Source organism: Oryza sativa, chromosome 9 (assembly GCF_034140825.1).
Source record: "Oryza sativa Japonica Group chromosome 9, ASM3414082v1".
Classification (NCBI taxonomy): domain Eukaryota; kingdom Viridiplantae; phylum Streptophyta; class Magnoliopsida; order Poales; family Poaceae; genus Oryza; species Oryza sativa.
This window is the reverse complement of record NC_089043.1, coordinates 25275073-25333496: the sequence shown is the minus strand read 5'-3', so window position 1 is coordinate 25333496 and position 58424 is coordinate 25275073. Positions and strand designations below refer to the sequence as shown.

General features: G+C 42.8%; 6 protein-coding genes and 1 pseudogene across 7 annotated transcripts; all 7 read left to right on the top strand.

The window, feature by feature from the left end:
* Positions 1 to 1645: 1645 nt before the first annotated feature.
* Positions 1646 to 6315, top strand: LOC4347674 (two-component response regulator-like PRR95). The gene is made up of 8 exons (NM_001403931.1): positions 1646 to 2036; positions 2760 to 2921; positions 3014 to 3144; positions 3270 to 3422; positions 4096 to 4234; positions 4364 to 4685; positions 5041 to 5707; positions 5808 to 6315. The coding sequence occupies exons 1-8, from the start codon at positions 1832 to 1834 to the stop codon at positions 5898 to 5900; spliced, it is 1872 nt and encodes a 623-aa protein (NP_001390860.1). The 5' UTR covers positions 1646 to 1831; the 3' UTR covers positions 5901 to 6315.
* A 3511-nt stretch (positions 6316 to 9826) lies between these two features.
* LOC4347673 (NDR1/HIN1-like protein 26) lies at positions 9827 to 10670 on the top strand. Its single transcript, XM_015756197.3, has one exon. It carries the CDS (start codon positions 9922 to 9924, stop codon positions 10576 to 10578), a length of 657 nt encoding a protein of 218 aa, XP_015611683.1. The 5' UTR covers positions 9827 to 9921; the 3' UTR covers positions 10579 to 10670.
* Positions 10671 to 20380: 9710 nt separating this feature from the next.
* LOC4347672 (protein STAY-GREEN, chloroplastic-like) lies at positions 20381 to 22772 on the top strand. The gene is made up of 3 exons (NM_001422918.1): positions 20381 to 20802; positions 20908 to 21255; positions 22007 to 22772. Exons 1-3 carry the CDS (start codon positions 20662 to 20664, stop codon positions 22340 to 22342), a joined length of 825 nt encoding a protein of 274 aa, NP_001409847.1. The 5' UTR covers positions 20381 to 20661; the 3' UTR covers positions 22343 to 22772.
* A 1955-nt stretch (positions 22773 to 24727) lies between these two features.
* Positions 24728 to 28762, top strand: LOC4347671 (polygalacturonate 4-alpha-galacturonosyltransferase). Of its 2 annotated transcripts, none has more exons than NM_001422919.1 (9): positions 24728 to 25024; positions 25639 to 25664; positions 25748 to 25807; positions 26164 to 26374; positions 26463 to 26503; positions 26613 to 26947; positions 27041 to 27398; positions 27485 to 28072; positions 28176 to 28761. In NM_001422919.1, exons 1-9 carry the CDS (start codon positions 24832 to 24834, stop codon positions 28449 to 28451), a joined length of 2088 nt encoding a protein of 695 aa, NP_001409848.1. In that variant the 5' UTR covers positions 24728 to 24831; the 3' UTR covers positions 28452 to 28761. The 2 variants fall into 2 exon arrangements, with proteins under 2 accessions (NP_001409848.1, XP_015611680.1); XM_015756194.3 differs by having other exon boundaries at positions 24740 to 25030; positions 28176 to 28762.
* A 1623-nt stretch (positions 28763 to 30385) lies between these two features.
* On the top strand, positions 30386 to 34474 carry LOC4347670 (polygalacturonate 4-alpha-galacturonosyltransferase-like; annotated as a pseudogene).
* Positions 34475 to 37358: 2884 nt separating this feature from the next.
* Positions 37359 to 39517, top strand: LOC107276656 (PTI1-like tyrosine-protein kinase At3g15890). The gene is made up of 5 exons (XM_015755979.3): positions 37359 to 37459; positions 37561 to 37698; positions 37892 to 38060; positions 38206 to 38483; positions 38564 to 39517. Exons 2-5 carry the CDS (start codon positions 37622 to 37624, stop codon positions 39204 to 39206), a joined length of 1167 nt encoding a protein of 388 aa, XP_015611465.1. The 5' UTR covers positions 37359 to 37459; positions 37561 to 37621; the 3' UTR covers positions 39207 to 39517.
* Positions 39518 to 51358: 11841 nt separating this feature from the next.
* LOC4347669 (protein SHORT INTERNODES 1-like) lies at positions 51359 to 52993 on the top strand. Its single transcript, XM_015755829.3, has 2 exons — positions 51359 to 52185; positions 52262 to 52993. Exons 1-2 carry the CDS (start codon positions 51639 to 51641, stop codon positions 52660 to 52662), a joined length of 948 nt encoding a protein of 315 aa, XP_015611315.1. The 5' UTR covers positions 51359 to 51638; the 3' UTR covers positions 52663 to 52993.
* The last annotated feature ends 5431 nt before the right edge of the window (positions 52994 to 58424 follow it).

The following is a 58424-nucleotide window of genomic DNA, read 5'->3' as shown; positions in this document are numbered from 1 at the left end:
TCTAATAAATCAAAATAAAAGCTAAAATTTTAATTTTCAAACTTGATTTTAAAATATTTTCAATGTAATTTTTTTAACGTTACCTTTTACGTCGTTATGAACAAATATATAAAACTTTTAATTATATATTATTTTTTTATAATAAATCAAAATAATTTATTAGAAAATATGGACAACCGATAAGACTCCTCGTCTCTTCGTCGGTTGGAGCCTGGAAATATCTAGCGGACAGAGCCAATGTTACGTACTACTACTATATGTAGTATTACTGTACTGTTTGTGGTAATTGTAGCTTAACAATGTGTAAGTGGAGTACAGCTGCGGCATTATTCGACGTGGATCGAATCGGACCTCGTGGCGCAGGATGTGTGTTGGCGGAATTTGGATATTCTTCGGGCGAGTGTATATTGTTCGGCTTGTTCGAAAAGTTGTTTTCACTAGTGCTACTAGTGTGCTACTCCTATATGGAGTAGTACTACTAGTGTACTACCTCTTTTTTGCGTGTGTGTGGGTGTGTGTGGGTGTTGATGGTGCATGGAGCCATGGAGGACACAGACACACGGATGGTTGATGTAGGCCAACACTTGGTCGAATCAACCTCGTCCATTCTTTTTTGCACCCCGTCTGCCCATCTCAACAAACAACCACTCTTTAGTTTGTATTCACAATTTTCCCTAAAAAAAATAAAAAGCATGCATTCACAATATTACTACTGAGTACCGACAACTTAATATGACAAGCTACGTAATTTTGCCAATTACCACAACACTATATTAGTACTATTAATATGTGGGTGATAAGGAATCATAAAATTTAGCGAATATTTTTTGCTTTGCAACTTGTATGATTAATTATAAGGAGGAAACCTAACGCTTCCAGAATCCTCCTGACAAATATCTTCACATCCGTCACGGGCTCGCTCACGGTGTCAAAGGTTGTCAAATGAGTCAATTAGATATTTCCAACCCACACTAAACCCATTCCATTCCACCGCCCTTAAACCATACTTAATCCACGCTAATTATCCTCCACCACGAGTCCCCACCCGCCCAGATATTATCGTGGACCGCACGAAACGCCAACCACTAGCCCACCCCCCAAAAAAAAAAAAAAACTCGCACCGCTACACCCGGGCCCACCCCGCCCATCCCCAGCCGCACGATTAAACAAAGCGGAGGCCCACGCGCCCATCCCCAGCCACACGATCTCCCCCACAATCCCCTAGCCTCGCCACCCGCCACGTGTCGTCCCGCGCGGCCGCAAGATTGGTCCCCTTTTCCTCCGGGCCTACCACGTGTCCCTCCCGCGAGAGAAAATATCGGCCTCGAGAGCCCTCGGCTCCTCGTCGCGATCTCGCGGGGGAAACGGAAATATCCCAACCACTGACGCCGCGCACGCCACGTCAACGTGGGGCCCAGCCCGCGCGCGTGACGTGGCGGCCCCGCCCACCGGTCGAGTGTAGTACAGATATTTCGTGCGCGGAGCTCGCTCACGTGCTCCCACCCCCACCCGCCACCGCCTCGCCTCGCTCGCCCACTGGCGGGTGGGTCCCTCTGGTTGACTGGCCCACGTGTCGGTGACGGGGAGTTGCCTGTGTGGTGGTGTGGGGGTATATACACACGCCTCCTCCCCCCGCTTCGGCTTTGTCGTGTCGCCCACACTGGCATTTGGTTTTCGCGAACCCACGAACCAATCCATTTTCCTAGTGGCGAGCTCGAGGAGAGAGAGAGAGGAGGAGGAGAGGTGGTTGCGCCTTGCGCGGTGAAAGGGTAGTTACCGCCGCGGGCGACTCCGGCGAGGAGGGGCGAGGGGCGGAGCTAGCGGCGGGGGAATGGGGGGTGGAGTGGAGGAGAGGAAGGTGGTGGACTTGGAGGACGGGGACGGGGAGGAAGGGGAGGATGCGGCGGCGGTGGCGGCGGGGTCGAGCAGGGAGACGCGGATGCTGCCGAGGATGCCGGTGCGGGTGCTGCTCGCTGAGGGCGACGACTCCACGCGCCACATCATCTGCGCGCTGCTCCGCAAGTGCGGGTATCGAGGTGAGCGTCTGTGCCGCACAGTTTGTTTTTGATCCGGTTAAATTGGTTGACTGCTTTTGTTCATTGTTTTTTGCTCGAATTGTTGTCACGAGTGGCTAATCTCACTAGTGAAGTTGCAAAGTTGCGGATGTTTCTGCGCTGTAAAACTGTTACTACGTGGCAGCTGATTTTACTGGATTAGACCTCAAGTGGGGAGATTTGGGATGTGACGATTTGTGATCTGTTTTTTTTTTCAGAAGATATGTTAATCAATATGCTGATTTTGGTCTGTAGTTGTAATTCCTTGCTATCTGTCTCTTTTTCTTTATTTTGCCAGAGCTGCTTCAGTAGACGAAATTTGGTGTAGTGCAGCCTATTCGTCAGGAATACCTAAGTTGAGGCATTACCGAATATCATTTTTTTTTCGAAAAAAATATAGCTGTATTTTAACGATCCATTTCGTATCTTGTGTTAAATTGAAATAACTACACATGTATATTTGTTTTTTTCCTGAAGCAAAATGTTTACCTGTATATTTGATCCTTTTTTGGGACAGAGTTAGAGCTGAAAAATGCAGTTTCCTCTTTTAAAACAAAAAAAAAGCAAATTTATTTTAAAGTACAGTTATTTAGGCACGTTCCTTCTTTTTTGATCTCTTGGTTTGTTCGCGTATTCTCTGGGATCTTGGTTAAATTATACTATTGTGTTTTTCGTCGATCTTATGCAACATATTTGGTCTTGCAGTTGCCGCAGCCTCTGATGGTGTGAAAGCGTGGGACATACTAAAGGAAAAATCTTTCAATATAGACCTTGTTTTAACTGAAGTTGAACTTCCCTTGATGTCTGGGTTCCTGCTGCTCTCCACGATCATGGAACATGACGCATGCAAGAATATCCCCGTCATAAGTATGTATCCAACTTGACTCTATGCCATGCCTTTCTCATATCTTTCTAATCCCATTACTCCATCTGATGCTTCATTTTTCTATTGGTCTCAGTGATGTCTTCAAATGATTCCGTTAGCATGGTTTTCAAATGCATGCTAAAGGGTGCTGCAGATTTCCTTGTTAAGCCAATACGGAAGAATGAATTAAGGAACTTATGGCAGCATGTTTGGAGAAAACAACTGGTAAGATCACATATTTGCAACGTTTTAGCATGACTACATTTGCTTTCTCGTTTTTATATATTAAAATTTGGATTCTGCATTTTTCACAAAACTAATCAACAAACTTCAATTACTCTGTTTTACAGTCCAGCGGTGTTCTTGATGTGCAGCATACTCAACAAGAAGATAATCTTACAGAAAGGCATGAGCAGAAGACCGGAGTGACGAAAGCTGAACATGTGACTGAAAATGTTGTCCACAAGAACATGGAATGCAGTGAACAAGAAAGTGATGCTCAAGTAAGTTTTAGAATCAGTTAACATGACGTTGTCTACCTGTTCTTTCTTCTTCCTGCTCATGTGTGCCCAAAGATAGTCTTGCGTACAAAATTTCAATCATTAGCCACGTATGGGATTTGTGCTGTATCATTTTGCATTGCCCAGCTATGACCGAACTGTAACACTTCCATCACCTGATGTTTTGGCCAAAAGCAGTTTCATTACCCACACGATAAAAATGGTATTACTTCATGCAAAAGATGTATTTAGCCCTTCAGATCTGCATCAATGTTGGTGAACTAATTTATCAATTTTTCAAGTCAGGTGGGTAATGGAACTGTGTTTTGAGTGAGAATAGTATTTTCTTGTCAGCGAAATGTCACAGTTCGGTCCTCTTGGGTATTGCAAAATGGAGTACATATGACAACAGTAAGGTAAGTTTTTTTGGCTGCTTGCAGGATCAGAATACGGTCCACACGAACAGTTTGATAAAGCCTATTACGGAATACTTGTTTGTTTCAAGTACTGGATATTTGATGTTACACACTTGAACTGAATCTGTAGCATGTTATTGTCTTCAAGACATCATACTGCATAGTCTTTATATCCTTAGCAGTAGGGACTGTCGTTATTATGCTGAGTTCAGATCTGTTCGCTGTTGTTCGTGGACTGAATTTTGGATCCCCTCTTGCAGAGTTCATGTACAAGGTCAGAACTGGAGGCTGACAGTAGGCAAACCAACAATTTACTGGAATATAAGCAGCCAATGGGAAGGCATTTCTCCAAGCCTGACCACAAGAACACCGAGAAAAATGGAGGGACTAAAATTCATGGTAATAAAACATCCTTCATTCTTTTCTCTGTTATTTCCATATCATTCTTCTACACTGAAAGTGGTCATATCATCAATTATCTTTTGAATGCATTTTTTTTCCTGATATTACCTCCTCCTCGTTTTGCAGCATCTAATGATGGCAACTTGATTCCACGGAGGGAAGAGGATGCATCACTGAGGAGGATGACATGTTCAAATGATATTAATTGTGAGAAAGCTTCCAGGGATATGGAGCTGGTTCATATTATTGACAATCAGCAGAAGAATAACACACATATGGAGATGGATGTTGCGAGAGCAAATTCCCGTGGAAATGATGACAAGTGCTTTTCCATTCCAGCACACCAGTTAGAACTTTCTCTCAGAAGATCTGACTACAGTAGATTAGAGAGCCAGGAGAAAAATGAACGAAGAACACTGAACCACTCAACTTCATCTCCATTTTCCTTGTAAGTGTTTCTTACTGTAACGTTTATTCTGTCATTCCTAATTTGTGCATGGTTGTTATGTTCGCGTTGATGTATTTTTCCTACTGGTATAACAGAAAAAAAATATCGTCTTTGATATTTCATCATTTATTTACCTACCATCATGCGTAGACATATTTTACTTTGATTTGCTACAGTATGGTCTTGCAAGCATAGAATAAAACATGAAATAATATGGAAGTAGCAGAAATTTTTGTATGATCTCTCTTTTTGTGCATTTAGATAATCTAACTTACTGGTTAACTTGCTCCTTTACACAGTTTTACCAAGAGCCAACATATGAGATCTCACACTTCCGATCATTTCTTGTTCATAGGTACAACTGCAGGACAGCATCATCTACCATTAATGCTGGTGATGCTCAGGCATGCAGCACCTCGGCAACACATATAGATCTTGAAAACAAAAATGGAGATTCCAAAACTCCCTCTCAAGACAAGAGGGAAACAAACCAACCTCCCATTAGAGTTGTACCATTTCCTGTTCCTGTTGGAGGACTAACATTTGATGGGCAGCCATTCTGGAACGGTGCACCTGTGGCATCCCTTTTCTATCCACAATCAGCTCCTCCCATTTGGAATAGCAAAACATCTACCTGGCAAGACGCAACCACACAAGCAATTTCTCTGCAGCAGAATGGTCCAAAAGATACGGATACTAAGCAGGTTGAAAATGTAGAGGAACAAACTGCTCGGAGTCATCTAAGTGCTAATCGGAAACATCTCCGCATTGAAATTCCTACAGATGAGCCGCGGCATGTTTCTCCAACCACCGGTGAAAGTGGGAGCAGCACTGTGCTGGACAGCGCCAGAAAAACGCTCAGTGGCAGTGTCTGTGACAGCTCTTCCAACCACATGATTGCCCCTACTGAATCATCAAATGTTGTTCCTGAAAATCCTGATGGTTTACGCCACCTGAGCCAACGAGAGGCTGCACTGAACAAGTTCCGGCTTAAGAGGAAAGACAGGTGCTTTGAGAAGAAGGTAGGTCACAAGCAACTAATCTTGCCATTTTATTCCAATCCAATTTGTTGTATTGCTGAATAGTAGAAACTGTGGTTTACATTTTTACATTGCTGTGCAGGTGCGATACCAGAGCAGGAAGCTACTAGCCGAGCAGCGACCGCGGGTTAAGGGTCAGTTTGTTCGGCAAGATCATGGTGTCCAAGGGAGCTAGGGCTGTCCAAACTTCAGGAGATTGCTGTGCCACGGTTATCCTGGTGGTCAGTGTCAGATTTTGTTTGAAGAGTGAAAGTATGATTGCCCTGACCTACAGTCAGCAGTGTATGGTGGTGTTGCATATATATACAGGCTAACTTCGTGTGCTAGGTTAGGCCATGGACCTCGTACATTGTAGAGTTTGTCAGTAGGGATCATATTTTGCTTCAGATCTAGATAAGCTGCGTTTATCATGTAGCACACGTATTTATGTTTTCTAAATTGTATCTAGCCAACAGTTAACGTGTAAGCTGGACGTGTGTGGATGTAAGGTGTCAAGGATATCCAAAGACAAAGTTCTTTTGTACAGTTTCTTACACTGAACATCGTTGGTGTAGTTTCATACTTTCAGTAAAGCTTGTGATGCTTCCGAAGATGTGTTCTTTTGTGAAATGTGTACGTTTTAACAGGATGAAAATTGGTATTGCTCCTCATTTTGGCTCGGTTAATGCACGTCGTACCAAATCGTTATGGACGCCTGCTGGTCGAGAAGTTGTAAATTTAGTACTACATATTTTAAAGTTGAATTTACAAGTATTCCGGCTAGCTACTGGTAAAAAGTTCAAAATTTTCCTATGATATTTGGTAATTGGCCAGTTCCAAATTTTACCGTGGGCAGTTAAATTTCACTGGAAGTCTGGAACACCCGGCAGAAAGGATGACGTTGAGTGTTGAATTTCCTTCCCTTTGGGATGGCAACAATAGGCCCAATAATTTGACTAGTCCAAATCTTTTGTGGGCCAAGCTTGCTTCATTTCCCGTGGACTACAGCCCATTGGCATTAACGCCACTACTTCAGTAGCATTGTCGAAATGTACAGGTGATTCCAAATCATCTATTAAAATATTTTTTTTCAAACTTCTACAAATGCTGCCGGCTTCCTTTTTTTTAATCTTTTTATGACTAGCAATAGTGCCCGTGCGTTGCAACGGAAAAACATCGTTTGATAGTGTGACACCTTGAAAACCTCAAATCTGTAAAAATCAAGTCTAATTTGGTATATTAACAAATAAGTAGAACCGAGTCTAATTTGATCAATTAGCATAGGATTTAGGATTTAGTTTTAGATTTATTTTTCGAGCCTACCTAGGAGTTTATCCGACAGACTTTAATTTGAAAAATGTGAGCCACATTGTTTGATCAAATTTGCTTTCGGCATAGGTCTTCCCAAGCTAGCCCAAACTTGGGCTTGCCCATCTTCGGCGAGTTGAGTCATCAATTCGACGGCCCGCAAGCTGAGCAGCTGAGCGTGGCCCACATATGCGGGGACGGTCCGATGCACTTCCGCGGCCCATTAGGCGCAGCGTAATCAACGGCGGCGACGGCCTGACGCTAGGCGAATCTGAGCCGTCCGATCTAATGGACGGCTCCAATCGTCCCTGCCTCGGATGAAGCACCGACCGGGAGAGAGGGGCAAAACCCTAGCTCCCAAATCGCTCTCTCCTGATCCCATTTCTCTTCGACGACGAGCCAGCGGAACGACGGCGGTCCGGCAAGCTGGTGCGTGCGTACGGCGACGACCGCCGAGCGGCTCTTGCTTCGCCGGCTGGGGGCGCACCCGAGGGCGACGCAAAGCCGTGCCACGACGTCCGCGGTCTGGCTAGGTAGGCGTGCAAACGGCGACGAGCACCGAGCGGCCTGGACCTCGTCGGCGGTAGGGGCAACGCCAAGCCGACGCTTCCCGTCTTCGGCAAAGGATGGTGGCGGGGTGCTCCAGGACAGCGCGCAGGGAACCCGACACGACTGCGAGGAGGTGAAGGTGCGGCGGTGCCGCTTCCTGGAAAGCTCCGGTGTGCTCATGGGTTTCAAGTCCGATAAGTAACCCGAACCTTTAGCTTAATTGATTTGGATTTTGACTCTTATGGTTCTTACCCGAAATTAGGGTTCTTCGAATTTGGAGAATTTTGTCGGGAAATTTAAATCTATTTTATTCCTTCTTTTCGAGTTAGGGGAGTTTCAATATCGTTTATCCTCTTTTAATTTTGGGAACATCAATCTAGTTTATCCCTTTCTTTAATTTCTTTCTTTTTTTCCCCTCGGAAAGATTGAGATTAAGATAAGATACGATTTTTACGCATGACGGAAGTAAATTGAATCAAACTTTTTTTTAATGTTTTTTTCGCCCTTCTTTTTTGTTATTACGGACAACGGAAACGTTTTTAATTTTTTAAGTAGTAGAGATAGAGAAGATAGAGATATATAGTATCGTGTCAAATATAATAGGATTCGATTTTTTTTACCGCGTCACATATAATTCCTTTTTTTTAGAATCGGACAGATTTGTTTTTTTTTTGCTCTTTTCTTACCGCGCCAACGAAATCTGATTCGTTTTTTTTGGCCGATCTTTTTTTTCACCTGATTTTTTTTTCGCCTGTTTTTTTGCGCCCGTTTTTTAGAATCGGATAGATTCCTTTTTTAATTTCTTTTCTCCCTTTTTTTTTACCGTGGAATCGGATTCGTTTTTCTTTTCCTTTATTGCGCCCTTTTTTTATATGACAGATTTGATTTTTCTTTTCTTTTTTCATCCGGTTTATTTTCGTCCGTTTTGTTTTGGATCGGACAGATTTTTTTCGTCCGGTTTTTTCACTCTATTTTTTTGACGGACGATGGAAGCACCTCTTATTTTTTAAGTAGTAGAGATGTGGTAAACTGTCGTCTCGCCTAGGCGGGGGGCACACGACATGAGAGTTTGCTTTTTAAGGCTGTGTTCTTACCCTAGGTTTTCCAACTCATCTCTCTCGTTTTCCGCCTAATGGACTGTTCTGCTTCGTTCAGGAACCCTCACTCCCTGGCACGGAAAACAGAGCAGCGATTAGCGGGTGATTAATTAAATATTTGCTTTTTTTTTCCAAAAATGGATTAATATGATTTTTTAAACAACTTTCGTATATATTTTTTTTTTGCAAAAAACGTACGGTTTAGAAGTTTGAAAAGCGTGTGCGCGAAAAACGAGGGAGAGAAGTTGGGAACGGAGGTAACTAACGCAGGGTGTGTTAGAGCAAGTTCAATAGTACAGCTAACTACTAACTCCAATTCATCTATAGTCAATCTAATAGCTCATTCATACAATAGTTACATACTACACTATTAATACCTGGTCCTACATGTCATACACACACTGCGTCTTGGAGTCCGTGCTACAGCTGGCTACAAATCTATAGCCCGCTGCACTTCTCTCTCCTTATTTAACTCCTTAAAATATATTTGCAGCTGGCTTATAGCCTGCTATTGTACCTGCTCTTAAGAACCAAAATTTTTTTGCCAAAAATATCACATCAAATATTTGGACACATGCATGGAGCATTAAATGTGGACGAAAAAAACCAATTGCACAGTTTGCATGTAAATTGCGAGACGAATCTTTTGAGCTTAATTGCGCCATGATTTGATAATGTGATGGTACAGTAAACATTTGCTAATGACGTATTAATTATGCTTAATAAATTCATCTCGCAGTTTACAGGTAGAATTTATAATTTGTTTTATTATTAGTCTACGTTTAATATTTCAAATGTGTGAAAAAAATAGACCAGTAATTGCATCCAGTGGTATTCCAGTGAAGCCTCCATTACTTCAGCAGATCCCATCATCCATCGTCTGTTCTTCCCAAAGTACTCACCACGTTTCGTCACACATGCTTACGTTTCAATGCATGCAAACGTCCCTGCCAGCTTCTCTTTCCCAGGTTTCCAGCTCAGTACTCCGCCCGCAACGCCGCAGCCAGCGTCACAGCAGCCGCAGCGCCTATTGGCTTCTTCTTTCTACCGCCGCGCGCGCGAGCCACCACCCCGTTTTGTCCGAGCTCGCGCGCGCGGCCGCTTTTCCAAACTGCTCCCGAATTCGCGATCCATCCATCCACATGGCTTCCTCCTCCGCGGCGCCGCCTCGCGTGCGTGACGTGACGACGCGGAATAATACGCGAGGTGGAAAGGAGGAGGACGCCGAGACGAGGTCGGGACATAGCTGGCATCGTCGTGTCGATGGACGTCTCCAGGAAGGCGCGGTTCTGCGAGGCCCACCACCGGGCTCGCCGCTTCCGCCACCTCGCCACGGCGGCCCTCGCCGTGGCCGCGCTCGCCGCCGCCGCCGCCGCCGCGCTCGTGCTGTACCTCGTCTACCGCCCCGTGATGCCGCAGGCGTCCGTGCCGCGCGCCGCCGTGTACCGCCTCGCCCTCGCCAACGCCTCCTCCTCCGCGCACGCGCTCGCCGCGAGCGTGCAGTTCACGCTGGTGCTCCACAACCCCAGCGACAGGGCGTCGCTGCTCTACGACGGCCTCGTCGCCTACGCGTCGTACCGCGGGGAGCCGGTCATGCCGCCGGCGCCGCTCCCGCCCGTGGCGCAGGACCGCGGCGCGGACGTGGCGATGTCGCCGCTGCTCGGCGGTGCGGCCGTGCCGGTGTCGCCCGACGCGGCGCGCGCGCTGGCGGCGGACTGCGCGGCGCGGCGGGTGCAGCTCCGGCTCGTCGTCATGGGCAGGGTCAAGTACAGGAGCGGGCCGTTCAGGAGCGGGTGGCGCGACCTGTACGTGCGGTGCAACGTCGTCGTCGGGCTGAGCACGGAGGCCGCGGTGGCCGGCGGCGGCGGCGGCGGCGACGTGCCGCTTCTCGAGTACCCCCGGTGCGCCGTGGATGCTTGAGGCTGCTTCGATCGTCTGCTCTGAATTCTGATCGATTTTGTGGTGGAAAATATGGGATTTCACAAAGAATAAATGTTATATTTTACAAACAACTCAGTACTCACAACTCCAATAGTGCTGAGGCCGAGTTTAGTTCCAAACTTTTTTTTTCAAACTTCCAACTTTTCCATCACATCAAAATTTTCCTACACATATAAACTTCTAACTTTTGCGTCACGTCGTTCCAATTTCAACCAAAATTTTAATTTTAACGTGAACTAAACACACCCTGACACACCCTGAAGTAGCTAGTACAACTCCAAATTACTAGTACCTCGGATTTCATCTAGCAGTTTGTGAATTCCATTCTTCCGAAATCCAGATGAACGCTGTTTTTTAAAAAATTCTTGTGATGGACCTGCCCAGCCATGTTCAAATCTTATACTTGCCATAAATACTTGCATTTACAGAAACATCAATAACTACTTTGAAAGTACTTATAAAGGTAAGGTATGCGCTCATTAATTTAGGGACTGGCTAGTGAGTTGTCGACAGAGGTTCAAAACTTTCAAATTTTTTAACCACAGGGTCTGTCATCAACCGTTACAGGAAAACGGTTCCACACTAGTACAAGCTAGTACGCATGCTTCTAGTATGCATGCTCATGAAAAAAAAATGTAGTTCCTAATTTTACATAATGTAACTACTCTGTAACTAGGGTGTAACTGCTATGTAACTACTCTGTAACTAGAGGGTAAGTGTTATGTAAGTATATTAAAGCACGATGACAATACATATAGGACGTTCGATAAAAACTAGGTACCAAAACATTCAAAAAAAATTTTAGCATTTGTATCCAACACCAGCATCATTGCTAGCAAGCCCACAAAGAAAATAGAAATATAATAAGATTATCCAAAAAATAGGGATCTGCTATGTGGTTACACATATGTGAGTATCATGTAACTCTGCTTTCAACATCAATAGTTCAGCTGGCTCAGTGGTAGGGATGCTACTCTAGTTAATTGGAGGGGAAATGATCGACTCCCAGTATAGCGTACTGCTTTTTGCTATTTTCTTTCATCTCGCACGCACGAATCTCGGAGTAAATCCGACGACTGAAAAATTGACAGTTTTCCTTAAAACTGTCGCAAGTTTTTTAGCAATTCCGTTAATTTATATGACTATATGAGCGTCCGCATATGCACTATGTTTTGAAAAAAATCCAAATGAGGCATAGCTTAGCACTGAATTCATGAACTTTTTTTTGCCTCATAAACTATTAATGATGCTTCACTTTACCACTTAATAGTATTTCTCTTCTTTATTTCTCTTTTATACAAGCTGTATTTTAAGCTAAACTTCTTAAGGCAGAGATGGCACTATTATTAAAGTTCTAAAATATTTTCATAACTACTTTCTTTAAACTTAAAACCTCGATGTTTAAATATGTTCTAGTGTTTCCAACCTATGTAAACAATGATAAAAAAAATTCAAAAAATATTGAGAGATAAGTTATAATGCATCTGTCGATCCTTTTAGATTTAGTATAAAATACGACATATATAGAGAGGGAAAAAATAGAAATACAGATAGGGGGTCAGTTGAACCGTTTTAAATAGTTTGGGGTGTAAAATAACCCAAAAAATTGCTTAGGAGTGAAGTACTCCAATGAAATAATTCGGGAGAGTAAAATTGAACTTTCTATTTAAAAAAACTTAGTAACATAATTTTTCCGATGTAACCCGTGCTTTTTTGGTCCTAATATTTTTTTCGCAAAATAAATTAATACAGTAGGTTTCTAAGTAGATTTCTGACATGAGAGAGATAACCTTGTGAAAGAAAATCTCTATCTATAATTCTTCCAAAGTCCTGTACCATTTCTTTTGTGGATCTAAAAAAACCATTCCTTTTGTGGTGCATCCAAACAAACACGGTTGAATATTTCTCAAGTTTTAGAATACTCAAGGATTTAAGGAGAATAGTTCCCATGAGGCCATGATACCGATGTAACGTCCCGGAATAATTGATTGATGAAAAAAAAAAGAGATAAGAGAAAAAGGTAGTGGGCTGGTTTCTTTGCTTGTGGGCCTAGCAAAGCAGGCTAGCTAGCGTAGTGGTCGGCATTGGGCCTTGCTTGGTCCATGGCGAGCAAGCAGCGGTGGTGCTTAGAGCTTACGTTACGGCAGCAAAGGCAGCAGCCAACAGCTGCTGGCATGCTGTAGCTAGCTTTTAGGCTGAGTTCTTTTCCGTAACTTTAAACGATAACTTTTTTTTATTTTTGATAACACTTTGTCAAAATGCTAAGTGATATATTTTGTGAAAAGATTTCTATATAGAACCTTTTTCTAAAGATTAATAAATAAATCAGTTTATCAAATTTATAATAGATAATATTCAATTAATCATGTACTGTTTGAACGGAGCCTTAGTACCATATCCGTGGTTTGGCTGGAGATATAGTAGTTTAAATAGGATGATAGCCCTGATGACTATAACATTAGGTCTGAACTTTCTGCGTTGTGAGAACGAAAACGCAAGGTGTTGCAAATTTATCACTATGTACCCCTGAAAATTCATTATGTACGTATCTTGAAAGTTCGCCTAATCCTTTCTACGTCCTTTACATATATCTGAATTTTAGTTTGGTTCTCTTCTATGCCCTTTCCGCTAGTTGACCGTTAATTTCTTATGAATAATTCCGTTTTACTCTTTGCTATGAAAAAAATATAGATTAATAGAGTACATCGTTGGAGTGTAGAATTGTTAGATGAGACTATTATATTTATGAGTTAGTTATGCACTATATTATTTGCGATAAATTACTTTGAGATATTGAAATAAAAAATCAATTACTTATTTATTAGTTATTAAAAGTTGCTTATGTAGCATATAAATATATTTGTCTTATACAACAAATATGTTATATTACTATCAAAACAAATATACTACATAAACCAACTTTTAATAACTAATAAATAAATATTAAATTTTTTATATCATATCTAAAAGTAATTATGTCACAAATAATATGGTGCATAACAAACTCATAAATATAATAGTCACACTGAACAAATTTCTACACTCAAACAATATACTCCATTAATTTATTATGTTTCTTGATAGTAAAGGGTAAAAATGGACTTTTACACGAGAATTTAACGTCCAACTGACAGTCAACTAAAAGGACATAGAATGGATACAAACTAAAATTCAAGATTCAAGAGTATGCAAGGAAATGAACAAAATTCAGCAACGTAGAAGGAATTAGGTGAACTTTTAGAGGTACACATGGAATTTTTTCATACAATTATCATGCATGGCTTGTGGATATTTTAATTAATTTCTACTAAATGCTTCCAAGTTTGGATCACCTCACCCAACGACCGATGACCCACATACCTGATTACTGGGTTTCGCCCTAGATCTATTGATGAAGAAATCACCATTTGTTGGACAGTTTCCATACCAATAATTAATGATACGAAGTACAAATTGAAACGTGATACAATATTTATTTATCAAATTATGTATGCGACCTTAATTTTAAGGATCGATATTCTTTTTTAAGGAATGAAAGAATAGAGGGACATATTTTTGAGCTTCTAAACAGTATAAGTATTGAAAAAACTCTCTATATTTGAATTTATTTATTTTTTCTGCTTTCTAATAGTTTTGGTGCATTTGTTTGTATTCTCAAATAATTATTATAAAATTATTCAGCTAATTAAAAAAATCAGGCCTAAGACATCATAGTCTATCGTGCAACATTGTACCGATTGTGACAAGTTTGTCTATTGTGATACTTTGGTCGCTTTGGCAACATTTGATCCCTAAACGTTTTTAGAAAAAAAAAAGATCCCTAAACCTATCAATCAGACAATCACTGTACATACTGTGGTGTGACACTATAGCACTGTGGACTTTTGAGCCTAGTGGCATTTGTGTTCTGAATATGTTTACATCCATATGGCCTGGTTTAGTTCCCAACTTTTTCTTCAAACTTTTAACTTTTCTATCACATCAAAACTTTTCTACATACATAAATTTTTAACTTTTCCATCACATCGTTCCAATTTCAATCAAACTTCCAATTTTAGCGTGAACTAAACATACCCAAAAATAAGTTAGTTCTCGTTCAGGTTCAATTCATAAAATTGTTTACAGAATATGAAACGTTATGAACGTGCACAAGAGGGTATAAAGTCTGAATTATCATGATATGCAAAATCCAAACATACACAAGTGCTGCCCTGTCCCATAAAAAACCAATCTAGAATGAGGCAAGATGTTTTCTAGTATTGTATTAGAAAACATATATGCATATTCGGATTTATTGTACCTAGAAACATCACATCTCATCATAGGTTGATTTTTTTTAATGAGACAGATCATTTTTTTTAATGAGACGAGAGAGTAATGAGTATGTAAAATTCGAACAGTTTGTGACAGTAACTGTTGCATTATCGAACAAGAGGCCCTATTCGCTGTTAGCTTTCAGGCACCGCCGCTTCCGTGAACACCAACAGAACGAGCAGCAGATATTTGTTGTAACTATACTATTAGCAAAAGATCATATATAATCGTGGGTCTCATCTTATGATCTGCGTGCATTTTATACATTGAGAATGCCCTTAAGCAATTTGCTGTTGTCTTGCTGGCCCTCTTCCCAGTCACATCTCACTAATCTATATATATGTATACATACCCTGCCAAAAGGAAAAAAAAATCACGTTGAAGAAGTTCCTTGGGCTAAGGTCACCAAAGAAAATCATTGTTTCGTCGAAAAAGTGTCCATGTTCATTTTCTCACTGTATCCAGATCGATGCTTATCGAGCGACCGAAAGGCTCGTGGTAAACGTGCTACAGTATATGTCTGAAATGCATATCATTCGCTATAATGTAATAGTAGTAGTATAATGGTGTTTGTTATGAATGCGATGTGCTGTCTGATCTCAAACTCTCAATCTGTCATGACAAAATTTATTTTTTCTACGAGAAATCTCATGACAAGTTGGATATATTTTGTTATTAAAACGTCACTATAATTATTCGTCAAGCTTATTGACGCAACGTATTCTCAAAATTTCCAGGTTAATTGGTCAACTAGAGTTAACTTCTAGCCAAAATTTGTTATAGATACTTAAAAAAAATATGGTGTTTGCCACTAGTCACCGTAAAAGTTCGGGCATGCGAAAACACATGCCAAAAACTAGTCTTTTGTTTTTTTTAATTGGAGAGGACTTGAAATTAATGACTTGTTCTGCACCTAGTACTTGGCTACAAATTGGACCACATGTCATTTGCCACTCCCTCTCTCGATCTTCTCCTCATCTCTATTTCATCCACTCTTGTTGTGCCTAGGGTCTGTTTAGTTCGCGAAAAGAAATTTTTTTTAATTGTCACATTGGATGTTTGATCGGATGACGGAAGGGATTTTTGGACACGAATGAAAAAACTAATTTCATAACTCGTCTGGAAACCGCGAGACGAATCTTTTTAGCCTAATTATTCTGTCATTAGCAAATGTGGGTTACCGTAGCATTTATGGCTAATCGTAGTCTCATGGACTAGGTTTAAAAGATTCATCAAGTGATTTCTCTGTGCAATTAGTTTTTTTAAGTTTATATTTAATGCTTATATATATAAAAATTTTAGAGAACTAAACCAGGCCTTAGATGCCGCTACGGCGACGGAAGTGGGGGCAAATAAACTAGATCGGCAAAGAAGGGCATGTGATGGGGCTGCAGCTATGTGACGACGACCATAGTCCAACAGGAGAACAAGGACAAGGAGCACGAGGGCACATGGTTGAAGGAGCAAAGTGAGAGCTCGTTGGTCTCCTATTGACCGATGGGGATTGGGATTCGGTAATATTCCTCCGTGACATTCTCGGTGATATTGAGTCACTGACATGTGGCCATATGTCAGTGACTCAATGTCACCGAGAATGTCACGGGGGAATGTCACTGTATCTGTGTCCGACCGACGGAGCAAGCTCTGTAGTACATGCAAGGTCGTTAAAATCACAATCTTAAATTGGAATCAGATTTGTCTAAGTAGGATCGTAATCATAAAATCGTATACATAAAAATGATAACATCATTGATTCTACCTACTATATCGTAGAATCAGACTCCTTAATTACAACCATAAAGTCGTATGATATATTTTGACAACCATATATACTCACGGGTACCCAAGCGAGCTCGTGAGTGTTGAAGCCTGAGCATGCACGGTCAACATAATCCTAATCCTAATCACCAGGGTGCAACTTTTTTTTTTCGGGAAAAACAGGGCATTCCATTACTCAGGAATAAAATCATCCTTTACAATTTGTGATACAGGGTGCACCTTTTGATCTAGTGCCTAATCCTAATCACGACGATATGATGGTTTTCGTCAAATTTCGGTCAAATTAATTTGTTGTTAAAAATTTGAATCCTTGAAAACATTCCAAAATTTTACTCGGAATCTGCCTTCGTTCTACGTCAAAACCTAAAAATTTTACGGTTTTCAATCAGTTACAGATTTTTTTTTATAAAAAAAGAACCTGAACCCTGACTGTTACTCGATCGTATTGGATAAAGGAGGTGGCAGCGATATAATGCATGCATAAATGTGAGTTTTTTCACTGAAAACTACGGGTACTTTGCAGCTCACCCACCGTGGAATCGGGGTAGGCATACACACCACATACGACATCCGTAATACGAGCGAGCGAGGCTTGCAACTGCATGCAAATCTCAAATCCGCAACAACACAACACAACACAACACACGCGCCGTGACCGTGACCGCGTTGAGCGCGCATGTTAACCGGAAGCGGCCACGCGGCCGGTGAATCAATCAATCGCGCGCCCGTGGCCGTGGGAGCTGAACCTGATCGAGCACGTATACCGCACGCGAAACGTGGATCGGATCGCGACATGCCCCCGGCCGGCGGCCGCGGGCAGCGTGCGGGCCAGGCAGGCGATCGCGAGAGAGGGCAAACCGTGCCTTCTAAGCATCACGGAAATGAAGCCCACACGCCGGTGCATCCACGTCGCCTAGCTAAATTTGGCCCGGTGTCCTCTCCAGTTTCCTGACGACGACTGCATCCTGGAACTGGAAGTAGTAGTAGTAAATAAAATACTCAAAATTCACCGGAATTCACCTCCGGATTACTACTAAAATGCATCTCAACCCAAGAAATCATCTCTATGTATTAAAAAGGAAAAAAAATACGAATTACCCTTTTAAACTATAGCGGTCGATCGAATTATCCCCCTAAACTCGAAAACCAGACATCGTTCCCCCTAAACTATGTATACCGGACGAATAACCCCCCCTGAGCACTGTTTTGGATGGTTTTTGACTTGTGTCTGCATACGTGGCCGCCAACGTGACATCCAGTCAGCAAAATAAAAATAAAAAAAATCTTAGGACCCATATGTCATCTCTTTCCTCCACCAATCCCTCTCAAATCCCATCCCCCTGGCCCCTGCCTCCCTGCTTGCTCTCTCTCTCTGCGTCTATGGCTGGAGGAGGAGACGGTGGCCGACGGCGGAGACGGATCGACGCGCAGACATCGGTGCACAAACCATCACCGAAGGTGGCTGCCGTGCTTGTCCACCACCCCCATCGGCGACGTTGGCGAGCCTCCGCGGGAGCATGAGGCAGAGATGGGGGACAAGCACGATGTCCGGTGGAAGCAAAGGTGGGGCGCGTCGTACGGTCACCCGAGCTCGATGGTAATGGGGGACTCGCGCCTTGCCAGCCGGCCACCACCACAGCAAGGGTAGAGAGGAGAGAGATGGCGCGTCGCCGTGCGCCGGCCGGCTGCCGCCGCTCGCTGCAGCAGGTGAGGGAGGAGGAGGAAGAGAGGGGATGGGGATTGAGAGAGTAGAGAGAGATTGAGACGTTAGAGGTGAAAGAGAGAGCGGAGAGTCTTACAGGTGGGGCCCACACTGTTTTTTAAAAAAAAAATGCTGATCGGACTGCCACGTAGTACTGAAACCACCCCGGATTGAGCCGGGGGTTATTTACCCGGTTTGTATAGTTAAGGGTGTAAAATATCTGATATTCGAGTTTAGGGGGTAATTCGATCGTCCATAATAGTTTAGGGGTAATTCGTAACCGTGGATTATTTACCGGACGGAATTCACCTCTAGATTATTTACGGCCGGGCTGCAAATTCTCGCTCGGAGTTGCATGAACGTCTCCGCCTCTGACGAATCTGCACTTTCTGCAGCCTTCCGCCGGCAGCTAGCCCGCCTGGCGTATCGGAGCAGAATTTTTACAGATTTTTTGAGACATTGTGGCGTTTTGAAACAGTTATAACTGCAGTATATGTGATTCACGTTGGGCCTCAAGATTTTCAATTTTCCTTTTTAATAAGATTGGGTCCCCAGATTGAAGGTATATATGATCATTTCATATGGGGGTTCTTAAGCTGACCCATCGATATACGATTTTGTCTAGCTTATGTAGATTCTTAAAAGCTCGTTACCAGCTAGCTGTTTCTCATAGCGTTAACCTTCACAAACATGGCATACATATCGAAAACAGAAGCAAAGAAACGGATCGATGAAGCTTTGGCGCTCTCGTTCATCCTGTTTGGTCACGTGGGCTGTGGGAACGGGTGAGGCTAGAACATGATAACCACGAGCCAAGTCTCCCATTTTCGTCTTCCAACTATATGTCGCATGGCCGTATTTGCCAAACGTGACGAATGCTCCTTCTTCAGTTAGACCGAGAAAAATTAAGCTAGATTCCATAACTAGCATCGATCGCTTATGTGAGTGTGTCAGCTGCCTTGCACGAGCTGATCAGCTCGCACGCATCGCGGAGGATTCAGTCAAAAATATGATCACTCGCGCATATATACATGCATTTCAGAAAGCACGGATGCGCCTAGCTCGCAAGCAACAGCGCCGTGCAGTAGCCTTACACCATGTAATTACACTTGGAATCTAGTTCTACCATGTAATTACACTTGGAATCTAGTTCTATAAAAAAAAGAAGTTGGAATCGTGTTTGGAACGATCACTCTGAAGTTTGATCCACTCAGATCCCCCGGAAAAAAAAATATCTCCATCATTTGCTTTGTCAACGAGTTACTTGAAATGTTGAGTACACTGCGCGGTGCAACGTACGTAACGCAAAATTACAATCCCAATTAAGCAGACGCAGTCCCCATATATTGCATGGTCAAAACCAAATGAAGTCCAAGTCTCCACTAGATTAATTCGGGCCAATATTAAGTATCCTGCTGTATGTCTTTCGGTAGAAACTCTGCAAATTACGATCAATATTTAGCCCGTTTCAAGAGGAAAATAGTTACAGATAAGTAGGTGTGTGGTACGTATACGTATATATGTGTTTAGTTCACATCGAAATTGGAAGTTTGGTTAAAATTGAAACGACGTGACAAAAAAAGTTAAAAGTTTATATACGTAGGAAAGTTTTGATATGATGAAAAAGTTGAAAGTTTGAAGAAAAAATATTTGGAACTAACAAGGCCGTAACCGAATGTCAAATTTGCATCAAACCACGCTCCTGTAGCAGAGACGCCACGTGCAGCACGGCCAAGCGTTCCATTCCTCCCGTTTCCACCCACGCGCGAACGCCACAATTTCCCCCGTTTTCCTGGGCGTTTTTCCACCACCACCACCACCGCCGCGAGACGACACGAGAGGAGGGCGCGGCGACGACGCGAGCTTCCCCGCGCGCGCACACAACCGCGACGTTTCCCGACCCCTCACTCCACCCCCCACCGCACCACGCGTGCACACCAACACTAATACAACACTCTTCTTCTCACTTAACCCGCTCTCTCTTATAATCACCAACCTGCAGCGAGCTGAACTGACTGAGAAGCCAATCCGCGAAGCTACCAAACCGAGCCAAAATTTTGATCGATCGATCGGCCGGCCGGTGTCTTTGTTGAGGCGTGCAAGGCTCGTGCTTTCGCCGAGAGGGATTAATTAGCCGCGCCTCCAGCATCTCCGGCCTCCATAGAGATCCCAGCTTATAATTAAAGCTGTCAAGAGTCGTTTTGGTTGTTAGGCTTAAAGTTAACTACTGCTGGCTAGCTAGGACTAAGAGATCCGAGGGAGCAGACATGGCTGCTGCTACTTCGACCATGTCCCTGCTTCCTCCCATCACCCAGCAGCAGCGGTGGCACGCCGCCGACTCCCTCGTCGTCCTCGCCTCCCGCTGCCACAACTCTCGCCGCCGCCGCCGCTGCCGCTACGTCGTGCCGGTACGTACATGCACCATCCTCTTTCTTCTCCGGTGAATCAATGGTTGGAGAAGAAGAATCCGAATGAAATGTAAATTAAATATGTATGTGGATGTGGTGGTGCAGAGGGCGAGGCTGTTCGGGCCGGCGATCTTCGAGGCGTCGAAGCTGAAGGTGCTGTTCCTGGGGGTGGACGAGGAGAAGCACCAGCACCCGGGGAAGCTGCCGCGGACGTACACGCTGACGCACAGCGACGTGACGGCGAGGCTGACGCTGGCGGTGTCGCACACCATCAACCGGGCGCAGCTGCAGGGGTGGTACAACAAGCTGCAGCGGGACGAGGTGGTGGCGGAGTGGAAGAAGGTGCAGGGCCACATGTCGCTGCACGTCCACTGCCACATCTCCGGCGGCCACGTCCTCCTCGACCTCATCGCCGGCCTCCGCTACTACATCTTCCGCAAGGAGCTCCCCGTGGTACGTACGTGGCCCCTTTCCTCGTCGCTCGCTTTACTGATGCTCTCTTCTTCTTTCAGACTTGGAGACCACAAGCTTTTTTCCTTTTTTTTTTCCCCTTTGCTCTTTTCATTTTTGCAATCAAGACGTACTCTGTGTCAATGTCCCTGAGATAATTGATGGGATCCAATAATTCTTGTCTGCTAAAGCAGGCAAATCCCTTGACTTTCTAGATCTGATTTTAGACACTGTTATTAGTGGCACCAAAAACTGATCTCCAACAAGTAGGGGAAACAATTTTAATCTCTCAGATTGGCATCCATCCATCTGTTACATATCAATTAAATCGTTATAAAAAAAATTAAAATATTTGATAATATAGATTCACATATAATATGTAAGTTTAAATTCGACTTTTATAAGTTGTAATAAATATAACCAATCAAACTCTAATTAGTTTACTATGTTCACTGTTAAATTTGTTACTTTTATTATAACTTGTATAAGTCAAATGTCAAATTTAAACTTATATGTTTGTGGTGCAATATATTATATGTTAATCTATTTTATCAACTTTTTAAGAATATTATATACTAGTGAAATTAATCAACTGTGTTCAAAGTTGCATGCCCACTTGACACGTGCCAAACACGACTTGGAAGTTCAGATGTGAGAATAAAAATCGAAATTTTTGAACAGCTTCCTGAAATTGATTAATTCGAGCCTAATCGCTTGCTTTGGTTGACCGTTGACTCGGCGCGTGTTCGGCCAGGTTCTGAAGGCGTTCGTCCACGGCGACGGCAACCTGTTCAGCCGGCACCCGGAGCTGGAGGAGGCCACGGTGTGGGTCTACTTCCACTCCAACCTCCCACGCTTCAACCGCGTCGAGTGCTGGGGCCCGCTCCGCGACGCCGGAGCGCCGCCCGAGGAAGACGACGCCGTCGCCGCCGCGGCGGCCGAGGAGGCGGCGGCGGAGCAGATGCCCGCGGCCGGCGAGTGGCCGCGGCGGTGCCCGGGGCAGTGCGACTGCTGCTTCCCGCCATACAGCCTCATCCCCTGGCCGCACCAGCACGACGTCGCCGCCGCCGACGGCCAGCCGCAGCAGTGACGGCGGCGCCGCCGCGATTCGTAGATTAGCGAATTCGTTTGGTTGCCATGGTACACCTACACGCATGCAATGTCGCCAAATGACGCTGCGTGCTTTGCGTTAAATTCTTTAATTATTCGTAGTGGCATTTAGCTCAGCTCAGCTCAGCTCTGCAATTAGCACATATTTGATTAGCTTTAGGGAATGAGTGTGGTGAGCTTGTAAATAGAAGAACACTAGTAGATGGCAAGCAAATGGAAACGATCGATGATGCAGTAGATGTTACTGCAAAAATGGCAATTATTAGATGAAGTCGACACACAAAGACAGATCTCGTTTCATTTGTACATTCTACAGTCTACGTCGATGAGGACATGACTGGATTTGTATAGCAAATTAGTACTAGCAGCTAATAAGTGTGGATTAATTATGAAACACGATTGTTTAATTATGCGCTTGGCGAGTCATGCGATTCTTTTTCCTGAAAAAACCGAACGAACCATGGTGTTCATGTCGCGATCAGAATTCAGAACATGTCAAGATAGCTCTCGAATCTTGCCAGACTCTGCAGGAGACGTACATGAGGAGAACTGAACTGAAGAAGTCGTTGCAAGGTTGGTAATCTGGCATGGGTAAAAAATACGTGTGCTCTGAAGCAAATACGTCAACGGTAGCTTTCAGGCTTGCGTGCCGGCTTAATTTTGATGAAGCTGATCGATCGATCACCGCATGAGTTGATGGATTGAGGTGGTGTTTGTATCAGAAACTTAACTTTAGTCTTTTTATTTAGACACTAATTTAAAGTATTAAATATAGACTACTTACAAAACTAATTCAATAAATGAAAGCTAATTTATGAGACAAATTTTTTAAACCTAATTAATCTATAATTAGAGAATGTTTACTGTAGCATCACATAGGCTAATCATGGATTAATTATGCTCAATAGATTCGTCTCGTGAATTAGTCCAAGATTATGGATGGGTTTTATTAATAGTCTACATTTAATATTTATAATTAGTGTCCAAACATCCGATGTGATATGGAATTAAAAGTTTAAGTTCCATCTAAATAGGGCCTGAATGAAATGGTTTGAGAGATAACTTTCGGTTTTAATTGCGTCATTGCTGGAATCTGCAACTTTGTCTGCAACCGTGATGTGGTGTATGATTTCTATGGTGTGCTTGATGATGCGTGTAACTCTTGCGGTCTTGCCTCTTTCTAGTACTGCTATAAAATGACTCTTATGCTCTCTGTTTTTTTCCATCTTTTTTCTGAAAGTAACCTATGGTGGCTCTGTGGTTTCACATTTAACTAGCTTTGTTATACACCAAAAATATCGATTGACCGAGATAGATATGCTTGGTACTTCTTTATAAAGTGTTTTTGAATTTAAATTAGTTTCATGCTTAAGAATCATTTTAGGTGAATTTTTACTTGTCCTCTTAGGAATCACTAAAAAAGAACCCGGGCAATAACAAATAACTAAGAACAACTCTAAAAACTAACTCGAAAATTAGAACCTAAAATCCAAAGTGGATTATAACACTATATGGAGTCCTCAAGTTTGATGCTTATCACATACAGCTGATTATCATTAAACTCCTAACTTCTTTTTAACCAAAAGTTTATGATTTGATCAACTACGCGGATGCATGATCCAAACGAAAGGTATGCTCATCACGGTCCAGATAGGCCTCAAAATTGCAGCCCACCCAGAATAAGTCACTTTCTATCGAGTTTAAATCACATCCCTATACCGCAATACAAGAAATCTCATCCTCAACATGCAAAACCGGTTTAAATTATGTATTTGGGCTATATGGATGATCGGTTTTGCTGACGTGACAAGTTGACCTAATACATTCATGCTGACTAGCGTTTACGTGGCAAAAAAGAAAGAAACAAAACAAAAGTGGAACCCACGTATCATCCTCCCTCTTCTCTCTTCCTCGTCCATCATCTCCATTTTGTTCTCTGTCTCTTCCCCTTGGTCCTGTCGAGCCCGACCCATCATCCACACGCGCCATTGTTTGTTGCCGAAAATTGAAAAGGAAAAGAAGGAGAAAAAAAGCCGATATATTGACAGCAATTAAGAGTATTCATAGTGTCACACACTAAAAATATGCTACTCCTGTACACTGTGGTAGTGCCACACAGTCGCTGAACTCCGATCAGTTCACGCAAAGTCGCCATGGGTTCGCACGGCGACAGCACCGGCGGCGTGTGTGAATGTGTCACGGCTGCGACGCAGGCGGCTTCGGCGAGTGCGACGGCGGCGTGACGGCCTACCTCGCCCACAAATGGGCCGAAATTCGCGGCCTATTCCAAACGAGGCCGTAGACAATGCAGGCCCAAATAGCCCAGCACCGACTGCTTCGGCTGCTTTCCCCTCCTTCCCGTTCCAGGCTTCCCCTCCTCCCCTCTCACCACGCCACTCCCCTCCTACCCCACTCTCGTCTCGGAGAAGGCAACGTCGCCCTCGCCGCCGCGGCGGCCGGATCCGGCGGATGGCGAACTCGAAGCGGCTCCCGTACTCCACGGCCGGCGGCGGCGGGGGAGGAGGAGGAGGAGGGGGGAGGCGCGGCGGCGCCTCCGGCTCCGGCGTGGTGGCGCCGCTGGTGGTCCTCGTGTTCCTCTTCGTGCTCGCGCCGTCGATCTTCTTCGTCGCGCGCAATGGGGGCCACGTCCACGTCGCCTCAGGTTCCGGTTTGCACCCCCCCTCTCCCCCCCCCCTGATGTAGCATCTAGATTTTATTATTATTTTTTTGGTGGGGTGGGGACTGGGAGTGATGTCTTCAGGTTTGGTAAATTTCCCAGCGTTGGTCTCATGGATATTGCCGGAATGGAATCCGAGTAGATTTTAGTGGTACTGTTGTTAAATGCAATTGATGAGTTGTATTTACAGGGTATGGTATGATTTTGGATGAGAACTCTGTATATAGATAATTGGATCATGATGCTTTGTTTTGGAAACGCAAATAATCAATCTCACTTTGGAGAAATCATGAGTTTACAGCAGACAATTGAAGTTGTGCTTCAAGTGATTTTGGAAATCATTTTCCCCTCTCTTGTAGTGTCACTTGTGCCATTGCGAGGTTAGAATGTTAGATGTGTGACATTGTGCGGAAAGCCCCAGCTATTAAGAAGCTAGGGCGCACAAGTGAATTGTGGGTGTAATTCTAGTGCCAAAAGCCCATAAACAAGAAAACTGCATTTATAAGAACTGTAGGAACATTGTCAATGTTTTGTAGTATTTGAATACTGCTATACTGATTTGAAATATGTAAGTGATGTTGTATTCTGTTTACCTGCAGATCCCAAGGATAGGGAAGGTAATCAGGTATTTATCTTTTCTGGGAGCTAGTCAATTGGTTTACTAGCCTAAATTTTGAGGATCCATCTCACTTTAAAGCTTGCTTGCAGGAAACAGATTGGCAAAAACAACTGGCAACAAACAACCTGAAATCTATTTTGTCCAAGGAGGTCAGAATTGTCTTGCGACTTAGTAATATAATTTCTTATCTTTATTTTTTGGTTTCATGGAAATGTACAAGGGTACATAACAACATGCTCATCTTTGCTATGCTACTAATTTCGAAATGTCATGATCTCTGATTTGTCCTTGCAACTGATTGCCCTTTCTCTAAATACCATGCTACTCTCTATTGTTCCAAGTAGATTTGCATGCTGTGTCCTCTATCTGCTCTGTAATTCTGTTGCGAACATTTTGATTTTTCAATTACCATCTACTGTTATTTGCATAGGAAACTGTCATCTTGTTCAGAAGTATCCTCGATTTTTCTGTGCTTTTAGTCTTATGCATACCTTTTGGTCTCCAGATGATCGATGCTTTAGCTTCTAGTCAACAAGAAGCAGGCACTTTGAGTGTTGATTTTTTCAGAAAACGTGCATCTCCCTCTTGGAAAACTGATGATCTAGTCAATGACCTGAGCAATGCTAGTTTGGATGTTGATGACAAGGTTAAATCTGAAAACAGTTCTGCAGAACATGAGTTATCACTGACAGATAAAACACCCAAGGATGATACTGGTATAAAAATAACCATGACTTTTTTTGAAAAGCACATTTCACACAATCCGATTAGGTACTCAAGAAAATATACTTCTTTTCTGTGCAGCTGAACATCAAGTCGATGCACCTGCAAAAAATGCTCGAAGGGTAAGCATGCTGGTCTTCTTGTATGTACATTGATACATTGTTGTTTGTTTCTATCGATATCCATTTCTTATGACCTAATACTTCCCTTGATATGTTTTGGTCGCTAAAGAAACTAAGGGAGAAAAGGCGTGAAAAGAGGGCAATGGATTTGGTAAGGAAAGATGATGAAGCACGTGTTAAGCTGGAGAATGCTGCTATTGAACGATCAAAGGCTGTAGATTCTGCTGTCCTTGGGAAATACAGCATTTGGAGAAAAGAGAATGAGAATGAGAACTCAGATTCAACAGTTAGATTGATGAGAGACCAGATTATCATGGCACGTGTTTATTCTGTGCTTGCTAAATCAAAGAACAAGAATGATCTTTATCAAGAGCTGCAAACCAGGATCAAGGAAAGCCAGAGGGCTGTTGGAGAGGCTACTGCTGATTCTGACCTTCATCATAGGTGTTATATCTGTGATCTGATATCTTATCTATTTTCACTTCATATCTGATATCTTATCTTGTTCTCCATCGTGACAAATAATGTACTTTGCAGTGCACCTGAGAAAGTCAGAGTAATGGGTCAACTTCTATCCAAGGCTAGAGAAGATGTGTATGATTGCAAGGCGGTTACTCAGAGACTTAGAGCTATGCTTCAGTCAGCAGATGAACAAGTCAGGAGCTTGAAGAAGCAGAGTACATTTCTTAGCCAGTTGGCTGCGAAGACAATTCCAAACAGCATTCATTGTTTGTCGATGCGCTTAACAATAGATTACTATCTCCTCCCGTTGGAGAAAAGGAAGTTCCCGAGGAGCGAGAACTTGGAAAATCCAGAGCTCTACCACTATGCACTTTTCTCAGACAATGTCTTGGCAGCATCTGTTGTTGTGAACTCAACCATAATGAATGCTAAGGTAGTTTCTGTCTTCCTCTTTAATCAAATGCAAACTGTGATAAGTGATAAGTGTTCTGACAACTATGTATGGCATAACCTTTTCAGGAGCCTGAGAAGCATGTTTTCCATCTTGTGACTGATAAGTTGAACTTTGGAGCCATGAACATGTGGTTTTTGCTGAACCCACCTGGGAAGGCCACCATCCATGTTGAGAACGTAGATGAATTTAAGTGGTTGAACTCATCGTACTGTCCTGTTTTACGACAACTTGAGTCTGCAGCCATGAAAGAGTATTATTTCAAGGCTGACCGCCCCACCACTCTCTCTGCGGGTTCTTCAAACCTAAAGTATCGTAACCCCAAGTACCTCTCCATGCTGAACCACTTGAGATTTTATCTCCCACAGGTCTATCCAAAGTTGGATAAGATACTTTTCCTTGATGATGACATAGTCGTGCAGAAAGATTTGACAGGATTATGGGACGTTGATCTTAATGGGAAGGTCAATGGTGCAGTGGAGACCTGTGGGGAGAGTTTCCATCGTTTTGACAAGTACCTTAACTTTTCCAATCCACATATTGCTCGGAACTTTGATCCAAATGCATGTGGCTGGGCTTATGGAATGAACATCTTTGATCTGAAGGAGTGGAAGAAGAAAGATATCACTGGGATCTACCACAAGTGGCAAAGCATGGTGAGACTACTACTTTCATTATTGGATCACATTGATTTAGAGAAGAAACTGTAATGCAACATGATTTAGTCTAACATTATTCTTGCTATTTTTCTTCTAACAGAATGAAGACCGGGTTCTTTGGAAGCTTGGGACGCTTCCACCTGGCCTCTTAACCTTCTACAAGTTGACGCATCCCCTTGACAAGTCGTGGCATGTCCTTGGATTAGGATACAACCCAAGCATTGATCGCTCAGAGATAGATAATGCTGCTGTTGTTCATTACAACGGTAACATGAAGCCATGGCTGGAGTTAGCAATGACCAAGTACAGACCATATTGGACAAGGTATATAAAGTATGATCACCCTTACATCCGTGGATGCAACTTGGCGGAGTAGATATGATGTAAAAAGCTGACGGAGAAGATCACCCAGCCTGATCAGAGGTGCTTCTATTAAGTGGAGTAAATACACGGCCGGTGTCAGTTGTTCTGAAAAAAATAAAATGCGTTAACGGTAGCTTTCAGGCTTGCCTGCCGGCTTAATTTTGATGAACCTGTCACTGGAACTTTCTCTCCAGCTGATCGATCGATCACCGCATGAGTTGATGGATCGAATGGATGGTTGAGAGATAATTTTCGGTTTTAATTGCGTCATTGCTGGAATCTGCAACTTTGTCTGCAACCGTGATGTGGGGCGTCTTTTTTCTATGGTGTGCTTGGGCCCTGTTTTTAAGTCCCTATCACATTGGATGTTTGGACACTAATTATAAATATTAAACGTAGACTATTAATAAAAACTCATCAATAATTTTGGACTAATTCACGAGACGAATATATTGAGCCTAATTAATCCATGATTAGCTTATGTGATGCTACAGTAAACATTCTCTAATTATCAATTAATTAGGTTTAAAAAATTTGTCTCGCGAATTAGCTTTCATTTATTGAATTAGTTTTGTAAGTAGTCTATATTTTATACTCTAAATTAGTGTCTAAATATAGGACTAAAGTCCCTGATCCAAACACCACCTTGATGCGTGTAACTCTTGCTTCTTTCTACTGCTATAAAACGACTCTTATGCTCTCTGTTTTTTCCCCTTTTGTTTTTTCTGAAAGTAACCTATGCTATCTCTCTAGTTGAAACTTAACTGGCTTGATATGGACCAACATATTGAGTGGCCGAGATGGATCTGCTTGGTACTCCTTTAGATTTAAAGCGTTTTTTGAATTCAAAGTTTGATTTTTGTAATTTGGGGTAGATTTTTTTGATTGCCTGAAAATCATTAAAAGAGATCCAGGCAATAAAAGTAATGAAAACCAGCCCTAAAACTAATCGGAGAACCACTCACTACATGTACTCATCTCGTCCGATCCATTACTCCCTATATTTTTAAATATGTAATAATGCTATTAATTTTTAGACATGATGTTGAGCAATTCATTTTATTTAAAGATTTATTGCAATAATTGTTAAAGTACCTTTAATGATAAAACATATCAAATACAAAATAAATGTTACCTCCTTTGTTTCATGCTATAAGACGTTTTGGCCTCTCGACCCCACATCTAGATTAACTAACATCTATATGAATTTAGACACGTATATGATGCACATATATGGATCCATGCATAAATCTATTCGAAACCCAAAATGTCTTATAATATGAAACAAAAGAAGTACTTGCATAGTATTCTAAATAAGACAAATTGTGAAACATTATATCCAAAAATTAAAAGGTCAAGGCGTCATATATTTCAAAATGGAGGTCCTATACTATTAAATTCCTAAACTCTAAGGTTACCAAAGATTTTATGAACTGGTTGACAAAATAAAGGATTTATTTGGCAGAACTCTAGCTCCCAATTTTACGTTGGATTTGAAGTATGTATGTTAAATTGTATTGGTTTCAAATATTATATTTAGTCTAAACTAAGAACAAAATGACTAATCTAGATATTTTTGATGTAACCTTAGATTTCGATTCATGCATTTGTGGAGCTAAAAATACATAACTAAAAAAAAGGAAATCTTAAATCCGGAGTTGTGCTAAATAGGGCCAAATAAGTTAATTAAAGTAGAGTTCATTTAACATTGGACTAATTATTTTTACCCTAGTTTCACCACGAACCCTTAACCAATATTTTCACTTTTAGACCACCTCTTTTTTTTTTAACCTTTGTTTCATACTAGCCCATACACATAGGTGGGCCTTAATTTGGCCCATCTAAACGGGGCCGTAGACAAGGCAGAAGCCTAGATGGTTTTCAAAAAGGCCCAAATAGCCCACCATCGGTTGCCTCACATCTTCGGGTGCTTTCCCCTTCCTTTCCAGGCTTCCCCTCACCACGCCACTCCCCCCACCCCACTCTCGGCGGAGGAGGCGGAGAGGGAAGCGCGCCGCGCGCGACGTACGTGCACTCTCCGGCGAGGTGGACCCCCGCGGATCCTACCCTTCGCTGGAGATGGCGAACTCGAAGCGGCTCCCGTACTCCACGGCCGGCGGCGGCGGAGGAGGGAGGCGCGGCGTGGTGGCGCCGCTGGTGGTCGTCGTGTTCCTCTTCGTTCTCGCGCCGTCGATCTTCTTCGTCGCGTGCAATGGGGGCCACGTCGGCTCAGGTTCCGGTTTGCATCCCCCTCCCCCCTCCTGATGCGCGGCGCTGTCGGTTGTTAATCGCATCCTCCGTCGCGAATGTAGCATCTAGATTGTTTTTTTTTTTTTAAGGTGGGGGTGGGGACTGGGGAGTGATGTGTTCAGGTTTGGTTAGTTTCCCAGCGTTGGTCTGAGGGATATTACTCGGAATGGAATCCGAGTAGATGTCAGTGGTTTAGGTACTATTGTTAAATTCAATTGATGAGTTGTATTAGTAGGCTTGGTTATGATTTTGGATAGAAAACGTAGATAATTGGATCATGATGCTCTGTTTTGGAAACAAAAAATTAATCCATCGCACTTTGGAGGAATCATGAGTTTACAGCAGACAGTTGAAGTTGTGATTCAAGTGATTTTGGAAACCATTTTCCTATCTATTGTAGTGTCACTTGTGCCTTTGCTAGGTTAGATGTGTGACATTGTGGGGAAAGCCCTAGCTATTAAGAATCTAGGGTGCACAAGTGAATTGTGGATGTAATTGTAGTGCCAAAAGCCTATAAACAAGAAAACTACATTTATTAGAACTGTAGGAACATTGTCAATGTTTTGTAGTATTTGAATACTGTTATACTGATTTGAAATAGATAAGTGATGTTGTAGTTTGTTTACCTGCAGATCCCATGGATATGGAAGGTACTCAGGTATTTTTCCATTCTGGGAGCTAGTTAATTGCTTAGCCTAAATTTTGAGGATCCATCTCACATTAAAGCTTTCTTGCAGGAAACAGAATGGCAAAAACAGCTGCCAACGAACAACCTGAAATCTATTTTGTCCAAGGAGGTCAGAATTGTCTCGCGACTTAGTAATATAATTTCTTATCTTTCTTTTTTGGTTTCATGGAAATGTACAAGGGTACATAACAACGTGCTCATCTTTGCTATGCTACTAATTTCGCAACGTCATCCTCTCTGATTTGTCCTTGCAACTGATTGCCTTTTCTCTAAATACCATGCTACTCTCTGTTGTTCCAAGTAGATTTGCATGCTGTGTCCCCTATCTGCTCTGTAATTCTGTTGCGGACATTTTGATTTTTCAATTACCATCTACTGTTATTTGCATAAGAAACTGTCTTCTTGTTCAGAAGTATCCTCAATTTTTCTGTTCTTTTAGTCTTATACATGCCTTCTGGTCTCCAGATGTTTGATGCTTTAGCTTCTAGTCAACAAGAAGCAGGTGCTTTGAGTGTTGATTTTTTCATAAAACGTGCATCTCCCTCTTGGAAAACTGATGATCTAGTCAATGACCTGAGCAATGCGAGTTTGGATATTGATGACAAGGTTAAATCTGCAAACAGCTCTACAGATAAAACACTCAAGGATGATACTGGTACAAAAATAACCATGCTTTTTTTTAAAAAAAAGCACATTTTAAATTTTTACATCGTCTGATTAGGTATGCAAGAAAATAAACTTCTTGTCTGTGCAGATGAACATCAAGTCGACACGGCTGCAAAAAATGTTCGAAGGGTAAGAATGCTGATCTTCTTGTATGTACATTGATGCATTGTTATTTGTTTCTATCGTATGCATTATGACATCATTCATCCCTTGATACTGTTTGGTCACTAAAGAAACTAAGGGAGAAAAGGCGTGAAAAGAGGGCAATGGATTTGTAAGGAAAGATGATGAAGCACGTGTTAAGCTGGAGAATGCTGCTATTGATCGATCAAAGATTCTGCTGTCCTTGGGAAATACAGCATTTGGAGAAAGGAGAATGAGAATGAGAACTCAGATTTGACAGTTAGATTGATGAGAGACCAGATTATTATGGCACGTGTTTATTCTGTGCTTGCTAAATCAAAGAACAAGAATGATCTTTATCAAGAGCTGCAAACCAGGATCAAGGAAAGCCAGCGGGCTGTTGGAGAGGCTACTGCTGATTCTGACCTTCATCATAGGTTTGTGCCTATTTTCACGTCATATTTTTATATCTCATCTTGTTCTCTATCATGACAAATAATGTACTTTGCAGTGCACCTGAGAAAGTCAGAGTAATGGGTCAACTTCTATCCAAGGCTAGAGAAGATGTGTATGATTGCAAGGCGGTTACTCAGAGACTTAGAGCTATGCTTCAGTCAGCAGATGAACAAGTCAGGAGCTTGAAGAAGCAGAGTACATTTCTTAGCCAGTTGGCTGCGAAGACAATTCCAAACAGCATTCATTGTTTGTCGATGCGCTTAACAATAGATTACTATCTCCTCCCGTTGGAGAAAAGGAAGTTCCCGAGGAGCGAGAACTTGGAAAATCCAGAGCTCTACCATTATGCACTTTTCTCAGACAATGTCTTGGCAGCATCTGTTGTGAACTCAACCATCATGAATGCTAAGGTAGTTTCGTCTTCCTTTTTAATCAAGTGCAAAGTGTGATAATTGTTCTAACAGCTATCTATGGCATAATCTTTTCAGGAGCCTGAGAAGCATGTTTTCCATCTTGTGACTGATAAGTTGAACTTTGGAGCCATGAACATGTGGTTTTTGCTGAACCCTCCTGGGAAGGCCACCATCCATGTTGAGAACGTAGATGAATTTAAGTGGTTGAACTCATCATACTGTCCTGTTTTACGGCAACTTGAGTCTGCAGCCATGAAAGAGTATTATTTCAAAGCTGACCGCCCCACCACTCTCTCTGCGGGTTCTTCAAACCTAAAGTATCGTAACCCCAAGTACCTCTCCATGCTGAACCACTTGAGATTTTATCTCCCACAGGTCTATCCAAAGTTGGATAAGATATTTTTCCTTGATGATGACATAGTCGTGCAGAAAGATTTGACGGGATTATGGGATGTTGATCTTAATGGGAAGGTCACCGGTGCAGTGGAGACCTGTGGGGAGAGTTTTCATCGTTTTGACAAGTATCTTAACTTTTCAAATCCACATATCGCTCGGAACTTCGATCCAAATGCATGTGGCTGGGCATATGGAATGAACATCTTTGATCTGAACGAGTGGAAGAAGAAAGATATCACTGGGATCTACCACAGGTGGCAAAACATGGTGAGATTACTACTTCCATGATTGGATCTCATTGATTTAGAGATGTCATGCAAAACGATTTACTCTAACATCAATGTTGCTTTTTTTTTTTTTCTTCTAACAGAACGAAGACCGGGTTCTTTGGAAGCTTGGGACACTTCCACACGGCCTCTTGACCTTCTTCAAGTTGACGCATCCCCTTGACAAGTCGTGGCATGTCCTCGGATTAGGATACAACCCAAGCATTGACCGCTCAGAGATAGATAATGCAGCCGTTGTTGATTACAACGGTAACATGAAGCCATGGCTGGAGTTGGCAATGACCAAGTATGACCAAGTACAGACCATATTGGACAAGGTATATAAAGTATGATCACCCTTACATCCGTGGATGCAACTTGGCCAAGTAGATGTGATGTAAAGCTGACGGATATCACCCAGCCTGATCAGAAGTGCCCCTTCTCCCTGCGAAACATGCTTCGCTCGATCAAAGTATAGTAGCTAGAGCTGGAGCTATTGATTGCCCTTCTCCCTGTCTTTTTTTTTTAAAAAAAAAGCTAGATGTTCTCACGAACGTGTGTTTTAGGCTTACAGTAGTTCTTTCGTTCAATTGATGATGTGCTGTTTTGTTTGACCATCGATATTATAAGGAGAAACCTGTTGATTGTGTGTTTAGGGTGGGTGTTGCCATCGAAATTGTCAGGAGTATTGTTGGCAACTGACATTGCCATATGTGTAAGTGTGGAACTGTGGATCAATGAAATTCTATCACGGGATGGATGGGATGGGATTAGATGATATCTGACGACACGAAGCAATGTACTGCTCCCTCCGTTGACGTTATAACTTTGGTCAAAGTTTAAGTTTAACCAAGTTAAGTACTCCCTCCGTCCTATAATATAGGGATTTTAAGTTTTTACTTGCACTGTTTAACCATTCGTCTTATTCAAAAAAATTTAGAATTATTATTTATTTTCTTTGTGACTTACTTTATTATCCAAAATACTTTAAGCACAACTTTTCGTTTTTTATATTTGCACAAATTTTTTGAATAAGACAAGTGGTCAAATATTATAAGTAAAAACTTAAAATCCCTTATATTATGGGACAGAGGGTGTAGTACTTTCTCCACCTACTTTCGATAGTCATATTTCATCTTGGCACACAGATCAAGGATAAGTAATTTTACTTATCATCCATTTAAACATGCTACTAGTCATTCCTTGTAAACATGCGATTCATTAATATTTACATTTCTCGATTCTCATGTAGCCAATCTTACGTGGAAGAATAGAGTCATGCATTAAATCCGAGAAAGTCGTTAAAATGATAATTTGTTAGATTGAAATATGCCTATCGAAAATAAATTTTACAGATTTGAAAATATGACTATCAAAAGTAGATGGAGGGAGTAATATTTTCAACCAAGACAAATTTATTATAAAAAGATATTTAATTATTGATTTGATGAAACTAATTTAGTATTATAAATATTACTATATTTGATATATAAACTTAGTCAAACTTAAAATAGTTTGATTTTGACTAAAGTTAAAACGTCAAATAACGTGAAAAAGAGGGAGTATTCTACTGTTCGGTGATCGTATTTGCACACGAAGCGGCAAGTATGTAAAATGCAGAATCTGAATTTAACTATCGGCAACACGTGACACTACGGGGATCACCGCCGTCGAAATTGGGGCGAGGAGTCCAGGAGGAGGTAGTGGCGGCGAGATCGCCGGATCAACTGATCACGAGATGGAGATGGTGAGCACACTGGTCATGATTCGATTCCTCATGCTTGATTGATAATGATACCTTAAACCTAGCTTTGATCTTTACCAGTTCGTTGGCCTGACGGTTTGCATCATTCTTATTTTTGGACAATTAACAGAAAAGGTAACCCAAAAACAGTACTAAATTGCCCATTCGCTCAAGGTTTCTGGGAGGCAATAGGTTTAAGCCCTCGAATTCAACATGTCAGTGATATGGCCAATCTGAAACCTGATGGGAATCTGCCCCAATTTCATTACAAGGTGTTCTATCTTCTATGTTTCTGGTGCTTGTGGAATCATCGGCATGATGTTGTTTTCAGGAACATGTCCCCGTCTCTGCAGTCGGTCCTTCGCGAATGTATGGAGGAGAGTGGTCTTTGGCTAGAACGCCTCAAATTTGAGCATCGCTCTGTAATCAATTCTTGGAAGCTTATCTTTTCGGCTCCCCTTCAAATTCTGACTAATGTGTAACAAACTTTGTAGCTCTCCTTTATAATGGTAAATTCAGGTGGGGAATCTCCCCCCCCCCCCCCCCCCGGGGTGACTTATCTAAAAAAAACAGTACTATCTTCCTGATTAAGGATAAGGAGGTAATTATGCACATTTTGTCTCTTTTTGTTGTGTTGTTCTCTCTGGCCTGCATTAGATTATGACGGGCAAGCTGACTGACTTCACAAGTGCATATGCATATAAATGCAGGTTGCACCATAAGAAAACCTGAACCTCTGTTTCTTTCTCTGCAGGTGAGGGGAACAACATCGTCAACTTGAAGCAATTTGTTGCTTGTCTGTACGACTGTAATTATCACAAGCCTTCCATGAGGCTAATTGACCATTGGATGTCACATCTTTGTGCTATTAACAAATGGAAGCGGCACACGTCATAAGCTGATTAGGTAATGTTCTTCCCTTTGTTTACTGGGTGAGCCTGCATTTCATCATTTCACTTCATGAGTTGACGAGCTCAGAAAAAAAAAATAATCGGCCGACTTTCTCAAGATCTTTTGTTGGACAATCGAATTAAGCCATTTGATAGAACAACAAAATATAAGAATGCAGTTTGAATTGATCCTCTCATACTGCAGGGCTGCTGCCCTGTTCCAAAAAAATAATAAAAAAAAAGCTTAAGTCTATCTCTGACCTGGTCGCTACGGTTGTGCAATGTAAGTCTAGTATGCTGATGAGCAAGAATGTGATTACCTCACCTTATGTTGTAAAGGCTGGTGCCTGGAGTCCTCAAAAATAGCTACTTTCTGAGGAAAATTAGGTAATTTTCTAAATAATCTCTATGAACATATAAGAAATGTCAATTGGAACTTGTAGGGTGCCTCTGGAAATACCTTTTGTAGTTTTGTGACAGGTTTGGTTCTATGTTGGACTAGTGGCTAGCACTGTGATTTACTGATTTTGCTCTTGGTGAGGTAAAAGTTTAAAACTGGTATACCCTACTATGCAGAAATCGTCTTCATACTTTTCAATAGGAAAGGGATACATCTCTTTGCCTTTTAGAGATGAACACAGAAGAAATCCAAACAATATACTGAATCTGTCTTCCTATTGGAATGCTGAATTGGTCCCTTTACTTTATCTATCATTCTTTTTTGAAAAGACGCATAAGAATTTGTGATCTGCAGTTGTCTTGTCTAGTTCAAAATCTCTCTGAATCCATTGTCATGGACCACCTCCTGTCTATTAGTTCTTCCATAGCTACAGTGTATTCCGTATAACCTTTATATATCTTTTCAAGTCAGAGACTGACCGTATACGTATCCTTTGAAATCTTCAGTCTTCAATCTGTGTATAGAATATACATTTGTATGAAATTAAATTCCATTCCGTGCACAGCTGCCGTTGGTTTTTTTAATTTGTCCTTAATAAAATGGCCCTTCTAGATACCACATCACATTTGCACAGCAGGGAGGGAGTGAAATCTCCAAAGTGAGCCAAGCACGAGGAGGACAATTTTGTACGCGAGCGAAGCAGACAAGAACTCAAACAAGCAATCAAAGGTAGCATTTCTTCTCAAGCTTCCTTCACCTTTGGTTCGTCTTCCAAATCCACATCCTGATCGATCGATCGAATTTATCTTCTTCCATCGTACTTATTTCAGATTATTCTTCATCCGCATACTGTCAGCTTGGCCCGCAGGATCCATCGATTGCTGTGAAGAAATGATCAACCGGTGCTTCTGCTGCGTCACCGGCGGCGACTCTGATCCGGAGCCGGCTGCCACCAGTAGTCGTCGGAGGTACGTATTACTGCAGTACCATGCATGTAGAAGCCATCAGAATTAGTTCTTGATACTTTGATAGCATCGATCGGTTGAGGTGATCATTCGGTGTGATGTGTTGTTTGCCATCGGAGAGAGAGTTCTTGATAGCACCGATCGATCGGCTGAGGTGATCATTTGGTGTGACTTGTTAATTAATTTGGGATGGTAGGACGAATCCGGCGAGGGCGTCCAAGAACCGGACGAGCGTGGATTACCCATGGGAAACGTACACGCTCAAGGAGCTCCTGCAAGCGACCGGCAACTTCAGCGAGAGCAACAAGCTCGGCGAGGGCGGCTTCGGCACCGTCTACTGGGGACGCACCTCCAAAGGCGTCGAGGTGGGTTGGATCATCGCCGCCGACGCGGGCAGGTTGATGGCCGCGGTGTTCTTTTCTTTTTTTAACGACTCGCACTAGGTGTGTGACGGCCGAGGTGTGTGTTCATGGATTGAGGCGAATTGATCGATAGTTCTATCTTGTTCAGATTGCGGTGAAGCGGCTGAAGGCGATGACGGCCAAGGCGGAGATGGAGTTCGCCGTGGAGGTGGAGATCCTCGGCCGCGTCCGCCACAGGAACCTGCTGAGCCTCCGCGGCTTCTACGCCGGCGGCGACGAGCGCCTCATCGTCTATGACTACATGCCCAACCACAGCCTCCTCACCCACCTGCACCCTCACCGCGGCACCCCCTCCTCCCACCACCACGTCCCCCTCGAGTGGCCCCGCCGCGTCGCCATCGCCGTCGGCGCCGCCGAAGGCCTCTCGTGAGTCGTCCACGGCCGGCGCGCCATGATCGAGCATCACCGAGGTTGATTGATTAACCTACTATCCATTGGCATTGCAGGTACTTGCACCATGAGGCGAGCCCGCACATCATCCACCGCGACATCAAGGCGAGCAACGTGCTGCTCGACGCGGAGTTCGTGCCCAAGGTGGCCGACTTCGGGTTCGCGAAGCTGATCCCGGACGGCGTGTCGCACCTGACGACGCGGGTGAAGGGGACGCTCGGGTACCTGGCGCCGGAGTACGCCATGTGGGGGAAGGTCTCCGAGAGCTGCGACGTCTACAGCTTCGGCGTCCTCCTGCTGGAGCTCGTCAGCGCGCGCCGCCCGCTGGAGAAGCTCCCCGGCGGCGTCAAGCGCGAGATCGTGCAGTGGGCGGCGCCGCTGGTGGAGCGCCGCAGGTGGGAGCGCCTCGCCGACCCAAGGCTCGCCGGGCGCTTCGACGCCGCGCAGCTCCGCGCCGTGGTGGAGACGGCCATGCTGTGCACGCAGAGCAGCGCCGAGAGCCGCCCGGCGATGGCCGAGGTGGTCGACATGCTCAGGTTCAGCGGCGGCGAGAGGCGCACCAAGGAGATCGTCCCCGTGGCGGCGACGGTGGCCGGCAGCAGCGACGAGATCACGATGACGACCGACCAGGACGACGTCACCGCCGGCAGCAGCGAGCCGCTGGACAGGAGGAACTGGAAATTGACGAGGTTGAGGTGATCTGATTGATTGATCGAGGTAACACCAACTGGGACTAAAGATCATTTAGGGCCGATAGAGTTTTAAACCGAGAAAAAAATCATCTATAGTCCCGGTTTCTATTCAAACCGGAAATATTGTGGTTTTTAGCCAACCAAGCAAAGATGGTTTCTCCAATAATGCATAAGCAAACATATTATTGCATGCGATTAAGACATACAAATTGTTGGTATAGCTAGCATTTTGTTTGTGTTAATTTATACTTGATTAGTGTAGTAAGCAATTGATTAATGGTGGAGTCGGGAGGGAGAAATCAAGTGAGTTTTAATTAATGTTCTAGGCCTGCAAAGTTTTGTTTGATTGCAAGATATGTTTTTCGGTATTTCTCTTGACTTTCATTGTTCGAAAGATGCCTGGGCTAGCGTTGTTGTCACTCCTCTATTCCGAATACCTAGGCCGAGTTTATTTTCAAAATATTTCTTCAAACTTCTAACTTTTTTATCACATTAAAACTTTTCTACACACAAACTTCCAACTTTTCCGTCATATCGTTCTAATTTTAAACAAACTTTTAATTTTAGCGTGAACTAAACACACCCTTATTTCCGGTTTTAAACGGGCTAGATGAACTTTGACCGTTACTTTTTCCCACCAACGTCAAATTGAATATGTTGAAATGTATGGTGTTATATTAAAGCACATTCGGTTTATTAAATCCGATTGTATACAACTCTATTATCTAATAATATTTTAAAATATTATTGGTCAAATTCTTAACAACTCAAAGTTAAAACTGATAATTATTTTAAAATTGAAGGAGTATTAATTTGTTATGTAATTGTTCAGCTAAGATGTTTATTAATCGTCTGTCCCGTTTAAGTTACAAGAATTTTTAGAGAAAATAAACCATTTACTTGAAAATGTTCGATTCTGTTAAATTAAAATTACAAAGTGACAATTGAATATTACAAGCGAAATAAACGTTAAACAATTACAAGGAGGTAATTAATCCTTGAGCTAAAAAAATACAATGGGAAACGGGCTTCTACGGTTACATCCTCACACACAACTCAACTAGGATATAAATCTTAGTTCTCTGAACACACCATTTTCTCCTTTGAAATCATTTTTCTTCAAAGGAGTTGTTGGTAGTAAGGTTGAGTTTAAATCAACTTCCTGGTTGGGCTATTACCTTGTTTTCCATAACCATGCTTCTCGATCTACTAAAGATACTTCATTCGTTGTGCAATTACCTTTTTTTTTATGTTTCATAATATAGGGTAAGCATGCAACTAGCACCTCCTCATCTAAATTCGTTTTTTAGTCCTTCTTCCTCAAGATTTCTAATATCATTGGGTGCATGCATTATATGATCCAAATATGAAGATGATAAAATTATTTTTTGGTATTTGTGTTAGTGGTAATTGTGCCTTATATTTTAGAATAGATTTTTTAAAAAAAATATTACAGAAATTTCTTTTAAAAAATCAAATAAATCTATTTTAAATTTTGTAATAGTTACTTCATTCATCCAAATATATAGCACTATATGACTAGATGGAATATATCCTTGTAATAGGATGTGTCCTATCCAGTCATAGGTTGCTATATATTGGGACGGCGTGAGTAATACTCAATTAACCGTGCGTTAATTGTTGTTCCCGTTTTGCCTGTTGCGAAAAAATATTGTAATTCAGCTATATCGAACAAAGGCCTTAAGGATGAGTACATAGAATAATAAGATAGTAAAGCCCCATAGGGCTCCATTTTTGTCTTTCTTTTTTGCTCCTTGGTAGTTGTGCCATGTAGTTTGCAGGTGCGGAACCTCCTCGATTGGGTGACATGATTTTTTTTTGTCTGGTTTCCCACACTGGTTGTGTCGGTCTCGCCTTGCATGTGCGCCATGCACACCCTGATCATTTTGTTTCTCGAGTAAATGACGCATGGTGGTGTTTATGAAAAAAAAACTCATTGTGTTTGAACGGAATAGCGGTGCACGTCCTCCCACCGACTGACACCCGTTGCGTCTTATACGGAAAACCCCTCATCTTTCTCAGAAATACAACACTGAGAAGGGAAAATTCTGCTTCTAGAGGTTGCTCTATAAACATAAAAAACACAAGGGTTTTTCCGAAAAACAACCGCATTTATCCCCTCTTCTTCTCCCCACGGCACGAGAGCGCCGCCATCCGTCCCCTACGGCATGGGCGCCGCGTGCATTGGAGCCAACGTCGGCGCTCTCCCTACCCCCCCCCCCCCCCCTCTCCGCCTTCCGGCAATTGGGCCTACGGCAGCGGCGGACCTGGCGGCGAGCGCCAGCCGAACACAGGCACCCCCGCCGCACAGGCACCGGCACCATGGCAACCTTTACCCCACGCCGCACGGAGTCGGCGGCAGCAGTGTGGTTTCGGCGCGAAGGAGCTAGTAGTACTCAAAAAGCCACGCACGGATATGGAAAAGAGCATAAGAGCTCGTGTAGTGTTTATACTGCAATTTTGGACCTATCACTGAATGTTATTAGCCCGTGGGCTTTTTCACATCCGACATACTACGGCCCATTAGCAGTTTAGCACTCGTTTATATCATTTTGCACTTACTGACTGTTGCAAAAGCCCACAAAGATCTAATCATTTTTCACTTAACCAACGGAACAGGTGATAAGCTTTCTTATTTATATCATCATATATACTACTCCTACTCCTATACTGGTACTACTATATCGATCGACTGCATGCTACTACACATACGCAAGCGTGTTAAAGATAGAGCTCGTCAGCAACAATACAGTGATACACTGCACATGTACCGGTTCTCAGTACTTAATTAGTCCAAAAAGGCTTGAAAAAGAGCACACTAAACCTTTTGTAGCTAGGATAATTAAAACTGGCTGGGTGGCCCGCGCAATTATGCGGCTAGCACCGATATAAAATTATCTATTTTTTAATATAGTTTTACTTAGAATTTTGTTAATAGATATCTCGTTGTACTTTGAAAAACCAAACCTTATCATCCCTGTGTTTCTAATTTTATATTTTTTTAAAGTTATGTCAGTTGCTACTCCTAAATATTTTGTCACCCCTCATTTATTTGCTTCCTCGATCTACCACTACTTCTATTTGTTCTCCCTAAAACCTCTAAAAATTAGACCTTATAGTTTTTAGAGTTTATTGTCTCGTTTGGGTTTTGTTTTTATAATTTTTAGAAGTCTCGTCAAATGCAGCCACCATACTACTCTACGGTCAATCCACTACCTCTTCTCTTTATTTTCATTGGGATTTAAAAATCAAACGTAATTACCATTTAGGTTTTTTTTTACTTTCTAGAAGTTCCACCAAACTGTCAGGGACTTTACCACTGTACTCATGTACAGCTCACCCGCTGCCCCCTCTTTATTGTCTCCGAGATTTTAAAATTCAAACATGATTATCATTGGGGTTTGTTTTTATTTTTACTTTTTAGAAATCCCGCCAACCGTCGTAACCATGCTGCTTAATGACACGTCCATCGTCCCTCCTTTTAATCATCATTGGGATTCTATTTGGGGTTTTGTTTATAGTTTTTAGATATTCCATCAACCGCCACCACTTTAATCCTTTACATACATGTTGATTATCCTATATTTGTTGTCATTTGTCATCTTTTTATAATTTTTAGAAGTTATGTCAAACCCTGTCACCATACTTCTCTTCGGTCTGTCCACTACCTCTTCTCTTTATTGTCATTAGGATTTTAAAAATCGAACATATTTATTATTTTGGTTCATATTTTAGTTTCTATAAGTCCCGCCAACCGCCATGACTGGGCTGCTTAACGGCCCATCCGTCGTCTCTCCTTTTAATCGTCATTGGGATTCTATTTGAGGTTTTGTTATTAGTTTTTAGATGTCCTATCAACCGCCACCATTCTACTTCTTTATAAACCTGTTGCTTCTCCTCTTTATTGTTATTTGTCATCATTTGTGTTCTAGATGGAGTTTTTTTAGAAGTCCATATTTTTCATTCCGATATTTTTATTTATAAATTATATTTCTACTTGAACTCTTATAATTATTTTTATATTTACAGAATTTATTATTTTGTTATTACAAATTTTAGTTAATCTCGTCATATGTTCTAGATGGTCTCTTATTTCAATAGTTTTTACTTTTTATGTCGAATTTAAGTTATTTATAAACTGTATTCCTAGTTGAACTATTATTTTTCTTTTTCTATTTTTGGAATTTATTTTAATTTTTATTTAGAATTTTAGTTAATATCGTATTATGTCTTATATGAATTATTTTTTTAATGTTTTTTTATTTTCAATTTTATAGTTGTTTCATCCTACTCGAACTATCTTTTTTATTTATCCAATTTCAGATTTTATTTTATTTTTATTCCGAATTTTAGTTAATCTCGTATTGGATTCTTATATGGACTCTTCATTTAATATTCCTTATTTTTAATTCCGAATTCCAGTTATTTCTAGATTTTATTCCTATATGGACTCTTCTTTTTCCAATTTCTGATTTTATTTTATTTTTATTCTGAATTTTAATTAATCGCGTATTGGATTCTTATACGAACTCTTCTTTCAATATTGCTTATTTGTAATTCCGAATTTCAGCTATTTTTAAATTATATTTCTACTTGGACTCTTATTTTCTTTTTCTCCGATTAATGTGGGAATTTCTAGCCCCCACAGCGAACGTGGTGCTCGTCAGCAACAATACAGTGATACACTGCACATGTACCGGTTCTCAGTACTTAATTAGTCCAAAAAGGCTTGAAAAAGAGCACACTAAACCTTTTGTAGCTAGGATAATTAAGATGCTATACTATACCCAAACAACAATAATAGGAGGCAGGCAGCGAGAGATCGATCGATCGAGACGACGTCACGGCAAATGTGTGCGACAGGTTCCCGTCGTGATCACCGAATTGGGACCCACATCGCAAGTTATAATAATTAAGATATGAGACTAAACCGGCCGGCCGACTCACTCGATCAACCGATAATATGATCATCTCTCTCGATCGCTTTTTACGTGCTATACTTTCGGTGTCAACGATTGGAGATATCGATTCCTCCGTCGCGTCTCTGTCAATCGTAGTACTACTGTGTACTAGTAGTAGCTCTTATAGCAACTAGCCGTAATTGATTTTTTTTGGCCCTGTTTAGTTTAAAAAACTTTTTAAAAAACATCACATCGAATCTTTAGATATATGTATGAAGTATTAAATATAGATAAAAAGAAAAACTAATTATACAGTTTACATGTAAATCGCGAGACGAATCTTTTGAATCTAATTAGTCCATGATTAGCCATAAGTACTACAGTAACCCACATATACTAATGATTGCTTAATTAGGTTCAAAAGATTCGTCTCGCGGTTTCCAGACGAGTTATGAAATTAGTTTTTTTTTATTCGTGTGCGAAAACTCCTTCAGACATTCAGTCAAACGTTTGACGTGACACCTATAAATTTTCATTTCACCAACTAATAAACAGGCCTTGTTGATGGTGTGCAAATACTACTATCTGTCTCGTCTCGATCTTGATTTGTTTCTGCTGTCTCTGTGGCTTGACTTGCTTTCTCGGAAGTAGGCAGGATACGGCCGGCTGCTGGAGTGGCCACGATCGATTCGTTAATGCACTCGTTCTTTTCTACTGTAGCTACTACCTTCATCATAAAATATAATACCTCCATTTCAAAATATAAAAAACTACGAATGGTATATTTCCATATTCGTAATATTAGAAATTATCTGATTTTATATTCTTATATTTTTGAGACGAAGTGAGTAGTTAAGATATAGTAGTAGATTTTATCTCGATTTCGTTAGCGCGTTTTTAAGCTAGCAAGCAGCATTTTTTATAAAAAAAATTCTATGCAGTACTATATTAAATAAATTTATTTTTAAGTTTATAATAATTAAATCTTAATTAATGGTTTTTAGTTTTACATGCCTTGATTTTATATTCATCTTAATTTATCTTAAACACCACCTAAATGGCCAAAACGCGGAGCTCTAGGTTAATTAGCCTGATGACTGAGTTATAATGGATGAGAGCAAGAGAAATCTCTCTGCCGATTGACGCAACTGCTGTGGACCAAGTAGAGTTTGTTGCCTGCATCTGCGTGTTCCTTGTGCAGGATATGTGTTGTCTTGTAAAGTTTCTGTCATGCATGAAGCGTCATGTCAGGGATGGATTGTGTCTCCCAGGCCGGCCCCGGCCCAGCTCAGCTAACAAGGGTTTCGCAACAGACGAGTACTAATTAATCTGATCCACGCATGAGCACGGTAAACGTGGCAAGCTATATACCACAGATACTTCGTCTAATTGGTTTCTCGACCAACTAGCGGATTTTCTCCCCGCTTTGTTTTTAAAACTTCAAAATTATGTTGATATTCAGCTCTAATTAGCTTATGTTTTCACAAATATCAAAATCGTCTAGTGCAAGTATATGTTTATCTCTTCTTAATTCTCCAGTTAATTTGGTTAATGTTTTCGCCCCCTCTTATTTTCTACCTCTCTTGTAGCACATAAATAGAGAGATTTCTTTTCTTCAAAACAAGATTGATTGTATTGAATATGATTAAAAACAACCTAATATTACATTATAGACAAAAGTATATATAGTATGCATGCACTATATTCTCGGAGAGTACTCGTGAACTATGCTAGCTATATGCACACACAGCAAGAGGAACACTCGAATAACTAATGATCATTCATACCACTTCAGTGGAAACAAGAAAGTGCATACGGAAAAGGGCTAACAAATTAAAGTAGAGAGACGCACGTAACCAACAAACAGTGTTATTTCTTGTACAAGCAAAAATAACGGTACGAGAAGTAGTATATTTCTTGTACATGGCATGCAGGCGTACGTGTGCACGTACGTCCTCCCAATCTCAGTTCGTTGTTCGAGCAGCTGGTAGCTTTTTCCTTCCCAGCTTTCCGATGAATGGAATGGAATGGGAATGGAATTGTGTGTGGCGACAACGTTGTTGTTTGATGCAGAGAGATCCCCTCCTCCTCCGTGGAGACATGGCCATGTTATTGTTATGGAACCCTACCCATGTACTACTAGCAGCATTAGTACTGTTTCCGCTTTATAAAAAGGACACACGCTGCTAGGGCCAAAAAATCAATTCCCTCTCTACACTATACGCGCAGTGCACCTACGCTAAAACCACTGTTCACGTGCAATGCAAAGCGTCTCGCATCGGCATCGCATCGCTTTTTCCCGCGCGCGGCGCCGCACGTACGGCACGTGAAAAACAGCGGCACGCAGCAGCAGCAGTCGTCGTCGTTACAGTTGCAGGAGGAGTAGTAGTACGTGTCCGCGTCGCGGTGGCGTGTCGTGGTGGACGTCGCGCGGGACGGCGGCGTCCGTTGCTTTCACCGTAAATCCGGGCACACGTCCCGACGGCTGCTGGTGGTGGTGTTGCTGCACTGCAGCCGCGGCCGCGCACGCCGCACGTACGTACGCACTGTGCGCGCGACGACGCACGTATGTTGGGCCCGTGAGAGCGAGCGAAGCCGAGAGGCCGAGAGGCCGAGAGGAGATCAGCCGCGACGAGGGCGACGGCGCGCGCTGCGTCTCCGTGTCCGCGGGGCGCGCGCATCCCGGCATGGCCGCGGACGACGGGACGTGGGGGGCGAGGGAGAGGAGGGCCCACAGACAGGAAGAGACCGGGGGGACGTGGCACAGCGGGGGAGGCAAGGGAAGCGGGTCAACTCGGCTCGCGCGGGTACGTGGAGTACAGGGGCAGGCGCAGCAGCGGGCGCACGGCTCGAGGAGCACACACAGCAGCAGCAGCAGGCAGAGGCAGCGGCAGGCAGGCTTCGCTTCATTATTGGGGCCCGGACTTTCTCGGCAGGCAGGCACTGCAGCGGCGCCCTTCGGATCCTGTTCCCAACTTTTTCTGCGTCGATCTCTTCCCCCTCCTCCCCCTCCTTCAATGCACTGCCGCTGCATGCCTTTGCCTTTGCCCTTGCTGGTCCTGGAAAAGAACAACTCTCTCTTCTCTCTGTAAAAAAAAAAAACCCACACACTCTTGTTGCCTTGCACCACCACGTCCCTCCCACTACGTACATGACGCTCTCCACAGTGCTTGCCTCCCGTTACGGTAACACGGTACTAGTAACACGCTGCCTTGCCACAATTCACCGAACAAACCGGAACTTCATTGTGGTAACATTTTTTTTGTGTGTGTGTATGGAGTAGTATGGGTGTAAAAGCCCTGAGCAGTCTGGGGGCTCTGCATGCACTGCACCGGCCTTCGCCTACTCCGGTCTCTGACTCGAGAATGAAGTTTGGTCTGGTTCTGGTTCAGATCGGAGACGATAGAGTAGGAAATAAATAATGGAGTTCCCCTCTCTGACGACGGACGTAACGTACTACGTGCATGCTCAGGCCGGCGAAACCTTCAATGCCACCATCGATCAAACGATCAACGCTTGTCGTTTCGATGAGTGTGTGCGCAGTGTACGTCGTGCCGATCCTGTTCTCGATCGGGATCCCCATTAAACGATCCCATGGGCGATCGGTGCTACAGTGATCCGGGGTCCAGCACAGTGTTCAGAAAACCGGTCAGGATCGGCACGCGCAGTGAATGGCTCAGTGGCCCCCCTCTTTATACGCTACTGCTACTCCAAGCATTTTGCTAAAATGGCAGGGGGGCTTGAATCTCCTCCCATCTCCCTCCATCCTGCTGCTGCATGCCAACATCCGGGCCAATCTCGGATCTCTACAGAAACAACCGCAGCTTTGGTGGGGAATGAGGGTGAAATTCGACCATCCTGCATGTGTGCTAGATCTCACAAGGTTAGCTGCCAAGTGTTCTCAAACTGCGGTTGTCAAATGTCAAACTACAAGAAACTAAATTAGCCCTGACAACTAATTGATTAGTACTATATGAGATATTTTCAGTTGCTAATCGTGAGTGTCAAGTGGTTGATTAGTTGATGAGGTTCTTTCGGTTGCTTTTCATGATTGGTTTGATTGTAGATTTTCAACTACTGTATTCGTCCCAAAATAAAGATTTTTCCCTCTTATACTATTGCATGGATAAATAACTCTTATATTTGATATACGTGTAATATAATCAAATTCATATTATCGATTTAATGGGATTAAGTTAGAAATGCATTCGTAAATCGAATGACTTAGCAAGATGGCTCACTATGAAAAAGCCAAAGTGGTTTTATTCATAATTAGCTTATTGAGTTGATATCATTATACAAGTGAGTGAACGTACTAACAAATCTAGCTATAGGAAAAAAACATTATGTTAAGCAGAAAAACATATCTTACTACCGATATAAAAATAGAAGTTGATATTAGTATTAGATTTGAAAAATTAAATAATAAATAAATACCCCATGAAAAGTGTGCGAAGGGATACATGATGAAGCTCCGGGCCTGTTTAGCACAGCTCCAGCACCAACTCCACCTCTTTTAGAGCTGGAGCTCAGCCAAACAGTTTCAGTTTCACCAAAAATGGGAGCGAAACTGGGTGCAGCTCTATCACAAAATGAACTAGAGAGGTGGTGCTGGGTTTAGGCAGATCCACAACTATATCCACTGTAGATCCAACTCCTTGAGCTAAATTTGGAGTTGGAGCTCTACCAAAAAGACCTTTCATAAGGGCAAGTACAATAACAATAAATCACCGTCTAATACTCCCCCTTCCCAAATTGATCATCATATATATTTATGCACCAAGACCAAGGATAATTTAAATTGTATCAATCGAGACACCATGCACACATTCTCCCACAAGGCATGCATCAATTAAAAACACCATGCCAATTACACCTTAGCATGCACACTTTCTCCAATGTTGCATTAGTTGTATTCTGATGAAATCTGTGTCCATGTGGTTATATGATGATCAATTTGAAAAATTTTGAATTCCATTATATCATGATCAATTTAAGAAGGAGGGAGCAGTAAGCTTACATTGGATTTTATACCTAGCTGGCGGAGAGAGAGTACTATGAGAGAGATACGTCATTGGTCCAATGCTCCTATCGTTGGCTTAGCGCCTTCATATATATCGACGGTTCCGTCGACTGAAAAAGAAATTAGTGTGAATGGGTTTGGCTGATTGGCTTGGATGAAAGAGAAAAGCGGGAAAGTGGTGAGAGAAAAAATAATTAAGCGATGATGATATAAATGTTGCGCTAGATGTGAAGAGACAAGCATTGTACTTATCATATGTTAAGTTGTTTCTAAATGACGTGTACATGGATTATAGTAAGCAGTCGGCTCCTCTATTGCCCTTGCCCTAAGATATGTATTCATGGTGCACCGGTGGAAGGTTTTATTGTTTTGTATACTGAAGATCACCATTGGTGATAGGTCATAACCCCAAATGATGACTTGAATCTATCTTTCTAGGCATTCAACCAAACAGTGAGACATAAAGATAACCCATTTGTTTAATAAACAAGCAACCAACTAGCGTGAAAATAATCCTAACATATACTTAAATTTAGATTTTATGGAGCGTAACAAATCGATGTTGATAAAAATTAGTGGCACCGATTTAAAAATAACGATCAGTAATAAAACTACATTTTGACTTATGATATATATTACTGCGTGGTAAGAATTCTATGATTATATATCTATATAATATTTCACTCCAATGTCTCACGGTGGTTTTTTCACCGTAGAGTAGCCCCAACGAGGATGGTCCTGTAGTGTGTACCCAGCGTATGTGCCCCCATGGGAAAATGACAGAGTGCCACTCCGGCGTGTAGTTTGCGGTCACCACTCACCAACTGCTGTCACTCGCACGTCCAGTACAGTACACTGCTAGCTAGTTGCCCTTAATTATCTCCCTGTCACGGGGGCATGCAATCAATCAGCTGCTTAATTAAAGGCAGATGATCGAAACACAGCTGAGAGACCCTTTAATTGGGCCCCCCCTTTCCGTTAAAGAAAATAAAAAGCAGCAGAAAACTGCCTTGTCAACGATCCACAGACAGACAGACACACACACAGAGCACAGAACCTGTCTTAACAGTATCTATATATGCTAAATAATCCGGTTGATTTGTCCCACTGAAACGTGCATATATACGATAGATACGATACCTCCCGGTCTATTCCTTCTCCCCTGCAAACCGGGGTTTGGACTGGACCACTCGATCGCCACTGCACTGTCAATCGATCCATCACACCACTGTTTCCTGCTAATTAATCCAATCGACCCCAACACGACATGGATTTCAGCTACGTCACGCGTAATATATCCCCACTCCTGCATTGGCTTGGTATCTCACTATATATATCTCCTTTAATTCGCACGATTAACCGAGACGTGATGTGATGACCGAGTACAATAAGTGGGTGTTTTGCACGGTGGATGACGGTGAAATCGAGCGTTTTGGGTGGGGGAAACATCAGAAAACCCGCGCGAAACAGGGGGAGATGGGGGGAGCCGCGCGCGGATGACCGTGGAGTAAAGAAAAGAGCAAGCTCCCGTGTTCTCCGGTGTTTGACTGCTACTCAGGCCGGCGCGCGCCGCTCCGTGCCGCGTCGTCGCACACGAACGATCCGGCGGTGTCGGTGACAACGATTCGAGATGAATTGACATGTTGAGACTGAACCAGACACACTGTCAACTAAACAAATCTTCTTCTTCCTTTCCAGGATCTTTTCTGCGATCGAAGACGCGTATACGTATGGGCGTGGCTAGCTTGGCTGGCTTTGAATATTACTACGCACTGACTATGGCGTTGGAAGGGAGGCATGGAATAACTGAATTCTGGAGCACGCCAACATATGCTCTCTCGCTGCATGCATACGGCGCGGGCAATTAACTCCACCCCGGGGTCGCATGCTGCATGCAGCTAGTAGCAGTGCAGTACAGTACAGTACAGTACATTCCAACCAGCTAACTGTATTCAGAACGAGAGAGAGAGAGAGAGAGAGGGGTGAGGCAGCCGGCAACTGTACCCTGCCTTTTCCCCTCGACTCTCTTTCTCTCTCTCGCAGCAGCAGCAGCAGCCGCGTTGCCGTGTGCGCGTGTTGGTGGCTGGCTACCTCTCCAACTCACGCGCACACACACACATCTCTTTTCCTCTCGGTGCGATACGAAGCGAGAGCGAGAGAGAGAGAGAGAGGAGGCAAAGGCAATAAATGGAAGCTTAGGTGAGCGCAGGCTCCATGGCGGCGTGGCAGGGCCTCTCTGTCGCCTCACCGTCTTAACTCGCGGCAGCGCAGCGAGCTGAGCTGAGCTGATCCGGCCGCCGCGGATTAACTCCTCCTGGCCGCGCGTGCTAGCTACTAGCTAGTGGTCTACACGATCGAGAGAGAGGTTTCGGTTTCTTGATCGGTTCTTGATCTGCTGCTGCTGCTTCGTGGTCGTCGTCTTCTTCTTCTTCTTCTTCTTCTTCTTCTTCTTCCCTAGCCGGGGGTACGTACGGCCGCCTATGGATTTGGGCGCATGGCGGGGTTCCCTCTAGGCGGAGGAAGCCACAGCCGAGACAACCCGGCGCCGCCCGTCCCGCCGGTGCACCCCGCCGACGCCGCCTCGTTCCTGTACGCCACGAGGGGCGGGAGCTTCCAGCTATGGCAGCAGCAGGAGCAGCAGCCGTTCTACGCCTCCAACATCATCCGCTTCGCCGATGACGCGCCCCCGGCGCCGTCGTTGGCGGGGGCGTCGTCCTCGTCCTCGTCGCGCGGGATGCGGTCGAGCGGCGGCGGGGGCGGTGGCGGCGGCGGCGGCATCAGCTGCCAGGACTGCGGCAACCAGGCCAAGAAGGACTGCACCCACATGCGCTGCCGCACCTGCTGCAAGAGCCGGGGCTTCGCCTGCGCCACCCACGTCAAGTCCACCTGGGTCCCCGCCGCCAAGCGCCGCGAGCGCCAGCAGCAGCTCGCCGCGCTCGCCGCCTCCGCCGCCGCCACCGCCGGCGGCGCCGGCCCATCTCGCGACCCCACCAAACGCCCCCGCGCGCGTCCCTCCGCCACCACCCCGACGACCTCCTCAGGTATATACTAGAGCTTAGCTTAGCCATGGCGCGCGCGCTGTATCTAACCGCGTTGATCGATCTGCTGGGTGTGCAGGAGATCAGCAGATGGTGACGGTGGCGGAGAGGTTCCCGCGGGAGGTGAGCTCGGAGGCGGTGTTCCGGTGCGTGCGGCTGGGGCCGGTCGACCAGGCCGAGGCGGAGGTCGCGTACCAGACGGCCGTCAGCATCGGCGGCCACGTGTTCAAGGGCATCCTGCACGACGTCGGCCCCGAAGCCCTGGCGGTCGCCGGCGGCGGCGGCGCCAGCGAGTACCACTTCCGCCTCACCGGCGACGGGTCCTCGCCGAGCACCGCCGCGGCCGGCGAGGCAGGCTCCGGCGGCGGCGGCAACATCATCGTGTCATCGGCTGTGGTGATGGACCCGTACCCGACGCCCGGGCCCTACGGCGCGTTCCCCGCCGGCACGCCATTCTTCCACGGCCACCCGCGGCCGTGACCGGCGCCCACTCCGGTCGCCGGCCGGCCGTCCGGCCAACGTCGCCGCCATGCTGTAACGCCACTACAATCTCTCACTCGCTGCAACTGTCAATTGCTTTGGTCGATCTCGATCTCTTGAGAATTCTTAGCTTCTGATCTCCCTTTGATATCTCGTTGCATAAATTGATGTGTCTTCTTCTAGAGCCTAGCTTAGCTTAAATTAGGCAGGCGAACCCTTTAGACTCTTGTTTGCTTCTCTTCTTGGGAGCCATTTGATATGAGCAATTAATACACTCGTTTCCTAGCAAGAATGATTGGAAGCTTCCCAACAGTTAGGAGCTTGGGGGAAAGCACCCTCTCTCTTTAGCTTAAGCTTAGCTTGATGATTTCCACCGTGCACTGTTCATCTTCTTCCATCATTCCTGCTGCTTGATTGAATTGATACTAGTAATTCTTGGTATTGGTGTACTATACTCCATGTAGAATAAGGCTAATAAGGTTTCTTTGCTTTTACTACTCCATGTTGTACTCCATGTAGTATGTGAGTACTAACACCATGAAGTATATGTGAGATGTGAGTACTACTAGCTTCCATAAGGTTGACACCTTCGCTTTACTATAGCATGCACCTTTGCTCTCTTGAAAAGCTGAGCCCTAGAAACCTAGTTGGCTTTAATTGGTAGCTCGTGGATCCTAGATATCGCATCGTCTTAAGTTAATTGGGGTGTTTGCGTTTGTTTATGCCTGTGATTATATTACTACTAGCTAGTTGTAGATGAGAGAGAGAGAGAGAGAGAGAGAGATTCAGTCATCGTATGCTCATGGGAGAGAGAGACAAAGTGAGTGAGTGAGAGAGGAGACAAACGAAAGGAGCAAATGATCATCTATCTGGTCGGGAGCCGTGACCGATCGAGCCATGCGCCGATCCCTTGCTTGATTTCGTGATGGGTTTTTTATTGTTTCCGAGTTTTACAATTGCAAGGGGGGTGAGATGATGACTCGCACATTCTCGTGTTCTTCATCCGATCGATCTCTGACATATGAACATTGTCTCGTTGATCCCATCACATCAGGCAGCGAATATATATTTGTTTGGCCTTTTGTCCATCATCCTAGGTTGCTAGCGTACATTGCCTGGGTTTGGTAACTATTGTTGCACAGGGAATTAACCTATTCAGGCATGACTTTTTTTACACTACTTTAGCAAGGAATGTACTGCTCTTCTGTTTTTAACAAGAAATAATATTCAATTTCATGCTTCATCTCACAATGCCGATAATTAATGTCTACTTTCAAAAAACAATATATATAGTTGAGGTGGTAAAATACTACCCGGTTATTCTATTGTTTGTGGTCAAATAAATCACATAATATAACTTGTATAAATTTTTAATGGGCTTCCAGCTTGTTTGTTTTTGTACATGTGATGTTATTGGTTTTTCCTGAAGTATATGTAGGAATCCATAACAAAGCTTTGCAAAATTTTAGAAATATCACATGGTAAATATATATGACATGTTTAGGTAATATATGTAAACTTTTCTTCTACTGCCTATTAATCATCTTCATTTATGTTTTCTTTTTGCAATCAGTGGTGGTGACATGATATTTAATAGTAATGTGTTTGATTCTGTATTGTTAGCTAGTACTGAATGGTTATTTATAGCTTGTCATACTGAATATATATCATCACTTCGCAAAGCACATTGTACATGTATTTATGTGGCAAAGATACACAAGTAGTTAAGCTCATTCACTGAAACACTAGTAAAAATAAAAACTTACTACTAGTTTTTTTTGAAACCGTAAAACTTACTACTAGTGGTGCTCGTCTAGATTCATAGTCAGATTTTTTATTTTTTTGGACGGAGAGTGTAAGGTGTAGACTTCATTTCGGCTCACATTAAGTCTCCTGTACGTTATTAGACTAATCTGGTTAGTAGTGTATATATATACATATATATGTTCGATTCATGTGTAGTATGTCTAAAAAACACATGATCAGAGTAATCTGATTAGTAGTAGTAGTTCTCCTTTGCGTTTATGCTGTAATTCATCCAAAAATTAATGGCCCATATATCTAGAATATATAATACCTATTTGCCAGCTATATATATATATATGCAATTTTAAAGCTCATTTGTCAAATACAATATGCTGAACTATATTGATTTTTTATGTCTTCGACAGTTGCCGGTTGCTTACACCAGTACTAGTATATGTTCCCATTGCATCATTTTACGGCGGTGTATCTGTTAGTCCATTTGAGATTCTTGCGTGCTCCACAAAGAAAGCAACCTGGGCTGTCATTCTAATCCGCTTCTAGCTTTATGCTACTGTGTCAATGAGAAGATTCTGCCAAACAGAAATGATTGCATGCATTTTCATATATAGTATATTATTCGTTCTCGACGCTTATAAATTAAATTAAGGTTGTTAATCAATATCTCTATTTGTCGTTGAATGCATGTGCATCCTGGTAAGTGCCTCTTCGAACACTGGGAATTTTATGCTATAATTTACACATTGCTAGTTTTATATAGGACTATTTGAGTTCAGTGTGAGGGATACTCTTTAGACAAGATTATGGGCGGAAATTACAATTAATTAATTAATTCTTAGACAATTATAAATTCTTGCTTTGGCATTGACAACTGGTTCTGCTTTCACCTTGCAAACTTTTTACCCCTAGACAATTAAAAGTAATTACTGCCACACGTTTGTACGTGCTAATGTCTAAAATTGTTACTCCATTCCAAAATATAGTAATTTAATTAGAATGAAATTAGACCTATCCTATTGCTACTACTATGAATCAGGATATAGTATTATGATTGGTTTAATCGATCACATCCTAGATTACTATATTTTTTATTACTATATTTTTTAAACGGAATTATTTGGACCTTGGTAGATTACTATAGTTGTGTGCTGGTCGCATAATTTCCTGCTCCTACGTTGTTTGTTCATTTCAACTTATTTTTTCACGGGCGCATATAGTGTGCTTGGAGGGCTTCTTTTATGCGGTTAATAAGCTCAAGACGTGTGACCGATGTAGCGTGAGACTGAATTTCTTTTCTTAGTTCCATTCTTTTCAACTAGTTTGTCGGATCTTTGCCATGGAATATCCGCTCAACTCATCTAAAAATACATTTTTTTTAAAAAAATAACTTTTCTACCACATTATATTGTTCATACCACATGTTCTAAGCTACTAGATTTATCTAAGTAGATCATCCGTGGCAATAATCCAATAAGCAGTATGTCTGTTTTGAAATTAAGTTGTAAATTTCAAAATTAGTTGCAACTTAAACAATCTACCACCACCACCAATAACCAGGATCCTGATCTCTCTTATGAACGTGAAAGTGGGCAAGGAGCATCTCGTACTCCCTAGCTAGCTATAGCTATCGTAAGACAAATCTTTGCTTTGGGCAAATATATCCTCGGTTATGATTAATAACTAAAAATATGCTCTGGATGATCTCTTGGCACCAGAGACCGGCTGCATCTTGATCTCACAATTAACTCCTCAGTCTCTTTCGGAACAAATTCGCGTCTCAGTTCATTTAACACTCACCGATCACGGCTCGCTCCCGATCCCAATGGACCACTGCTTGCGGCCGGCTGCAGAGATTAGATTGATCGTAACATGCAAAACTTGTGAGAAGGCACCAACCACAATGTGTGTGTGCCCATAATTAGGGCATGCCAAGTCTACCACTGTACAATGTGTACACCAACTCTAGCTAGCTGCCTCTAGGTTGATCTCTTGACCGGCCAGTCGAATATGAATGGATAGGAGAGGATACACTCAGCGTTCACCAAACTATGGTTCCCTATGGTTATCACGGTTACCACGAGTTATACTATGGTTTTTAAAAATTGAGAAAGTTACCGTACATGATAACCACGATAACCGCATGGTTTTGTATACCCTGGATACTCTATGCCTAAAAAGTGTTACTGATAGAGTAATTCTCAGTTCATAATGGTTGATCCCACTCAGTTTTTCTCTTTTTCGCAATTGTTTTTTACTCTTGGAAATATTTACACGTGGTTGACTATTATGCAAGAGTAGCTCGATAGTCTGCTAGCTTATGAGAATCTAGACTATCTGGAAGAGTTGGAGATTTAGAATATAGCTGACAGAAGCTCCCCGAACAAGGTTTAAACTGCAGCTGCCACTCATTTAATTCATACTTCTCTAGTCGTTTGTTGTGTGCCACTATAAGATGAGCTAGGATTATTTTGAATAGGAACTTCGAATGATTAGAACTTCTACAAATTCGAAAGGTGTCCTAAGGCCTGCCCATAAAACATGGGTTTGTTTCAATATTCTTGAGGAAATTGAATTGTCCCTATAAATTCCATGTGATTAGGACATTGCATTCCATGTTAATTAATCCTATATGTTGGACTACCTAGGACAAAAGGTTTTCTTCCCTATTTGAGAGGCATATAGCTCCTCGTCGCTTGGGAAATATCTCTCTTTAAAGAGAAGTACCAAAACTAATTCCAGAAGTAACTAGGATTAAAATTTCACCACGCAGTATCTATACCTGAGTTTTCATGATCCAAGAGGCGTAGTTTTTTTTATTGTTAATTAGGAGATACTCTCTTTATTCCATAAAAAAACAAATCTAGTATTAGATGTGACACATAACCTATGTCCAGATTCATTACACTAGAATATGTCACATCCAGTACTAGATTCATTTTTATTGTGACAGAGGGAGTTTAGCCTACGAGATATCTAACTTTTCAAGGGTCAGAAAAAATTTGTTTAAGTTATTTCAATCAATTTATTTTTTTTACCTCTAAAGCTGTGGTGAGATATAGAACAGTTGGGAACTTGGAATCCTTGGTATTCCTGGATGAGAAGTTAGCCGCGAGCCAATGAATCTGAAGCGAAAGAAAACAAGGAAATGTGACGATTGCGTGGTGATGGATGCAAGCACCTGCAGCTATCTTGGTGACTGAAAGTGGGGCCTGGGACAAAGTGGTCAGTGTGAGAGGACAAAAGAACAGTATCTGCTTGTCACCTTTTTATTTGCTCTAGTGGTCTCTCAATGGAAGGATGGGATGAAAACTCTTTGCAAATGATTACACTCATGGTTGATACACTGCTGAGGGAATAGGAAAAATATGAGACATGACAGATTCTAAAGCAAATGTGCATGGTAGTCCTGCTTGCCCTCTCTTCAGTCATCACCTTCTTTTCCTTGGCCATAGAAGCAGCTGATAGCTACAAGTGGTGCCTCCTTTTGTTTTCTTTCTCCTCACATGGACTAGTAACAACACCGCGTTACTCTCTCCGTCTCGAAATAAGTTCACTTCTATACATGAATATGAACATAGCCGAGACAGTAATAAGCTTAATAGTCATACACACACTCACACACCAGTAGTACCCTTGTTCCAAGATAGAAAATCATTGTCAACACATGGAGGATAGCACATGAAAAAGCAGTGTACTACCCTCCTTTTCTGCCCTAGCCATAGTGTTCACTACTGTTCCCCACCCATCTCTCTCTCTCCCCTCTGTGCCGTTAATGTTCTTGCTCTCATGATAACTGTGAAATGAAAATCACAAGGAAAAAAGGGAGGAGAGAGAGAGAGAGAGAGAGAAAGAAAAAACTTGTCTCATGGATGGATGGTGCAGGCTAAGAGTTGTAGGGCTCTTCATGGGGAATCCTTAGAGTGGGGAAGACGAGAGAGAGGAGGCAATGGTCCCATGAAGTACGTGCATCGAGTTGTTGGCGTTGGCGCGCGCGCGCG

Coding starts and splice junctions, on each gene's coding strand:
- LOC4347674 (NM_001403931.1), top strand. CDS start 1,832: ATGGGGGGTGGAGTGGAGGAGAGGAAGGTGGTGGACTTGGAGGACGGG. Junction 2,037..2,759: donor CCGCAAGTGCGGGTATCGAG/GTGAGCGTCTGT, acceptor TTGGTCTTGCAG/TTGCCGCAGCCTCTGATGGT. Junction 3,423..4,095: donor AACAAGAAAGTGATGCTCAA/GTAAGTTTTAGA, acceptor CCCCTCTTGCAG/AGTTCATGTACAAGGTCAGA.
- LOC4347671 (XM_015756194.3), top strand. CDS start 24,832: ATGGCGAACTCGAAGCGGCTCCCGTACTCCACGGCCGGCGGCGGCGGG. Junction 25,808..26,163: donor AATCTATTTTGTCCAAGGAG/GTCAGAATTGTC, acceptor TTTGGTCTCCAG/ATGATCGATGCTTTAGCTTC. Junction 28,073..28,175: donor ACCACAAGTGGCAAAGCATG/GTGAGACTACTA, acceptor TTCTTCTAACAG/AATGAAGACCGGGTTCTTTG.
- LOC107276656 (XM_015755979.3), top strand. CDS start 37,622: ATGATCAACCGGTGCTTCTGCTGCGTCACCGGCGGCGACTCTGATCCG. Junction 37,699..37,891: donor GCCACCAGTAGTCGTCGGAG/GTACGTATTACT, acceptor TTGGGATGGTAG/GACGAATCCGGCGAGGGCGT. Junction 38,484..38,563: donor GGCGCCGCCGAAGGCCTCTC/GTGAGTCGTCCA, acceptor TTGGCATTGCAG/GTACTTGCACCATGAGGCGA.
- LOC4347673 (XM_015756197.3), top strand. CDS start 9,922: ATGGACGTCTCCAGGAAGGCGCGGTTCTGCGAGGCCCACCACCGGGCT.
- LOC4347672 (NM_001422918.1), top strand. CDS start 20,662: ATGGCTGCTGCTACTTCGACCATGTCCCTGCTTCCTCCCATCACCCAG. Junction 20,803..20,907: donor GCTGCCGCTACGTCGTGCCG/GTACGTACATGC, acceptor GTGGTGGTGCAG/AGGGCGAGGCTGTTCGGGCC. Junction 21,256..22,006: donor TCCGCAAGGAGCTCCCCGTG/GTACGTACGTGG, acceptor GTGTTCGGCCAG/GTTCTGAAGGCGTTCGTCCA.
- LOC4347669 (XM_015755829.3), top strand. CDS start 51,639: ATGGCGGGGTTCCCTCTAGGCGGAGGAAGCCACAGCCGAGACAACCCG. Junction 52,186..52,261: donor CACCCCGACGACCTCCTCAG/GTATATACTAGA, acceptor CTGGGTGTGCAG/GAGATCAGCAGATGGTGACG.